This window comes from Phaseolus vulgaris, chromosome 5 (assembly GCF_051622355.1).
Source record: "Phaseolus vulgaris cultivar YP4 chromosome 5, ASM5162235v1, whole genome shotgun sequence".
In the NCBI taxonomy this organism is placed as follows: Eukaryota; Viridiplantae; Streptophyta; class Magnoliopsida; order Fabales; family Fabaceae; genus Phaseolus; species Phaseolus vulgaris.
Window position 1 is genome coordinate 21294304 of NC_143502.1, and position 72089 is coordinate 21366392.

Sequence of the window (72089 nt, forward strand, 5' to 3'; positions counted from 1 at the left end):
AAGATTTATCTAAACCATAATGGTTCACTTCTATGGAAAATGAATATAATGTCTTACTCGCTAATTATAAGATGATAATACATGGTCTTTAACTTCTATTCCCCATGGTACAACTCTTGTTGCATGCAAATGGATTTTCAAGCAAAAACTCAATGTTGATGATAGTTTTCAGGGTAACAAAGCACATCAAGGGTTTTCATCAAGTAGAAGGTTTTAACTACACTCTTATGTTTAGTCCTGTTATCAATCCCCCGACCGTTTGTGTTGTCATCACTCAAGCCTTGTATATGAAATGGCCCATCCATTAGATTGACATTGATAATGCATTTTTTTATGGTGATCTCTGGTAATCTGTCTTTATGGAACAACCACCAGGTTTTTAATTATGATCATCCTCATCTCGTCTGCAAACTCAATAAAGTTATCTATGACTTGAAGCAAGCTTCTCGCTACTGGTTTCCCAAAAATAAGTCAAACTCTATCAAACATAGGTTTTCATGCTTCAGTCAACGACTCATTTGTTTTCATTTGCTTATGTGTTCTCATATACGTCGATGACATCATCACTGGAAACACGTCTACCGTTGTTCAACAATTTATCAATGCTCTTCAATCCAAATTTTCGTTAAAAGACCTTGGCTATCTTTACTACTTTCTTGGCATAAAGGTTTCCCCTACCTATGATGGCACACTTCCTCTAACTCAAACTAAATATATCAAAAGAGCTTATTCATTGAACAAACATGCAAGTTGCTCGTCTTAGGATGTTCATTTTTCTTTTGTTTAGATAACCTTTCTTTAGTTTTTAAGAGCTTTTCCATATATACATATTTTTTCCTTTTCCTGTTTTTCAAAATTATTTTGAAGTTTTCTTTTGGAAACTTTTGTGAGATATTTTTAGTCTAAGTTCTGGCTAGGAAAGCCTTAGTACTTAAGAAGTTCTTATGACTGATTGCTTTCCTGGGAGTGAAGTTGAAACTTTCTCATTTTTGCTTCCTTTACTAAACTTCACCCATAAAATTGTTTAAAAAAAAAAAATCGTACTTTGAAAATTTTTGGGCTCACTCTAATTGATTTCTTTCAAACAATTGTGAAAATTTTCTTACAATCAACCATGAGTGAACCATTTCATCATTCTGGTGTTCATGGAATTTTAAATGCTCAAACTCAACATGATATCCGCTTCCAACTAAACCAACAGATTAAAAATCTTTGAGATAAAGGAACTCCTTATACAATATAAACACACTCAGAAAAGTAAAACACATAGTTCTAGGAGTAAATATGGAGACACTTCACAAAGAACTAGGAGTAGACAGGGTAGGACATTATCCAAACATTGAAACTTATAAGCAACCTTATTCTCCAAGTCAAGAGGTATCCTATAATTCCTATATTGTGAATCAATATTCTAACTCCTCCTACCGTAGGATGGATTCCAAAAAGGAAGGTTATTCCTCCAAATCACACTCTAGGGAGAAGACTTCTAAAAAACTTTCTTTTGTTGATCATATTGTACCATCTTAAACACTTGAAACTTCTTTGCCTTCTCCTTCTCTTATATCTTCCCTTCCTAATAAAGATATTCTACCTATATCTCTATATCCTTTAAATTTTTATGATCATAGTCAGGAACAACAATTTTTTGAAAGTTCTTCAGTGACAAAGTTTGTTCCACAAATCATGATGATAACAATTCCATTGATACTGTCCTTTCTTTCCATGAAAAAGAAATTTTTGAAACTCCAGTTTTCGAATCTAAAAATGAAACCAAATTCAAAGACAATTTTTTGTCTAGAGATGAACCAGACTTTAAAATACACTTTTTCTCCTTAGACCAATCTTGTGAGGAGTTACTTAATGTCAACCTTTTCTTTGGATCCATTGCCAATGAGAAGAGAGGGAACATAGTTGATTAATATTGAGCATAAAAGAGATGAGTCTAGTACACGTATTATTCATATTACTTCCAATGACTTTTCTTCCCTTGATTCCAATATTTTGTGTAAAAATGTTAATCAACTTCATACTTTCCATAGAGAAAATGCTTTTCAGTCTATTTGTCAAATTTTTCAAAGAATTTCTCTCATGGATAGTGTTCTCATCGACTGACCTGTATCAGGTCTTGGTGGTGGATTCTGGGCCAACTTTTCTTTTCTGTTGTTGTTGCTTTGAGATGCTTGAAGTCCACAATGAGGGGAGTTCCACCTGTTGACAAGACTTCAACAATCAAGTTAGTAAGAGCATATAATTATGAGTATAGTGAGCAGTGTATCAAATTGCACTTACCATTGTTCAGGGTCTTGAGGCCCTTTAGTAGTACTCATAGATTCTCCCTTCCGAAGTTTAACAAACATAAGATATTCTGTTGACATATTCTAACTGTTTATTTTCGTTGGTTCCAAAGTAAATTCCTATTCCTAACTAATTTATTCATCCAATTATTTTTATTTATTGTTGCTTTTTTAGAATATATTTTTCTAGCTGTTTTGGGTCGACTTCTTACGCGTCATAGAGCCCATTAGCATCATGAGCCGAGCTAAGCACTTAACTTCTTATACTATTTGGGCTAGAGTACTTAAAGGCTCGACTCGAGCCCTGAGCATCAGACCAATACACAACCCCCAGCCTCGAGCTGAGCATGGCAAGGCGAGGACACTTACCTATGCCCGATTTGGAAAGACATTTGGCTCAGAGGGTAGTTGGCACATGATTTCCGAAGTGTCACTTGACGGGACGACTTCATCACATTGATTATCGTGCGTACATGTGTTATGCCATCAACGGTGGGAAACCTTATCATTTAAACCTCCCCTTTTGAAAATAAAACCCTTCCCTCTTCGTTACCCCGACCTTTAACGCTTACATAAAGTTATCGAAGAAAACAAACTTTCTCCCTTATAGCGCTACCTTGCTCCGCCGCAAACCACCGGAAAACAGTATGTTTCCATCTCTCATATCCTCTTTTTGACGGTGGTTGTTACTGTTCGTTACCAATTCCATTTGAAACAATGTCCTTTATTATGCGTTGGTTAGTTTGTTCTATATATATTATTTCTGAATTGTGCTTCGTATTTTCATTGATGTTCATGTCTTATTTTCTTTCAAAGATGGATTATGCCTTTGTTACCTTTGGGCCAAAAAAAGAACTGCTTAAAGAAACCTCTATTTATACCATCCGCTTGAAAATTAGAGTGTTGAGGGAATCGGGGGCTCTAAGTAAAAAAGATGAAAACTTAGTAAAAGTTGTAGTATGTAAAGAGAGTGAATCGATATGTTGTGTTGAGTCATCAGACCCCGATGGCCCATTCTGTTTATGTTACACCACCTTCTTTACCAAAGTCTTCTTGCGTCTCCCACTCTCTATTTTTGAAAAAAAAAACTATTGAATGAGCTTAACATGGCTCCTGCTCAGCTACATCCGAACAGTTGGACATTTATCCGAGGCTTTATCATTTTTTTTTCCTAGCTTGGCATTTCGCCGAATGGTCAGCAATTATGGTGTTCCCGGGAGGGGTCTCCTTACCCTCTTTCAACCGTTCTACAAAAATTTCTCAAAACAACCGGTTGAATTGGTTTGACAACAAAGTAAAAAAAGTCTTGTTTTTTATATCCTTTACAAAATCCACTAAGTGTAAAACAACCAATTGAATCGACATTTCAACAGGCTGAAATTTCACTCTTTAGAAAACACATATTTTTCAAAAGGACTAAGATTCAGTTAACCTTGGATACTCATAAAGAGTGGATTAACAAATTCAAAGACTACTAGACACACACACAACCAACAACAAGGTCTTCAAGCATTCCACTTAGATTTGGAGACATCAAAGCACCTTGTTCAACATAGAAGCATCGCCACTATCCTTGCTGACATTACTTGGGTTCAATCTCATCTCACCGAGTTACACATTACTATTGATGTTCCAAAAGTGTATTATGATAACCTTGGTATTGATCTCACGGAAACAAATCCTATGATGCATTCTCACTCCAAACACTTTGAACTAGATCGACATTTTGTTCGTGAAAGAGTCCAACAACCTCTACTCCAACTTATTCACCTCCCAACTTATTTCCAAGTGGTGGATGATGGTGTTGCCTTCATGTCCGATTGATTTCCTTGGAATTTTGAGATGAATGGTGGAAGCAAATGGATGAAATGGATAAGGATGACTCCAATAAAGCTTGGTTTCCTTGAAGGTGCGTGAGAGGTAGGGAGAATGATTGGTTGGGCCATATCACTTGAAGAGGTGAAAAAAAGATCAAGGTGTCTATCCTAGAAAGTTTAGACAAGGGAGTGAGAAAGCTTGCAAACTTGGGCAGTAATTCACTCATATACTGATCTTAGAAAAATGAAAGTCAAGCCCCCATTATATAGAGTTAAGGCCTGGCCAATGTACAAGGAAATGAGTGGGAAAATTCAAAGCAATTAAGTTTGAATTAGGTGCCTAAAATGAGCTCACAAGACAAGCATGACAAGGTGTGCTTCATGTGACTCTTTTAGGTCTAAATGACTGGCATAGGTTAATTAGGAGTTTTCTAGAAACCCTAATTTAACCTAGGTTGGTTTTTAGATTCCTAAATGCAACCCTAATTTGATTTAAGAAAAAATTACAAGTAAAAATTCCTATTCTACTTTTAGCAAGAAAATAAATTCTACTCTAGAAACTCTACACTAGGTTATGGCATTTTTAAACATGTATAGAAGGGTGTCTCAGCCATCAGTAGCAAAGTTTCATTCTTCTTAAATTATCCTTGCCATGAACCTAGTGGTTAGGCTGAAGTATGGCCTTCTTCCATCATTTTCTCACAAAAGTTGTCTCGGATGCTTTCTTTGTTATATTTATATTTAAAATAAACTTGTATAATTGTTGACGGATCGTTGATATCCTCGTTCCTTCCTTCAAGTTTCCTTCCTTGGTTTTTGGTGTTTGGTCGTGGTTGACCTGAAAAAGGTACTCCGACGATCAAGTAAGTACTCTTCGTAAAAAGTGTATATTTGTAAACTGATAAAAGCGTACCTTACACCTCTATAAAGGGCTTATTTATAGTGTTATTCACCGACCCTTGTTGTGATGGGCTGAATATTAGTTGTCCACTGATGCGTAACATGATCCCTAATTTTTAGGGAGCTTTATTGGTATATGATTATGTTGTTATATTTGAAGAATATTTTTAACATCTTTCAGTTAATCAGTACTTGGCTGATTTTTCGGAGATGTCATCCGCATAATCTAGGACATGAATATGATTCATAAAGAACTCCCGTAACTGTCGTTGTTGTCATTTATTGAGTGTCTTGAAGTGTGCTTTAACACGATTGGTCGGTCATCGAGGCCGAGTGACTGGTTTGTTTGGTACCAACCGGTACACTTGCCCCTCAGGCTCGAAGAGTCATTAGTTTATGAGGAGTTGAGATGTGACTTTTGGGTGCCCCGAGGTGAGATGTGACTTGTGCTTTTTTGAAATTCCGCTTGGTGAGTATCGTTTGATTAAAGTGATCCAATGGCTAGAAATTCATGTAGTTTCATATGCCGAGTATCATGTGTCCTTAGATGAAAGGTGATCCAATGGTGTCGAACAGTATCTTAGTCTCTCTCCTCATGGCTTTTTCTATAAATAGAGGCGCTTATGAACATAGCAAAGTTTGTTGTTTGTCTTATGTTCCTAAAAGTTCATCAAGCGTGATCCGAGTGCCAAGTTGCGAGCCATTTTCTTTCTTTTGCTTCTCTTTTACTAAAAAGGTTTGTAATTTCTTCCCTTGATGAGTCTTCTAAAATTATTGTAGATATAGAGTCTTTTGATCACACTCACTCCACATCTGGTGGTGTGAGAAATGTCAGTGATTTCGACCAATTGGTCGACCTTGCATCTAATACCCTGATTACGAGTGGGTTGATCCACGCATATTGGATGTCCTTACTTGGTTTAGGGTTCTAACGACTTGAGACAGTTTTTTTATCTAAAGTTTCATTTTTTAAATTGGGCGCCCCTTCGGATGCGGTTGCAGCTGATTGTTGTAGCCACTTGTGATTGGGTTTGCCACGGTCGAGAAAACGCTCCCCAAGATTTTTTTTTCTTTGTATATATTACCTTTTTTAATAATCTGCATGTTACCCTTCCTTTAGATCTTGGATATGCTGTAGACATGAGTCGGATTTGACTACATTGTCATCTACATAAACCTCAACATTTTGACCGAGCATCCCTTTAAAGATGTAATCCATCAGTCTTAGATAGGTAACACCAACATTTTTTAGGCTGAACGACATGACCTCATAGTAAAAGTTGTCACAGTCGGTCATGAACGCCTTTTTTTCTTTATCGCATGGGTGCATCTGGATTTGGTTGTATCCGGTGTATGCATTAAAAAAACTTAAGATATTATGGTCGGTCGCTCCATCTACTAGGCGGTCGATGCTCGGTAGAGGGTAAGAATACTTTGAACAGGCTTTGTTGAGGTCAGTATAGTCGGTGCACATCCTCCATTTGCCATTTGACTTTTTTAACATCGACCACATTAGCCAGCCAGGTGGTGTAGTGTGCTTTTTTGTTAAAGGCAACTTTTACTAACTTGTCGGCCTCTTGTTCTGCGGCAAGGCGTTTTTCTTTGCCTATCTTACGTTTCTTCTGGGCAATAGGTTTGACCTTTTTTTAGACTGAGAGGTGACGTGTAAGGATGTTCGGGCTCACTCTGGGCATATTTGAAGTTGTTCATGCAAACAGATCAACATTATCAATTAGTGTTTGGCTTATCAATTTAATATCTTCCGGCTTCAGAGAAGTCCCCATGTGTGTTACATGTTCTTCATCATGTAGGGGTAGTGGGCAAAGGTCCTCGCCTGGTTCGATACAAGCTTCGTCTAGTCGAGGGTCAAGGTCAGCCAAGGCAACCATATGCTACCTTTTTGGGGATTTTTTTTCTCGAGACCGATCTCTGGTTAGCCCTCTAGATCCTGGCGAGCGTCCTTTTCTTCTCGTTAACCGTTCGCGCGACGATGCCATGAAAAACTAACTGGTTGGTTCGACTTTTAAGCTTGCAACGTAGCATTCGCAAGCCATTTTTTGAACAACATGGACAATAACTATGTCACCTACTGCTGAAGGAAACTTCATTGTAATGTGCGAAATGGACACTATTACCTTCAAGCGGTTAATGGACGACCGTCTGAGGAATATATTATGAGAAGTGTTTGCATTTACCAGAAGGTACTTGATCTTTATACTTTTGTACAAATGTCTACCTTCCCCAAACGTGGTATACAAGTCAATGAAACCCCGTGTGTCTACTTGTTATCCAAAGAATCCAACAATCTGATCGTCATAGGGTTGGATTTCTGATCTGGAATCCTCATTTTCTTGAAAGTCTTCCAGTACAAAATATCAACCGAGCTGCCTTGATCTACTAGTACCTTGGTGATGGCAAATTTATCGATCTCTATTGTGATGACCATGGGGTCGTCTTAAGCTGGATCGATAGCGGTAAAATCGTCATCTGTAAAAATAATTAGGGTAATCTTTGGTCGGTCCCTGGTAGTTATTGAGTGGACCGACTAAATGACTCAAAAAATTTTCTTACAGGCGGAACTAGAACATCTTCTCCCTGCAAATCCTCCAGCGATAGTATTTATTTGCCCTGCACAAAGTTTGGAACTTCTTCTTTCTAGGGAAGGACTTCGTCGTGATTGTCCTTCCTTCCGAGTGGCATCTTCCAGTGGGATCCCTTACGACTATGGTGTTTATGACTTCACGGATGTCGTGCCTTGAGCGATCGTCCCGCTGAGGGCTTTCAATTTGTGGTCGACCCCATTGTATAAGCCTTTTGCTCCTTCTTTCTTATTTTCTAGGGCGTCAGTCGTCTTCAAAACGACGTGATTCTTCTTGACCACGCCGAAAGTACTACTCCTTGGGCTCTTTGAAAGGGTACCTCTCCCTTTGTGGTGATCAGTACAAGCTCCTATTCGTTTGGACCAACTTGCGCAAATGGCTGACTTGAATAAGCTCCTCTATCTTGTCCTTCAATGCCTTACAACCCTCGATCGAATGTTCGAAGTTGCGATAGTACCAACAATGTTTAGACATATAAGCATTTCTCGGACTTTGTAATGCTTTTAGGGTTGGTAGTAGTTCGGCCTATAAGGCTTCATCCATGGTTTTTCCCCTTGCAACATTCAATGAGGTATAAGTATGGAATCGAGGACCTATGTTTTCCTTGCATCTTTCAAACCGATCGAACGTGGATCAGGTTCCTCTATCTTTCTCTCTTCCCTCTTCTTCTCCATTTTCAGTCCGAACACTTTTGTGGAAATTCGTAATTCCTCAATTTGCATGAATTTGGTGGCCCGATTCCGCAATTAGTCAAGATTTTTGGCCAATTTCTTTATCAGATTGTCGGTCATCTGGCCGGGTCGGAGTGCCAAGATCAAGTGATACATGGGTGTCTCTGGCATAAGGTTTCTGATGCTTAGAGATACTTTGCTAAACCTCTCCCTGAGCATACGTAAGGGCTCCCCCTTTTCCTTCCTGATGTTAAGGAGAGCTATGGATGACATACAGTGTGGTTGGCTCATTGCGTATTAAGTGTTGAATTTTGCCAACAGAGTTTTAAAACTGTCCACCGAGTTTGGTGGAAGTTGGGTAAACCAACTGAGCGCCCCCTCTTGGAGAGAAGTTGGGAAAACCTTACACCACACCGCCTTGTTTGTGGTGTAGAGATTCGTATGCGTTTTGTAAACATTCAGATTCTTGTCTAGATTTGTGGAACCATCATAGATTTTGATGTCAGTCCCTTCCATTTGGAGGGGAGTTGTGCCTCCATGATCTTATCATAAAAGGATGTCTTTTGGGTCTTCATCATCATCGACCGTGTGGGACTGCTCGGTTTTTCGGGACGCTTGATGAGTTTATGTCCAAGTCGTCGTCGTCTTCTCCTGGTTATGGGTGTAATTTCCCAATTGAGATTGCTCTTCTCGTTCAATTTCGTCAAGTCATCGTTTCAACTCCTTGTTGTGCACCTCTTTTTCATTCCTCCGTTGATCTTCGATGACTTTTTGACACATCTCCTCCATTTGTGTTTGGAGTGTTTGAAACATGGCAATCTGCTCTTCAGTAATCTGATCGTTATTGACTGCGTTCCTTGTTGACATCATTGTTGCTTAACTGAAATTGAATGTTATATCAACCCCACGATGGGCACAAATTTTACCTATATAAGCAATGTGAGCCTAAATACCTGGAACTGGTTGTACAATTTCTGACGTGTCGTTGTTATCCTCGTTCCTTCCTTCAAGTCTCCTTCCTCGGTTTTTGGTGCTCGGTCGGGGTTGACCTGATAAAGGTACTCCGCATAAAAAGTGTATATTTGTAAACTGATAAAAGCGTAACTTACACCTCTATAAAGGGTTTATTTATAGTGTTAGTCATGGGTCTTTGTTGTGATGGGTTGAGTATCAGTTGTCCATTGATGCGTAGCATGATCCTTGATTTATAGGGAGCTATATTCGTATATGAGTATGTTGGTATATTTGAAGAATATCTTTAATATCTTTTAGTTAATCAGTACTTGGTTGATTTTTCGGAGATGTCATTCGTATAATCTGGGACATGAATATGATTCATAAAGAACTCTCGTAACTGTCGTTGTTGTCATTTATTAAGTGCCTTAAAGTATGATTTAACATGGTCGGTCGGTCACTGAAACCAAGTAACTGGTTTGTCCGGTACCGACCGGTACAAAACTTATAATTAATATTCATCTCACCTAAATTTAAGGAGGGATGTTATGGGATATAAATGGTTATGGAACTATTTACCCCTTCCTCCTTTGTTTTATATATACCACCCTCTATTTTTCCTGTGTATGAGAATAATAAAATCCTTTTTCCTCTTTGCCAATAGATAATACCTTACATAGATCGTGTTTTTTTAAATTGTTTAGCAAATATTTTTTTTATACAAAAATTTAAAATATTTTATAATAAAATATATTATTTATGATAAGAATTTTCAAAAGAAGTGTAAATTTAGAAATTTATAAGGAATTTGATTATCTAAAATAAAATAATTTTAAATTTTATTTGAAAGTTAAAATTTTATATTCTCGTTTAATTTAAACTTCAATTAAGTTGATTTGGTTAGGATATTGTTAGCAAATTGAATGGTTCAATATTATTTTAAAGTTGATGTTGAATATGATTATTTTCAGAATATATTAGTTAGAGTTTTTTGTTTTTTAATAATTACTACGAGAAAATCATTAAATAAAAACCAAATTTAGTGATCAAAATAATTAGTCATTGTATTAACTAAATTAAATACTAATTTAGAGAGTAAAAATTATTCATATCTAAAGTGGTTTCTATTATTAATAAAAATTTATAAAATAATTTCTAAATTGGTATGCAAATTAGTTACCCAGATTTTAGCTACTAATATTTTAGATTCTAAATTAGTCTTTAAAAGACTAATAAAAAATTAATTTAGAATATAAAGTAGTAAGTAGCTAAAATCTTGGTAGTTAATGGTTAGATACCAATTTAGAAACTATTTTATAAACTTTTTTTATTAATAATAGAAACTAGTTTAGATACTGTATTGGTCAGGAGTGCTCGGAACCTCGGTCCAAACGTTTAGCTCAACTCGGTTTTTGGACCAATATGGACCCAAAGGATGGGCCATGAGCTCGGCCCAGATGCTAGTAGATAGCTCGAAAAAGATAATTAAAATAAAAGGAATATTCTGATTGTTTATAATACATACATTAAATAAATAGTAATAAAAGTTGTTGGGAATAAAGTAGTTAACACTCGAGAATAAAGGTGCACATAAGCAGTATGCTTTTCTGTTATGATTATATGCTTTTTGTTGAGATTATATTCTCCCTATTGAAATCTTGCTCAGTTGAGATTGGAGAAAACCATTGAAGGGATATCTATAGAAGGGGCTTGAGACCCCAAGAAAAGGTACGTTGTTTCTGAATACTTGAGACTGAAACTGATTTAAGATTTTTGAATGCTCTCACTAACTTGATCGTCAGAGTGTGATCAACAGGTGAAACCCCCTTTGTCCTAGTGGAGCACCAAGTACCTCGAAGCACTAATTGGAGACAAAACATAAGAGGAGCTTGCCCAATCAATTCATCTGAGGTCAACAGGCAAGAACATTTGTCGCCAACTGTGGGACTCGATAAAACCTGATCCCATCCACATTTGCGGTTGAGCTTTTCAACGTAATGAGAAACACAAGGCAAGGCCTGCTGGGATCCGAATAAATTGATGCCCCTGCCTTAAAACAACTCATGGAGGCCATGAAGGCCCTCCAAGCAAAAGCCAAGAATATCAAAGAGAGCAAGAGTGAATCCAAGCAGAAGCCAAAGCCGAGCAGGAGCTCCTGCAAGACCATCTGATGGCAGAAATAGAGGCCTCTCGGATAGCTAGGGAGGAACACACGCAAACCAATGAGGAATGTCGAAAGGACCTTCACCGACGTTGCCGATGTTCTACCAGGGAATGATCTCCGAATTTGTCGTCGAGAGATGACCCCAAGCCATTCTCGTAGGAAATCACGGATGAGCCCATGCCACCTCATTATATCACACCTAAAATCGCCTTTTTCTCAAGAGTGAATCCAAGCAGAAGCCAAAGCCGAGCAGGAGCTCCTGCAAGACCATCTGATGGCAGAAATAGAGGCCTCTCGGATAGCTAGGGAGGAACACACGCAAACCAATGAGGAATGTCGAAAGGACCTTCACCGACGTTGCTGATGTTCTACCAGGGAATGATCTCCGAATTTGTCGTCGAGAGATGACCCCAAGCCATTCTCGTAGGAAATCACGGATGAGCCCATGCCACCTCATTATATCACACCTAAAATCGCCTTTTTCTCGGGAGTAGAAGATCCTGAAAATCATCTCACGAAATTCATAGCTCAAATGATCATCTCTGGAGTTTCAGATGCCATCCGATGTAAGATGCTCATGGGTACTTTTACAGGTACAACCCTCCAATGGTTTAGAGGAATTCCAGTTGGTCACATCACCTCTTTCCCCCAGTTCTCCAGGTTGTTTAGATAGCAGTTCTCGGCCAACAAAGTCAAACCCCCGAAGTTGTACGACCTTTTTAACGTCAAACAAAGGGAGGGAGAGGCATTGAAAGATTATTTGAATAAGTTATGTGCGGTCACGGTAAGACTTCAAACACATGATGAAGAGATGATGGTCGTTGCCTTCGTCTAAGGGATGACAGCAAGACCATTTAGCGATTCATTAATCAAGAATCCAGCAGAGACATATTTTGAGGTACGTGAACGAGTTGTCGCTCATTGAGGCAGAAGAGGTCGTACTCAGGAAGAATTGCAGCTCGTGCTCAAAGCAACCTAGGCTCAAGGAGAGCAACTGAGATCAGTCCCTCAGGGTCAATGAAACCTCCGTCGAGAAGAGAACAAACTCAAGGTGATGTGAGTTAATTTTAGATTGTTCCATTTTAGAGGTGACACTTTACTTATGATTGATATGTTTTGAACAATGATATGGTGAGACCTAGGGAAGATCCCCACTGGACATAAACTTAACCAAGTGGTTAAGTAAGTGCGAAGGTTCACTTCCAAAGACAAAAAGGAAAATCACATAATAAGGTGACAATGATGCATAGACTGGAAATTAAAAGACATCAAAGTAAACACAATAACATGATGGAAACCAAATTGGAAAATGAAGAAAAAACAAATATAGGAAGCATAAATGAAAGTAGCGTATATGAATGGTAGAAAGGATGAAAGAAAGAATTCTTATGGTGGGAATTGAAAATGGACACACCACTTGGAGTGTGGTTTCTCCAAGATGAGTGTAGCAGGGTCACCACTTGAGAGCTCTCAACTCACTCAAGATATGATAGCTTTGAGCTCTTCATCTTTGCGTTTTTGATGTGGAATTTGCGAAAGCATCCATGGATTGTTGGTGGAACAAGGCTCTCCTAGGAGTAGTGGTAGCCTTGGAGGTGCATGAGAAGTATGAGAGTGAGAGAGGTTCGGCCAACTCTCTTTGTAGATGAAAGGTTTGAAGATTAAAGACCTAAATCCTAAGAGAGTTTAGGCAAAGGAGTAAGAATGGCACATTTTGGCAGCATTTCATTATTCAAATTAATCTTGAGAAAACATGAGGTAGGCTCCTCCTTATATAGCCTTGGAGGACTGGAAATGAAGAGTTAATGGCAATGGAATGCTAGCCAAATGACATGTAAATGTGGCACCTAGGAAGTCACATGGCAAGCGTGAACCAAGAGTGACTATTGGTGCGTCTAAACCTAAAAATGACCGGCCTAAGTTAGCTTAGTAGTTTCTAGAAACCGTAAGCTAACTTAGGTTGGTTTTTAGAATCCAACTTTCATCCTAATTACAATTTACAAAAGAAAAATCCTATACTATTTTGACAAGAATTTAAAGACTATGCTACGCTTGATTTTGGACTTCTTGGAACATGTAAAGGTAAGTTTCTCTGCCATCAGTGGCAGTATCCCAATCCTCATCAAGCCTTTTGGCCATTGCCCTTGTAGTTGGCCCCATATGTCTTTGTGTTTGACCTTCCTTTGAAGTGGAGCTTGGCCCTCCTCCATCAAGATAAGACCTAAAGCTAGAGAACCAAGCCTCACACAAATTTTGTGCAGAGTTTTCCTTCTATATTCAAAACAAACATGAAAATACAAGGAGTAAGGCACCCTATTTATAGGAGATGGTGTCTTGGTAAACAAGAAGCAAGGGTAGGATGGGAAACACTAAAAATGGGTGGCCTTAGGCTTTGACCAAAGTCAATGTCGCACTCTAAGTCCTATTCTTCTAGAAGATAGGTCAAATTCCTACCCTAAAAGGCTATGCTCAAGCTAAAGTGATAAGCACACCCCCTATTAGGCTAAAGGAAACCTATTCTACTAAGATTAAAAATAAATACACTAGCTGATGCTTAGCTCCCAAGGCTTGTGCTCGACTCCTCATGATTCTGGGGCAGGCTAGGCGTTGAAGCATTGGCTAGAGGTAAATCATGACCTAGCCCTATGTCGTGAGTCATGCTCCAACTCATCCTCCTAGAAGGTTGGGCTTGGTCAGTGGACGCACCCTCTTCTAGGTCCTCATCATGCTCTCCGGGTGGGAGAGAACTCGTCCACGAATTGGGAAGACCTACAGAGAAATGAGTCAGATCACTAACATTGAAAGAATTACTTCTAAGTATGTATCAGGCAAATCTAACTCATAAGCATTGTCATTAATCCTTTTAATGACTTGGAAAGGGCCATCACCACGTGGTAGAAGTTTGGACTTCCTTTGAGTAGGGAAGCGATCCTTTCTCAAGTGAAGCCAATCCCAATCCCCGGGTTCAAAGATCAATGTCTTACGTCCCTTATTGGCGTGTTGATCATACTTGCTTACCTTCCTTTCAATTTGAAGCTTGACGTGATAGTGCAAGTTTTTAATAAAGGAAGCTTTTTCAAAACCATCCTTGCACAACACCTCATCAAGTATAGGAATAGGAAGTAGGTCAAGGGGTGTGAGAGGATTGAACCCATACACTACCTCAAAAGGGGTGTGAGAAGTAGTAGAGTTAACTACCCGATTATAAGCAAACTTAATATGAGGGATTAAGTTTTCCTAGATTTGCAATATAACAAGATCATCTACTTTGTGGCATGGTATAAAATGAGCCATTTTAGAAAAGCGATCTACCACCACAAAGATAGAGTCCAAACCCTTAGATGTCTTGGGAAGACCTAAAATGAAATCCATAGAGATATCTACCCAAGGCATGTCCGGAATGGGAAGAAGGGTATATAAGCCATGGGGTTGCACTTTAGACTTAGCCTTCCTACATGCTATGCATTTATCACATAAGCTATGTATGGATTTGCGCATATGGGGCCAAAAGAAGTGCTCATGCAATGTATCTAAGGTCTTTACTACCCCAAAATGTCCCATAAGTCCACCCTCTTTTGCCTCTCTAACAAGAGATTGCCTCAAAGACCATTGGGGTATACAAAGTCTTTTCCCTTTAAAGAGAAAACCATCATGTATGAAAAAGTCTTTGTGTCCTCCCTTTGAGCACGCTTGATAGATGTGAGAAAAATCAATGTCATCTTTATAGATTTCCTTTATGTGATCCTAAAGTGTGCAAATCTAAAATGAACTCACATCTACGTTCCATATGTAGCCAAGAGATATGAGCCCAAGACAAAATCCAGGGAAGGGGTCAACAACCAGGTCCAAATTCCAAGTATCCTATAAAGAGCTCTTGAGCATGCTAGGGGTAGCAGATAAGCAAAAGTTTCTCTAGAAGACAGATCAGTCCTTGGGATCGCGATGAGATGCTTCAGAGCATTTGGGCACAACGTCGAACGATGCATAGCCTTAGGTTTCCAACTGGCTAGCCTGGTCAAAGTGGGATTCTTGAAGGAGTATCTTGAAGCTAACCAAGAAGAACCAAAGAGAGATTCTACTATCAAGGACCAAACACATGAAACACCGGTCCATGGAGATTTGAATACCATCGCAGGAGAATTTTTTGGAGGAGGAAGCTCAACTTCCAAACGTAAGTGATACGCACGAGCAGTGATGTCCCTGGACACAGGGGGACCTGACTGCCCTACGGAGCCCACTCTCTGCTTCACGAGTTCTGACTTAAAATATGTGTTTTCTCACGAGGATGATCCCGATGGTGATATCTGTCATCAGTATGGGAGAAAGGTGCATAAAGTCTTTGATGGATTTGTGTCTCCTTTCTTGCGGTTTTTGTTGATGAATGCGGAAGCTCCATGGATTGATGGTGGAACAAGGCTCTCCTAAGAGTTGTGATAGCCTTGGAGGTGCATGAGAAGTAGGAAGAGTAGGAATGGTTCAGCTAACTCCCTTTGTAGGTGAAAGGTTTGAAGATTAAAAGCCTATTCCTAAGAGAGAGTTTAGGCAAGGAGTGAGAATGGCACAATTTTGGCAGCATTTTACTATTCAATTAATCTTGTCAAAACATGAGGTAGGCTCCTCCTTTTATAGCCTAAGGAGGACAAGAAATGAATAGTCAAATGTGAAGGTAATTCAAACTAAATGAAATGGAATTGGCGCCTAATGCAAGCACACATGATAAGCGTGACATGGTGTGTCTCATGTGATGCTTACTAGGCCTAAAGTGACCGGCCTTAGTTAGATTAGGAGTTTCTAGAAACCCTGATCTAACTTAGGTTGGTTTTTAGGAGCCAAAATTCATCCTATTTACAAATTAAAAAATTTTACAAAAGAAAATTCCTATACTACTTTGACAAGAATTTTAAAGACTATTCCACACTAGAGTTATGACATGTAAAAATGTGTCATCTTGACCCCTCTTTGACCATGACTCTAGTGGTTGCCTCAAAGTGACATTTTGGTGGCCTCTCAAAGGATTGGTGCTGGGGCCTCTTCCATCAGTCTTGGTTGACCAAGAAAGCTTGACAGATGTGATGTTCTGGGGAACATTCACCAATTTTCAGCTATCCCCTAATCAGTTGAGGTCATACGACGTGGGAGACCAAGTAGAAGTACGTGGGTACGTTGAGCTAAGGACGACCTTCTCTGATGAAAGTGCAACTAGAACTATTACAATCAAGTATATCGTGGTTAACGCATCTTCTGCTTACAACTTACTTTTGGGGTGACCTTCCCTAAGCAGTTTGGGCGCAGTAGCCTCAACCACTCATATGAAGATGAAGTTGCCCTCTTTCGAAGGAACGGTGATCACCATAAAGGCCGACCAAAGGATGGCGTGACAATGTTATGAGAGTAGTTTGAACAATCGAAGGGGAACTTACACAATCACCATCCAAGCAGAAGAACCATGATGGATTTCAGAGGCAGATGTCATCAATGAGAGACGACTTGGACCTGCTGAAAAAGTTCAGGAGAGAGAGATGAAAGGGAAAAAGTTCAAGCTCAGCACCTCGCTGTACAAGGAGATAGAATATAAGATAGTCGATGTAATATCAGAAAACATGAATGTTTTCGCGTGGTCATCCGTAGACATGTCCGGGATAGACCCATATTTTCTATGCCATCGGCTTACCATGGATGAAAAGGTCAAACCCGTGGTTCAGAGAAGAAGAAAATTCAATGAAGATAAGCATCTCATTATCTGATAAGAGACTCGGAAGCTCTTCGATGTTGACCTTTTGGGAGATCCAATACCCTGAGTGGTTGGCAAATGTTATGTTTGTAAAGAAGACAAACAGGAAGTGGAGTATGTGTGTCGACTTCACTGATTTGAACAAGGCTTGTCCGAAGGATTCTTACCCACTCTCGAGCATAGACTCCTTGGTTGACAATGCCTCAGATTATCGGTTGTTGAGTTTCCTAGATGCGTTTTTGGGGTATAATCAGATTTGTATGCACACGAAGGACGAGATTAAAACAACCTTTATGGCCGAGGTCGCCGGTTACTGCTACAAGGTCATGCCCTTTGGCCTGAAAAATGTTGGTGCGACTTATCAAAGGCTAATGGATCGGATCCTCGCCCCAATGCTCGAGCGAAACATTCAAGCATATGTAGACGACATGGTCATCACCTCGAAAAGGAAAGATCAACATATTTTCGACCTGGAAGAACTATTTGCAACAATAGCTCAGTACAATCTGAAGCTTAATCTAGACAAGTGTGTGTTCGAGGTGGAAGCAGGAAAGTTTCTTAGCTTCCTGTTAACTGAAAGGGGTATAGAGGCAAACCCCGACAAGTGTGCGAGAAGTCCGACCAATGTGAAGGAAGTACAACAACTGACCGGGCGCATGGTCGCTCTATCTCATTTCTTGTCAGCCAGTGGAGATAATGGGTACCCTTAATTTCAATGTCTTAAGAAGAACAACCTTTTGCATGGACTAGTGAATGTGAAAAAGCTTTCACCAAGTTGAAAGAGTACTTGGCCAGTCCCCCTGTTCTTGGTAAGCCAGTCCTAGGAACCCCTATTTTTCTTTATTTTGCGCTTATAGATCACGCCATTAGCTCGATCATTTTGCAATATCAGAATAGGGTCCAAAAGCCAGTCTATTTCGTAAGGAAGGTGTTGTAGGGACTATAGACTCGGTACCAAGCTATCAAGAAGGTTGCCCTAGCTATGGTATTTGCAACTCAACGGCTTCGCCACTATTTTCTGAGCTTCACTATTATTTTCATGACCGACCTTCCTATACGTAAGGTCCTTCAAAAGCCTAATATAGCAGGTCGGATGGTCCCCTGGGTGGTTCAGCTATCTGATTTTGACATACAGTATGAACCATGAAGGCGAATCAAAGGCCAAGTGTACGCAGACTTTATGGTGGAACTTTCATCCAAAGATTCTCAGCTTAATCCTAATGACTTCCAATGGGTCCTTTCGATGGATGGATACTCCAACCAACAAGGGAGTGGAGTTGGGGTCCTTTTAGAAGTACCGAGCAGGCTTTCAATCGAGCAAGCCCTCGGGTTTGCGTTTAAAGCAAGCAACAATCAAGTTGAGTACGAAGCCTTGTTAGCAGGGATGTTGCTAGCCAAAGAGTTGGGAGTTTGGAACCTGTTGGTACAGAATTACTCATTGCTCATCACTGGGCAAGTAACAGGCGAGTATCAGGCCAAGGACTCGCAACTAGCTTCATACCTCAGGTATGTAAGGATCTTGATAGTAGCTTTCTCTATGTTTTACCTTGTTCATGTTCCCAGAGAGCAGAACTCCCGACCATACCTGTTATCTAAGCTAGTTAGCTCTGGGAAGGGAGGTCGGCAGAGGTCAGTGATCCAAGAGACATTAAAGTCACCCAGGACAGTTGTAGAAGGACTATCTGAAGTCGACCACTTGGAGGTCTAAGGGATAAACTCAGGAAAAGGGAGAAGGCATCGATCAATGATTCAAGAAACCCTGAAAGTCCCAAGAATAACAACCCATGGATTATTGGGGGATGAGTTTCTTGAAGTTCTGCAGGTCGACACTGCAGAGACTTGGATAACACTCTACAAGTATTACCTCACTGATGGTTTACTTCCCGCCAAGCCTACGGAGGCTAATATTTTTAAAGGGAATGCAGGGTGGTATACCCTAATAGATGGAAACCTTTTTCGTCACGGTTATACCCACTCAATCCTCAAATGTGTAAGTGGAGATCAATGTGCCCGCATAATGGTCGAGCTCCATGAAGGTATTTGCGATAGCCACATAGGAGGACGAACTCTCTTGTTGAAAGTCATCCGAGTTGGGTATTATTGGCCGACGATGAAGGAGGATTGTGTGAGATATGTCCAACATTGTGAGCAATGTTAGAAGCACGCTAATTAGTGTCATGCACGGGCCGAGGAGCTGCGATCGATAGCACATGGCCTTCCATACATGGGGAATAGACATTTTAGACCATTTCCCTTTGGCAATACGTCAGATGAAGTACCTCATTGTGGTCATTGAATACTTCACCAAGTGGATTGAAGTTAAGCTAGTTGCACAAATAACTGCTCATAAGGTCCAACATTTTGTGTGGAAAAGTATTGTTTGCCATTTTGGGATTCCGAGGCACCTAGTGTCTGACAACGGAACTCAATTCGCTAGTCAACAGTTGGGCAAGCTGTGCATGGAGCTCGAGATAAAGTAGGTGTTCGTTTCGGTAGAACACCCCAAGAAGAATGGCTAGGCTGAGTCAGCTAACAAGGTCCTACTAAGGAGATTGAATAGGAGATTAGAAAAGGCAAAGAGGGAACTTGGTCAAAAAAATTCCCAGAATCTTGTGGTCATATCACACCACCCCGCAATCGACAACTAAAGAGATACCTTTCAGTTTGGTATATGGGTCAGATGCCATGATACCAGTGGAGAAACAAGAGAATTCCCCCAGGTTCCAAAACTGTTGTTGAAGAATCTAATGAAGGAAGGAAGGTGAACCTATATTTGTTGGACGAGGTGTGTGATCATCTCGTATCAACTCGGAGGCTTTAAAGAGAAGGGTGGAGTTAAAGCACAAGACCAAGACGAAACCTCGGCAATTCAAGGTTGCCAACTTGGTGATGCGAAAGGTCCACCCCTACCAGTTGGAGAACAAGTTATCTCCAAAGTGGACTCCGTTTCGCATAGTCGAGGTGCTAAAAAATGAAGCGTATAAGTTGGAAACCCTAGAGGGGGGGCGCCATCCCACAAACATGGAACGTGGCCAATCTCAAGTTTTCTTCAGTTAAGACATTTCGCTTTGATGCTTTTCTTTTGAAAAATATTATGTTTAAGGTGATGCTCTTTTTCCCTTGAAGGGCTTTTTTAACAAGGTTAGCTAGTGATAAATTTATTCTCAGAAGATGGTCCATTAGTTTGATTGAATAGCGTTGATGTAGCACATGGTAAGTCGACCTAGCTTGGCGTAAGTACGTCTACCCGAGCATAGGCTCCCTGTGAGATTAATTTGTTTGTTGATTTACTTGAGTTAGAACATGGTAAGTCGACCTAGCTCGGTGTAAGTACGTCTACCCGAGCATAGGAGCCATGTGAGATTAATTTGTTTATTGATTTACTTGAGTTAGTACATGGTTAGTCAACCTAACTCGGCGTAACTACGTTTACCCGAGCATAGACTGGGGGCTTGTGTACCGACCAGTGCTCGGGCGTAGTTGACTGCTGGTGGACGTGGGGCCATGTAAGTTGGGTCCCATGAAGCGGCCAGGGCCAGCGCTTTGCAGACGGCAGGCCCAAGGTGTCGAGGAGTGGGCAGACCTCGGTCAAGTAAGGGGGGTCCCACAAGCAATACGCCCAGGGTGTCGAGGAGTGGTCAGGAATCGGTCATCAGGATATGTTGACGTGTCCTCGGACCTCGGCGAGTCAAACAGCGGAGCTGGGCCACGAGAGGTGGATCCCAGACTACACACCAGTTATCAGTTAGGGAGAAGCCTAGATCACAAGGGGCCCATGCATGTGGTGTGGATGACGCGTTCAGGCGTAACACAGGTAAAGAGCCACTGGAAGAGATACGACCCGTAAGGATCACGTTCCAGGGGTGAGTTGCATGCATGGCACGTGAACAGCTAGGGCACAACCAGGACGGATGGCCCCATAGATTAGGTGCATGAGTTGGTACCCAGGTGGTCATCCCGTCAGAGGTTGCACTTCAGTAAGGGAGCATTAAGCGTTAGATTGCCCTAAGAGTGGGTGATAGCGGCGCTAAGGCACTCCCTTAGTAAACCTAATTATGGTTAGCGGAAATAGTGGAAACCTTAGAGTATATAAAGGGTATTATCAAACCTAATAAGGTACGCACAGTTTTACGCGATTCATATGCAGCTTTATGCTACACACACAGGGAGCTTTCTACAGCTTACCTTTGGTGTTTCCTAGCCCTACACTGACTTGAGCGTCGGAGTATAAACGGCCTCTAGAGCGCCCTTTGTCTTTGCTTTTTCAGGTGTTTGATCAAGAAAAGGCACAAACGAAAGCAGGAGAATGGGGCACCTCGAGCTTTCACCGCAGATAATTGGGTGGGGGTGGTCTGCACGATAAGAGGAGGGGCGAGGAGTCATCGATCATTGACTTAGGAGACGATGCATACTCCCAGGGTAAGCCTATATCCAACCTTGGGGGAGGAGTCAATGCAGGTTTGCTTGGTCGAAGGAGGAGATACCTGGATGACGCCCTACAAGCGCTACCTTGCTGACAGGATACTCCCGTTGGAACCCACAGAATCCAGGAAAATCAAGAAAAATTCTGCCAAGTACACTCTCATTGATTGATGGAGAGCTGTTCAAGCATGGGTTCACGATCCAATCTTGGTATGCGTAAGCGGATACCAATGCATACGGATAATGGCAGAGCTCCACGAAGGGATATGTGGGAATCACATCGGTGGACGCATCAACTGGGTAAGTTATGCTCAGAAGTTGGAATAAAGCAGGTGTTCAAATCAGTCGAGCACCCCCAGACGAATGGGCAGGTCGAGTCTGCCAATAGAGTCCTGCTCAGAGGTCTGAAGAGAAAACTCGAGAAGGCCAAAGGAACATGGGCAGAGGAGGTTCCTAGAGTCGTGTGGGCCTACCACACCACTGCCCAATCCACCATTAGAGAGACACCCTTCAGCTTGGTGTATGGGTCGGACGCGATGATCCCAGTGGAAATCCAGGAGAGCTCGTCATGCTTCCTGAACTTTGTGGCTGAAGACTCCAATGAAGAAAGAAAGGTGAACCTGGACCTACTGGATGAATTCAAGGAGGAAGCAAGAATCAAAGCTAAAGCATTGAAGAGAAGGGTGGAGTATAATCATAGCTCGAAGTTGAAGCCTCGCCAGTTCCAGGTCGCCGACCTGGTGATGCAGAAGGCCCACCCATATCAGCTAGAAAACAAGTTGTCCCCCAAGTGGACTGGTCCTTTCAAAGTGACAGAAGCCCTTGGAAATGGGGCGTACAGGCTTGAGACGCTGGAGGGAGGCGTGATTCCTCGTACATGGAATGAGACCAACCTCAAGTTTTATTTCAGTTGAACAGTAACATTATACATAGTTCTTAGGGGACAGACACTCTTTTTCCCTTATAAGGGTTTTTTAATGAGGTCACACAGTAAATTTCGATTAAAGTATTCTCGAGTGTTAGTACAACGCAGTTACGAACCTGTTTACTTGCGTTAGAGGTTTCGAGAGGGGAAGTCATAGGGAACGCCTCCCCCCTCGAGTGAGAACGCCAAGGTTGAACAAAATGGTTCACCAGTGAAATCCTCCTCGCCTTTAAGCGAAGACGAGGTCAGTTTTGAACTAGTTCCCTTGCGTTAGAGGTCTCGGGAGCGAGAAAGGTATGTTCGCAGAGAACACCCCCCGTGAGTGAGAACGCTAAGGTCGAACGAAACAGTTCACCAGGGAAATCCTCCTTTGCCTTTGAGCGAAGATGAGGTTAGTGCTCGGGCGTAGTTGACTACTGGTGGACGTGGGGCCACGTAAGCTGGGTCCCACAAAGCGGCCAGGGCCAGCGCTTTGTAGACGGCACACCCAAGGTGTCAAGGAGTGGTCAGACCTCGGTCAAGTAAGGTGGGTCCCACAAGCAGTACACCCAGGGTGCCTCACAGATAGTACGCCCAGGGTGTCGAGGAGTGGTCAGGCATCGGCCATCAGGATATGCTGACGTGTCCTCGGACCTCGGCGAGTCAAATAGCGGAGCTGGGCCACGAGAGGTGGATCCCAGACCACACACCAGTTATCAGTTAGGGAGAAGCCTAAATCACAAGGGGCCCATACGTGTGGTGTGGATGACGCGTTCAGGCGTAACACAGGTAAAGAGCCACTGGAAAAGATATGACCCGTAAGGGTCACGTTCCAGGAGTGAGCTGCATGCATGGCACGTGAACAGCTAGGACACTCCAGGACAGATGGCCCCAGAGATTAGGTGCATGAGTTGGTACCCAGGTGGTCATCCCGTCAGAGGTTGCACTTCAGTAAGGGAGCCTTAAGTGCTAGATTGCCCTAAGAGTGGGTGATAGCGGCACTAAGGCACTCCCTCAGTAAACCTAATTATGGTTAGCGGAAACCGTGAAAATCCTAGAGTATATAAAGGGTATTATCAAACCTAATAAGGTACGCACAATTTTACGCGATTGATACGCAGCTTTATGCTACACACAGGGAGCTTTCTACAACTTACCTTTGGTGTTTCCTAGCCCTACACTGACTTGAGCGTCGGAGTGCAAACAGCCTCTAAAGCACCCTTTGTCTTTGTTTTTTCAGGTGTTTGATCAAGAAAAGGAACGAATGTAGATGCGCGAGGATAATCGAGTCAATCGGCAAGAACCGTATCTAAAATTAGTTTCTATTTAATGATTATTTTTGTAGATAAAGTTTATAAAATGTCTCTAATTTAGTCAAATAGTAACTAATAATTTTAGTGTCTATAATTAGTTTTTATTTAGTGATTTTCTAATAATGAATTATTTCTTCGTTAACATTAATTAAGATTTTTTTAATTAATGTTAATCAAGATATTTTATTTATTCTAATGAACCTATTATTTGGTCTATATAAGTTAGAATTTCTTAGTTAATATTGATAAAAAAATATACTTTTTTATTAATATTGTTGTGATTTGTATTTAGTAGTAATTGAAATACTTAATATATTAAATGAGTACACTAAAATTTAATAAATTTGTACCACCTTATCAAAAAAAATATGTTAAAACCAAAACAATTCAAAAATAAAAACAATTAAATTTTCTAAAAAATATAAAATTCTCTGCCGAACATATCATAAAAAATCCTCATCCTTAAATAACTTTGCTGAAAAATGTGAAAGTTATGTTTATTAAAATAACTGGTCTGAAATATATTTGTGGCTGTTGCTGTTTAGATCTGTAGAATATAGCACGTCATGTTATGATTATGTAAAATTTCTGGACTGAATAATGCTGCTTTATTGAGATTGATTAAGTTTGACAAAATGTAGAAATCAATAAAACTGGAGAAAAAAATGTGTAAAAGAATCGTGATTTCTAATTTCAATAAGCTTTAACGTTGCTTGCGTTACTCTACAATTGCCGATTACATCCATCGGTTTCTAAATTTCCTGGTGTAACTTTTTTTTTGTCTTTTTTTTTTGTTTGACAATGTTTCCCCTTTATCCCCGGAGTGCCTGAACGCACAAGAACAAGAAAAGAAAATAAATGAACCCCGCTAATATTACAAATCTCACCCACTTTTTTCTGTACAGGTTTCTCACCAACAAATGGAGAAGGTGAACTCAACAGCCTTCTGAGCAGATATCATCAACTCATTCTCAGCCATGGTCGTGAGCATGTTCATTGTTTCACCTCTTATATCCGAAGTGGCAATCCAAAATTTTGGAAAGTTCTAATTTCCCCTCGAAGGCCGGCAGTTACAATCACCATACCCCAGGCTGACATTTTTTGACTTGCCCCATTAGAGAAATCCATACTGACACGAGGGCTTTGGTTTCTTGCAGCCAGAAGAAGCTTTTCCTCTGGCCATGTTGCAGAAATTCTATCAAAAAAGTAACTATTTGTGGCACTTGCAATGGTTGCATGGCGTGGACTATTGTTGTAACAAGATGCAGGTCTTGAACCCTCGGTGACAAAGTTTTCCTCTACAGGGGTAGGAGGATGATTGGCTGATGAGACTTCATCGGCGTTGTTATCAAGCTCGGGTTGTTCTCCAGAAAATGTATCATGCATGTCCCATGCATCACCCATACCAGGCCAGGGAATGGCCACTGACACGTCTTTACAGTGAAAATGTTCATATGATCGTGTGACAGTGACGCCTTTGCTTCTGTTAGGCCTGCAATCAGCCTCATTTTTCCAGATGTATACATGGGAGTCCTCACTTGCTGCAACAACATATTTACCATTTGTTGTGAGGGATGCTGAAATTGGGCTAGTTGCATTCCGAAAGCCTGCACAAAACTTTCATCAGTTTGATCAGCAGCAAGGAAATAAGAATACTGAATACTTGTTGCCATTTTAGACTAAGTTGATAAGCTAGCAAGACCGCAACCTTTTCATCTGTCCAAATAAATATACCATATACGTCTGATAAGAAAGAGACAAATATCCTCCCACTCCACAAAAACATAAATAAAAATAATCAATTTTTTCTTTGACCATAGAATTAATAAAACAAATTTTGATGCAGATAAAAGCAGTGTACCAAATGGTTTGTTATACTATGTTTAAAGAAATTTTCACTTGATATAACTACATACCTTTAAACTTATGAATCAGATCAACACCATCAACCACCCGTATTCTTGAGTCAGCAGATGTGATAAGTACTTCTGATGAACTACCAGGGGCAAACTGTTCAAAAAGTTCAGATAGGAAGACAAACACAAAGTCAAAGCAAATCCACTGTGTACGCCCTCCTATTTTATTTTACTTTACTTTTTCCCCATTCAATGTTTTGGATGGATACAAAAAAAAAGCAGTTTATCTCATAAAGCACAGCAGTAAATCATTATTCATTACATTACCTGGAAACCAGTAATTTTCTTATGATGTGATTTCTTTTTCTTGTTTTGCAGGTTGATCTGACTTTTCTGTTGCAACTTATTTTCTGAATGAAAAAACAAAACGATAATCAGTGGCCCCACAATCACCAGAATATAGGTAAATAGACAGTTTTAAAAATAAAAAGCATCTCACAATACCAGATGTATTATATAAATGGCAGCTACCCTTGTATGAACCAACCAGTGCACCCTGCACAGACAATTTAACTGAGTTGAACATAAAATTGTACTTCTGAGTGTTCAAAAAGATGCATATTAGCCTAAGACCAACCTGACCATCAGGTGTATAACAAGCAGCAGTGACCATCTCATGCAGATCTGTCCAATCAACAACTTGTCGATCAGGAATGCTCCATATGCGAACCTTAGCATCCAAAGATCCACTAATGAAGTATCTATCATCAACAGGATTAAACTGGATGCAAGTTACTGTGCCAGAGAGAAAGAAAGATAGAAGCAGAAGTCTTTAATTAGCAAAGAACAAAAACGGTGGCAGTAGGGAGGTAAGGGGATTAAAATCTAATCCACCCTAATTGACATCAAAGAAGAACTCTTGAACAATTAGTACCATTTGCAGTAGAGACAATATTTTAATAAAATTGCATGTATGCCACAATGTGATTACCCCAATCCTCAAAAAAGGGATATCTCGAAGAATATTGGATAGGGATAGGATGAACTTAGAATCAGATAAAGTTTTTAGTAGGGAACAGGGAGAATAAACAATCATAAAAAGTAAAAACACATAAAAGTATGCGAGTGATCTGTCATTGACCTTAATTAATCCATATGACTTCCACTCAGATTAAGGGAGAGTATTGCAATATGTAATAACTGCATTTACTCACCATAGTCACTGTGTGAAAATATTTTCAAACAAGACTTGCTAGACAGATGCCAAAGCCGCACAGTTTTGTCCATTGAAGATGAGAGCAAGTGCTGAGCAAAATTGGGGGGAAAAAGTATTAAAAGGATGATCACATGCATTTTAACTCATTTGTAGAATAGATTGCACAGCTTTTTCACAAATATTGAAATTTTAAAGATTTATCAACAGACATTAATAATAAAGATCTCTAAATAAATAAATATAAGATATCTCCAATGGAAGATTTTCAAAGACAACATTTTGGCCTGCAATAAATATCAATCATTACAATTCATCCATAAAATTTCAATCACTCCAAAAGGTGCTCATCCTATTCCCACATTATTGTGACTCTATCCATAAGGAATAACTCAAACAAGGATACTGAGGTTTATGATGTGTTTTGGTATGCTTCCACTCCCGTAGATAATAATGGGAAGTACAGGAAATGAAAAAATCAAGTAAAAAATTTAAAAAGTTAAAGATGGTTTCATTAAACAATATAAATTGCAACCAGTTTCTAATATTGTCTATTTCTCTATTTTTGGGTTTGAACCATTTCTCTATTATTGGGTTTGAACTAGTTCAACAACAAATATTATTGGGCACATGTAGAAAAATTATTTATAAATTCTGAACAAAATATAAGGAAAGGGGGAGATAAATACAGATTTCTTATTAGGAAAAAGAGATAGGATTACAGCAACTTAGTTTAGAAATGCTTTTGAGCAGTCTTTGCGTTTGACTTAGAAACTGATCAAATGGGAACTGGCTTTTAAATTTAACTGGTTAGTATTAACAATTTTAATTAAGACCTCTGTACCTAATTAGTCAATATCTTTTTTTTTTCTTTTTTTAAAGTTTAGCAAACATTACTATAAACTTACATAGGAAACAATGAAAAATGACCACTAGATAAGATTAAAACAAAAATCAAATCTCAATGATTTATCACAATGGCATTAATGATCCAAAAGCACTCCCATGTTACAAACAAGATCCTAAGCACGTTACTGACTGGCAGATATTCTGTGTCTCTTGAGCAGTAAATTTTAGATCTCATTTGCAGATTTCATCTTAAAATCAATTGACATTAAGTGAAAACAAATATATAAGTCACATCCTAAGAATTGAGGCAAGCCATATAGAACTTCCCAACATTTGTTTCTTCATGGCCAATCCAAACTATCTCCACATGTACTGTTTCACTATAGTTATTGCTGGAAAAATTGGATATGCCCAGAGAGATTTTACTGACAAAGTAGCTATTAATTATAATACAATATTGAACAAAAATGTCATCCTGTAGTTTTACAAGTTACCTTCCTAAATTACCGTTTATAAACTCCATTCTAAAGAATGCCAAGAATAGCAATGTAATTCCATAGGAGAAATAGATTGATTTATACCCATTAAAATCAAAACTTTATAAACCAAAACATCGAGTTGACAGGGAGGGTGTAGGAAAAAGAAAAAGAAAAGTGTCCAGAAACCTTCTCATTGGGCCAGAACTTTATCCACATGATCCAACAATACATATTACAAGACTCAACCCAAACTAAAAATAGCCTAGTAGCACATGAACTGCACATAAATACCCTTCAATGTAATAGCCAGAAAACACTAAACAAAATAATGGTAGAACCTCACTCAATAAGATAATCATTATTGCCTAAATTGTATATAAAACATAACCGATAACACAATTTAAAATCCATATTTTTTATCCCTTGATGCCTTTTCCACCACTTAAAAACTGTCCTACAACCATCAATTATCTAAGAATGTCAGTCAAACCTTTCTGATATACAGATGCAGCAGAAAAATCACTCTAACAGTTCAGAAAATGCGAATTGTTCAGTTAACAGAAAAATGAATAATGTACAGAAGCATATCTAACAGAGGAGTGCAAAATAATCTTTACAGTTATACTGACACATTGAAATTGAACACTTTTCTAGAACTAAAGAACATTGGAAGCTAACCTGAGACTTAGACCATGAGAGGTCAAGCACATCATGCAGATGTCCCTTAAAGGAGCAGACGGGTTTGTCAGTGAGTGCAAACACGGTCTGCGGAACGACAAACTGGTCGAGGCTCAAGGACTTCCTACTCACACTGGACCTCCCCTTCCTCTTCCTCTCCACGTCCCTGAGCGGAGATAGCATTGCCGCAGCCGTGGGCTCCGGCGACCCATTCACCACCAAAAACATATTCACATTCCCCCCATCCTCCCCCTTCTCCCTATCCAGCAGCAGCAGCTCCCCCTTCCTCTCCCCCTCCACCACCTGCCACACATGAATCACACAATCCTCACCAGCACTCGCCAAATACTTCCCATCCAAACTGAACTTAATGCTCCAAATAGACCCACTATGCGCCTGAATCTCCTGGCTCTTGTAAAGCGCCGTCACCTCCTTGCAACTCTTCCCATACTGCTTCACTCTCACCCTCTCCGGACCGTGAAACGCCGCGTCTTGGCTGTCGTCCGTGGCGGAGCTGGACCGCCGGCCGCCCTTCTCCGAAGAGGTGTCCCTCTCATCACTGCTCCGTCGATCCCTGTACCCCGCGACGGAGCTCGCCACACTCTTGATACTCTTCAACCACCCCCCTCCTTTCTTCTTCACCTTGGAGCCACTCGCATTGGAATCGACACAAGCCTCTTCAACATTCTGCCTCCGCATTAGCTCCTGAACGATGGGGGAGTGCCCCACCGTCATCTCGAACTCCTCCATCGTCAAGTGCCGACCGGTGGCAACCTCCCGCAGATTCTCCCAATCGTTCACCACGAACTCCTTCCCGTTGTCGAGATCGCGTATAGTGCAGAGCTCTTCGGTCGGAGGCTTGGGGTTTGGAGGCCTATGATTGGCGGCGGTGGAGGAGGAGGTGGCGGCGGCGGCAGTTGTGTTGTCGGATTTGGATCGGATTGGGGAGAGGCGATCGCGTGGGACAGGGTGAGGGTTTTGGCGCGTGAGGGAGGAGAGGCCGAGTGATAGAAGCAGGCGCGTGCGGCGCTCGGAGACAGAGGAGGGTTGGGAGATCCATATGTCGTAGTTGTTGGTTAGGGGGAAATTGGGAAGTGTGTCGTTTGGATGGTGTTGGGCGTCGTTCTCGGTTTCGTCGTTGTCGGAGTTGGAGTTGGAGCATGAGCAGGAGGATGAGAGAGAGAGTAAACGGTCGTGTGAGTCGTAGAAACAGTCTTGGTCTTGGTGGTCTTGTTCTTCTTCGTCTTCCTCTTCTCCCAGGGCTTTGCTCATGGTTCGTAGCAACGATGAGGGTTCAGAAGATTGGGATTGGGATTGGGATTGGGCATTCCCATTGGCAATGAAAATGCCCAATCGATCCGATGAGTGAGAGCGATTAGATCCGAAGCGAATGAGATGCAATAGAGAAGAAGCACATAATAAGAGTAATGTGAGAGAGAAAGCAGAAAGCAGAAATTAGTTTTGGGTTCTACAGAGCCTACGCTATTGCTATTGCTATCTCTATGCTATGCTCTGCTAGCACACAACGCAGGCACCATCAATTTTCTTTTTCCTTTTTTCTTTTTCGACTCTTTCATCATATAATCAATGCATCTACCTCTCTCTCTCTCTCTCTCCCTCGCCGTTTTGTTTTCGCTTGCTTTGTCTGTGTTTTGTGCGCCCTTTTCTCTCTTTGGACTAACAAATAACAATTTCCATTCGGTCAGGGACTCCTCACTGCCTAACGTTATTTCTTCTTTCTTTCCTAACTACTTTTAACAAATAACAAAACCCAAACCCTTTTTAAACTCTTTTTTTAATATAAAACAAATTTAATCAATTATTTCTCATTTTAACTCATTATATCATGCGCGTTACGTCATTCTCATATTATCGTTTACCACTTTAAAACAACGTCAAAACTTTACATTTTACGAACTACAAAATATTTATACAATATTCAAATACTTATGACGTCATAATAATATATATATATATATATTACCCATGCTCCTTTAATTACCTTGTCTATTTATACACTGAAATCTAACGAGACGTGCAAAATTAGTATTAATCTTTCAATGATCAAGAACCCAGACCACGTCTTCACCTGGCTGTTATGACTTTTTTGTCAAAAATAAAGGGTGCTTTTGACTTTAAATTTTCCTACTACTTCTTTTTTATTAAATTGATGTCAGGAATAAATCGACTGTGCCTCGTTTTATATATTAATTAAAAGAAAATAATTATATAAAGCATATTAGGTTTATTTTAGCCATTTGTCTACCACATTATAATAGTAGAATAGATCATGATATCATTGCAATTTGTCGGCACTTTCATTTTAAAATGAGGTAAATTGTTTTCCTTTTCTTTCAAAAATATAAAATGTTTTATTTTATTTTATTTTCTTAAAACGATTCATAATTCAATCTGTAGCTTCTAATGTATGTTATGAAGGCAAAAAGACAAAAAAGCCCTCTCTCTATAATTTTGTCATGAACATGTTCCATGCCTGGAGCTGATTCCCACCAACAATCCCATTTGCATCGTTGTTAGCTAAATATTAATTTCAATGTCAGATTTTCTTCTCATCTATACACACAATAATTTTGAAAAAAAAAATATATATAATTTATGCCATTTAAAATATTTAAAGAAAATAAAATGAAAAAGGTACACGCATGACAGAGATTTATTTGAATGATCTTGCATTGGTGTGGCATGAATATTATTATATAGTATATAGTTAGGCACATAAGCATGATTTTCCACGATTAAGTTGAAAGTAACAAGGGTGTAGAAAATAGATCTCCAGCAACAAAAGTTTTGATGTTCCTCAAATTGTCCCTTCAACAGTTTGTGTTCCTCAAAGTGTGTTGCATTTTAGTGAGGCACTATAATTGTGTCTTGGATTAGCACTCAACAACACCTTTGTTTTATTTTTGAGATTTCAAAGCTAGCATCACAAGAGAGGAATTTTAGGAACATTTGATTATACTAACTGGGGACAAATTGAAAAGGTAAAGGTGTGTCATTATGTCATAAACACTGTAACTTTGAAAAGTGGTGACTTACAAGGCTCACCTGAATCATGCATAGGTAGGGATCACTAAACCTCTTTTCTATCATTAAGGATGATGTATTATTATATTCTTTGTTTTAATAAATTAATCTTCTATCTTTTACTTTTTTTTAACTTTTGATTATTGTTATTCTTATGTTAGTAAGATTATATTTCAAACCCTTCTTTTCTTTATCTTCTAACAATAATTCTAATTATAATTAATTAGTGATACAGAAAATTATATATCAAACATTCATATTTTATATTATATAAGTGGTACAAATTTCACTTTTTAATATAATATTAAAAGTTAAAGTTTATTTTAATAAGAATTTAATAAATTTATTAAAATTAAGTTACTTATTATTGAATCGTTATCAATTATTCATAATATATATATTAAGTTAAACTTAAAATTTACTTCTTAAATGATTTTAAAAAATTCCAAAATTATTTTCTTGGTCATATGGAGGAGAAATATACATTATTAAAATAAATGGTACTCATCTTTCAATTATTATACCCAAACAATAAATAAATGGGTATGTTAATTAGCTTCATACTTATGTTAATTAGTTTCCTCGCATAGAATTTTATTTTTTTTAAATGATGACAGCTGCACGAGAACATTGAGAATTATTGGAACCATTATAGAATTTTAAACTGGTTTTATTCAATGAGTTGAAAGATTACAGGTGAGGAATTTTTAAGAAATAAAACCTTGTATGTGTAAGCTATATTATTAACTTATTGAAAATCTTGTAGTTTTCTGTAATTTCATTAAGAAAAACTTTGGAATAAATTAATGAGACTCTTCTTGCATTAACATCAAAATAAAATAAAATATAATAATAACTATATATTAATTAAGGATTCCTAAATATGAACTTTAGTAAAGCATTTCATATGTGGGAATTATGATAAACGAATATCGTTGACAAAAAATATGAGAAAATATTATTTACTGGGACTAAGTAAATTCACATATACTATAAAAGAAGATTGTAATTCCATTTTTTTATGTAATAATATATTTTAATTTTGATAAATTTATTTGCTAATTAATTAGAGAACATTTAAAATATTGTTTTTAAATTATGTTTTATTAAAGTTAATAATTTTCAATTATGTATCAATTTATGAAAAATATAAATATAAAAAAATGGCTAATTTCAGTGTATTAATTTCAATTGAATTTATAAATATAAATTTTGTATACTCATCGTCAGCATGACCATTAATTACATGGCATTCTCTGGCTGATTTATAATCCATTTTCTTCAACAAAAGTTTCTCTTGTTTCTTTCAGTTTTTGGTACACAATGATTGTAGCTGTAATTTCAATTTTTTTTATTATTAATTATTCCATTTCAAAAGAATTTAATATAAACTTAACCTAAACTGTATATAACAAGTTTTCAAGAACTAAATATATATATAGTTTGTTACATTTAAACTCAAAATTATATGTTTACAGATAAAAATGTTAATTCATTCTACATTAAAGCCTTTTTGAACCTTTAAAATTACCTCTTATTAACCCATTCTTGGCACACATGAAAGCACATCCACAAATAATAAAGTTGATTTTTTATTTATTTACTAAGTACAACACTATTTACTCTAACATGATGAACAAATAAGCTCTTTCTCTATATATAGTAATTAACATAACAAGAGTATCTGAATCTAGACATATTCCATAGGGTACAACATTATAGCAAGCACACTTTTAATTATGATACTTAAATGTTATAACATCAATCTATTATTATTGTTGTTGTTTTTATAGCTAATTAATAAAGTGATGCGTTTCATAGAAACTAATTAAGTGGTATTAATGGTCAATTATATCGCTTACAAGTTAATTTGTCTGTAAGTGAAGAGTTGGGGTGGTACAAAAATTGATAATAATATTAATTAATTAATTAATTACTTTACAGATCATGATAACATGGAAACATATAATGAGCAATCAAGGCGTAACAAGTGCAAAATAGTTCTACACATGGGAAATATTCTTGGGGTCGGAACTCACTTCACATTTATTCTCTTCTTCCTTCTCTTCCTTTTTCTTTTTTGCTTCCTCACACTTCTATGCTCTCTTCTTCTTCTTCTTTTCTCCCCATAGGAATGGTTCTTTTGTTTCTTGTAAGTTTGCAATTCAATCATAAAAAAGAATCTTCCTTTGTTCGCAACACTGAAAAAAAAAACACAGAATCAAGAACACAATTAAATACCCAAAGGATGTTCATGTGAAAAAATGCATATGTTATTTCAAAGTAAATATAAGATGTAAATAATTTGAATTATTCAATTTATATATTTATATATAGATGGAAATGTACAAGAGTTGGTTAACTTCACGTAATCCTTAAATTCAACGTAATAACAGTAAATTACAACTCAAGAACAGATGGAAGCATGTTGAAGAGAGAGAAAAGCATGTCTTGTTTTTTATTTGTTTCCTCCATGCATATGAAAGTGGTGTCCCAAAAGCACTTTGTCCTATGGTAAATGGTTTGAAGGGAAAAAGAAAGGTATAGAATATTATCATATATCCTATGAGAGATTATAAGTCTATTGCATTTTCTTTCTGTCGATCAAGAGAGAATGAAGAGATAGACAATGAAAATAATGATATTTACAATTTAATATATATGTATATGTATAGATTGGTGAATTGTATAATATAGTAACTATTTTAAAATAGAATAAAGAGAGATAAAAAAAATGTTATTATAAAAATGTAGTATAGAAATGTTAAACTAGGTGCAACATTCCTTGCATGTGTGAGGCAATGATTGAGTTCAGGTTGTAGGTTGTGGTCAAAGTAAAGCTTGCAAAGCTCACACGCTATGTATATTTGTATGATTTAGTTTTACCTATCTCTATTTGCCCTTTTTCAGCAGGCGAAAGAAGAAGATAGCTTCCTTTTTTAACTAAAGTAAACATTAAGTGCAACTTTAGTGAAATCCACAGATTATTAGCAGCTGGAAATAAGGCTTTGTGTTTGGTATAGGAAACCTTAGCTTTTACCTCTTTTTCTACTTCTTTTGCTTTTTTACCCCGTAATTTTTTGTTCCCTGATTTTATTAGCAGTTTAAAAAAAAAATTAACTTTCAATATACATCATATATGTGGAAGTTAAAAGTAGGGGTGGGTCAAACCTTATCTAAATTAAACATAGAAGTTACCCGTCAGGAACAAGTTTTAACTAACATAAACATAGAAGTTAGCTAAAATCAACTCTTATTTAAGTGAATCTAAGTGAATCGTAAAAACTAATAGCAAGGGTCAAATCCTAGTTAAGTTATTCATTCAATTATAAACCAATTTCCAGCTCCACAAATCATTCATGAATCCTCCTATGAAGTCAGTTATCAATCCAAAATTGGATAACTCTAAGACAAACTCAACAATTAACAACCAACTTAAACACAATCAAGAAGCAACTTAAACGAAAATAAAATCCAACAAATGAAACCAAAATGAAAAAAAAAATATTTTGATAAAGGAAGGGTTAAGCTTCAAACCTCCTCACTACCTCATTATTCCAAGCTTGGATTCCACCAATACAAAGGGAGCTAACTCTTCCAAGTCCTCCTTTACCATCACGAGAAGCGAAATATGGAGACCAACCAATGAATGATAACAACAACGAATCCAGCCATCAGACACAGTGATATGTGTGTTGAACCAAGTAGGTTCAAGCTTTGAAGAATCCAAACCCTTTGAAGGATGATGAAAGGCTGGATGTGCTTGTTGTTGCTGTGCTGTCTTTTTTATAGGATCTGGGGTAGATTTAATATGTAATCCTCTCTTGATTGAATCCAAAGCATAGACATTCTCAATCTTTTTAAAAAGGAAAGTGTTTTTCAAACTAAGTGAAAAACAACCTGTTGTTTTGTCGAAACAACCGATTGTTTTATACTTAGGTGTTTTTAGAAAAGGTTGAAAATTGTTTTAATGGTTGATTTGCTGTCAAAACCAAAACAACCGATTGATTCGTGGAAACAACCGATTGTTTGTTTTGGTACCATAACAAAAAACTGGTTTGTGCTTTGACTGAGCATTAAATGATTTTCTAACTGTTTACGCTCCAGTTTTTAATGCTTTGACTAATCTTTAAATGCAATTTATAGTTTGTTGAGATTATGCAACAAACAACTTTGTTTTAAATACAGTAAAACAGATTTGAGTTTTACACAAGTTTTTGAGATTTTGAAAAGTTGAGATTGCTTAGAGATTGAGTTTGATCAAAGAGAGTGAGCTAGGATTTTTTGCTTGTATTGATTTCAGATTCGTTCTGTAACAAGTGTAATCCTTTGTATCTTTTGAAAAGAACCTTGTGTGGTTGCTGAGAAGTGTTGTGTGTTCTTGAGGGGATCAAAATCAGCATTCTTAGTGTTGTGGTGTTGACCAAGAGAAGTGTGTGTCTTGAGAGGACCAAGGTCACTTCTTTGGTTGTGTTGTAAATGATCTAGGGTTGATTGCTTAGTGGATTTCCTCAGTGGTTTTTGAGAAGACTGGATGTAGCTCTGGGTTTAGAGTGAACCAGTATAAACCTCTGTGTGCATTCTCTCTATCCTTAATCTCTTTAAATTCAGTTTTGATATTTGCAAACTGGTATAAACAATCGATTGTTTCTGCGAAACAACCGATTGTTTTTCTGGTGCTGTGCTTATTTGCTTTGTGTTTTGACAAACTGATTTCCTTATCAATTGTTTCTCGAAGTAATTTCATTCTTGTCTTAAAAGTTTGCGAAAACCCTCTTTAAACCATTCACACCCCCCCCCCCCCGGCTCTAGTTTAAAGTCATACTTTCTAACAATGTGTGGTAAAAAATTGTATTAATTGCATGTTTACCTCTGCTACATCTGCTATTAATGGATCAGATTCTTCTAATCTTGAAAATTAAAATTGCCTTTAATGTTTGGTCAAATCAACATTTGAATCTGTACTTTTCTGTTTGACTGACAAAAATAGCTTTATGGTTCAAATTTGATTTCTTTTTCTATTTTGAAAACAACCCACACTAGGTCATCTTTGACCATGAACTTTGGCTATATAAAGGAATGAAACTAGCTGATGTTTTCACGTAAAACAACTTGTTGTTCTTCTCTTTCTCCACTCTAAAATCTTTCTGCAATGTGCAAAAGCTTGCTTCTGAGTTTAACAATGGCTGGAACTCCTCCTTCAGCTAAGAGAATGAAATCCAAGGGTGTTAAGAGCAGTGGAAAACTTGAAGGGTGGTTTTCAGGAGATGTTGATCTTATCAACAAGTATATACTTGAAACAAGTAGAAAGAGTGTGAACACACCCAAGATGGTCTCTTTCAATTGGATGAAACAACAAAAGCTGGACTCAGTGAGAAGCATCCTCAAGGAGCAAAAACTGAAGAGATTCCAAGAGCTCACTGGAAACATATATCCAGATTTGGTGAAGGTATTTTACACTAACCTTCATTTTAATGGTGACTCATTTGTTTCACATGTAAAAGGTGTAGAGATGGTCATCACAAGTGATGTATGGGCTGTTATGACTGGGCTAAAATCCTCTAGGTTGAGGATCAATAGAGGAAACCTTGGAGTTGTTGAAGAGTTCAACAAAATACAGTTCTACAAAGGTTGTTTAAAGAATTCCCACTCCAAAGTGAAGAATTTTTCAGTTGGTGGATTAAAGCTTGATGAAAGGCTCATAGCCTTCATAGTATCATGGATTCTCATACCTAGAGGGAGCAATCACCCCACTCTCTCTAAAGAAGATCTCCTACTGATCTATTGTATCATGAACAAAGTGAAGATCAATTGGATCCACACAATAAAAGAGCACATGCAAAAGTCCATGAGGTTATGTGATTTCCACTATCCCTATGCTATTTTGATCTCTAAGTTTGTTCATTATTTTGAAGTGAATATAGAAGGGGAGCTAGCTAAAGTAATCAAGCCCTCCAGTGAGATCAATAGTGGATCCCTAAGTAAAATGAGATTTACTAAAATTGGTGGAAAATGGGTAAGCAAGGATGGTGACCAAGCTGGCCCAAGTGGAACGAATGAAGGTGATGAACCTGAGGAGGCAGCAATGCAAGATGAACTAGATGTTGAGACTCAAGAGGATGATCACAATGATACTAACATGGGAGAAAGGATGACTACAATGTCACCCTTTGAAAGATTGATGATCAATCGTATGGACACCTTTGCTGAGAATCAAAGGAACCTCTATGATATGTGTGAATCAAGGTTCAACAATATGGACACACGCTTTTCAACACTGGATGAATAGATTGAAGAAGTCTAGAGGCTTTTGGAACTACAATTGGAGAGGGAGGACAATCCTTCATTTTAGTTTACTTTTGTTTAAAGTTTCTGGTTTAAACAAGTTTTGCTATTCTGTTGCTTTTCTGCCTTTTGTCTATTTGATGAGACAAATAGGGGGAGAGAAGTTGGTTAGTTCTGTAATGTTCTTATTATCTGCTTTCTTTATTGCTTTGAACATTGTTGTTATAAACTGATGTGATTCCAATAGCCACATAGAACAAGATTCTTGACATTTTTAGGAATCACCTTGAGCTGGAAAATATAGAGGCACTTTTCTTAGAGTTGGATCATTGTTCTAAGACAAGAACTCACCAATAACTAGTACCAAATCCCAAACTCATTTGGATGAACCAAATATTGTCAAATTGAATCAACAAAGAGATTAAAACTGGAATGACCGAACAGAATTAAACAACAATTCATATGAACCGAACAGAATTAAGAATCAAAACAGAACATAGTGTTGGAAAATAGAAAAACCGAAACTGAAAAACTCAAGAACACAAAGCAACATGAACAATTGAAGAAGAAGAAAGGAAAGAGAAGAGAATGCTCATGAAGATGGAAGGAGGATGGATGATCTCGCCACTAGAAGTGTGGAAAGCTCCTAGATGAGAGTGATGCCGCCACTTGAGGACTCCATTGATCCATCAAGATAAGACTAGAGAAGAAGGCTCCAAAAGCTCTCCAAAGGTCACTCAAAATTTGAGTAGAGTTTTCTTAGATTAATTCCAATCTGAATTTTACAAAGAGAGCACCTCTATATATAGCCTAAGGTGCTGAAAAACTAAGCTAAAACATTTTAAAATTCCCTCCTAAACTATTCTAGAAATCGGCGCCTAAAACAAACCTCCTAAGGCACCTCCTATTCTACTCCTACACCTCTCTACTAATACACCCCCCTAAAGCTCCTAATTAAAACCTACAAGATGCTAAAACAAAAGAGGTTTCTAATGTTTTCCTCTAAGCACCTTCAACTAAAGAAATTACAAAAAGAGAAAATAAATGTCCTCTAGCTCCCAAAGCTTTGAACATGCTTCTTGTAATCCTTTGAGATGGACTTTGACCTCCATGGGCGTCCTCCATTTGTGCCTCCACCTCTTCTTGAGCTTGATGATTGGCCTCCATGTCCTCTTGAGCTTGATCTCCATCATACTCCCCGAGTTGGAGAGAATTCGACCACGAATTCTGGAGACCTACAGAAAAAGGAGTTAGATCGCTGACATTAAAAGTATGACTACCTAAGAAAGTAACAGGCATATCTAACTCATAAGCATTGTCATTAATCCTCTTGAGGACTTGGAAAGGTCCATCCCCTCGAGGCATTAGTTTGGACTTCCTTTGAGTAGGAAAACGATCCTTTCTCAAGTGAAGCCAAACCCAATCGCCCTCATCAAACAACAATGCTTTTCTCCTTTTATTGGCAAGTTCAGCATACTTGCCAACCTTCTTCTCAATTCTCTTCTTGATGTCTTTATGCAAAGTTTTCACAAAAGAATCCTTTTCATCTCCATCTTTGCACAAGATATCTTCAATAAGGGGAATAGGAAGAAGATCAAGGGGTGTTAGGGGATTAAACCCATAGACCACCTCAAAAGGAGAATGGGAGGTGGTAAAATTTACTACTCGGTTATATGCAAACTCAACATGGGGTAGTAAATTCTCCCACACTCTAGGATTCCCCGAAATAAAGCATCTCAATAGTTGTCCCAAGGTTCTATTTACCACCTCGGTTTGACCATCAGTTTGTGGGTGGCAAGTGGTAGAAAATAAAAGCTTAGTTCCAAGCTTGCCCCACAAGGTCTTCCAAAAGTGACTCAAGAACTTAGGATCTCTATCGGACACTATAGACCTAGGAATCCCATGCAAGCGAACCACTTCTTGGAAGAAGAGGTTTGCAATGTGGCATGCATCATCCACTTTGTGGCAAGGAATAAAGTGAGCCATCTTTGAAAAACGATCCACTACCACAAAAATGGAGTCCTTTCCCTTTGATGTCTTGGGTAAGCCTAAGATGAAATCCATAGATATATCTACCCAAGGCATTGAAGGGATAGGAAGAGGAGTATATAGACCATGGGGATGCATTTTAGACTTAGCTTTGCGGCAAGCTATGCATTTATCACACAAACTATGAACATGTTTATGCATATGAGGCCAAAAGAAATGTTCATGCAACACATCCAAAGTTTTAGCAACCCCAAAATGTCCCATTAAACCCCCCGCATGAGCTTCTCTAACAAGAGATAATCTAATAGAGCATTGGGGAACACAAAGACGTTTTCCTTTAAAAAGAAAGCCATCTTGAATAAAAAAAGTCTTTGTGTCCTCCTTTAAGACACTCTTGATAGATGGGAGAAAAATCAAGGTCATCATGATAAAGTTCCTTAATGTGATCAAAACCAAGATATTGAGAGGTTAAAAGATTTAGCAAGGTGTATCTTCTAGAAAGAGCATCCGCCACAATATTTATTTTGCCTTGCTTGTGTTTGATCACATAAGGAAATTGCTCAATGAATTCCACCCACTTAGCATGCCTCTTGTTAAGTTTGTTTTGGCTTTTCAAATATTTAAGAGATTCATGATCACTATGTATCACAAACTCTTTGGGAAAAAGATAGTGTTGCCAAGTAAACAAAGCCCTAACAAGTGCATATAATTCCTTATCATAGGTGGAATAGTTGAGATGACTTCCCTTCAATTTCTCACTAAAATAGGCTATGGGGTGGCCCTCTTGAAGGAGAACAGCCCCAATACCTATGCTTGAAGCATCACACTCAATCTCAAATGTCTTAGTGAAATTAGGAAGGGCCAAGATGGGAGCATTAGTCAATTTTTCTTTCAAAGTATCAAAAGCATTTTGTTGTGCTTCTCCCCAATGAAAGACCACATCCTTTTTCACTATGTCATTGAGGGGTGCGGCAATGGTACCAAAGTTTGGGACAAATCTTCTATAGAAAGAAGCAAGCCCATGAAAACTTCGGACCTCATTCAAAGATTTCGATGTAGGCCAATTTTGAATGGCCACCACCTTTGTTTTGTCCACATGGACCCCTTTACAACTCACAACAAACCCTAGGAATTCTATATGATCAAGAGCAAACATACATTTAGCAAGGTTAGCATACAAATGTTCCTTCCTAAGGGTTTCTAAAACTTGCCTAACATGCAACCTATGGTCATTCAAAGATAAGCTATAAATGAGAATGTCATCAAAGTAAACCACAACAAACTTACCAATGAAAGGTCTAAGAACATGATGCATGAGGCGCATGAAGGTACTTGGTGCATTAGTTAAACCAAAAGGCATAACTAACCACTCATATAAACCAAAGTTGGTCTTAAAAGCCGTCTTCCATTCATCACCCGGTTTGATACGGATTTGATTGTAGCCGCTTTTAAGATCAATCTTTGAAAAGATTTTAGAACCATGTAATTCATCCAACAAATCATCTAGTCTAGGTATGGGATGCCTATACTTAATGGTTATGTTATTTATGGCCCTACAATCCGAACACATTCGCCATGTGCCATCCTTTTTTGGCACTAAGATGATAGGCATAGCACAAGGACTCATGCTATCTTGTACCCACCCTTTCTCAATCAAAGCCTCAACTTGTTGGCGAATTTCCTTGGTTTCACTTGGATTGGTCCTATATGCTGGACGATTTGGTAAAGAAGAGCCCGATATCAAATCAATTTGGTGCTCAATCCCTCTCAAAGGTGGAAGTCCATTTGGAGGATCTTGAAACACATCTTTGAACTCTTCTACCAAATTTTCCAAGCAATGAGGACTATCAACAAGTGATTCTACTCTAAGAGTTCTAGGGATGGCTAAAAAAAGAGGATGATGAGCCACTATTTCCCTTTCAATGTCACGCCTAGACACAAGGAGTGTAGGCTTAGAACTCTTATCTTTTTTATTTTTTTGATCTTTTTCACTCTCCCTCTTTTTCTTCATGATAACTTGGTCCTCATGGACTTCTCTTGGAGAGAGAGATTTTAAAGTAACCTTGTGACCATGGAATTCAAAAGATAGTTTATTGGTAAAGCCATCATGTAAAACTTTTCTATCAAATTGCCAAGGCCTTCCCAAAAGAACATGAGTGGCTTCCATGGGCACAACATCACATAATACCTCATCTTTGTATTTTCCAATAGAGAAATGGATGAGGACTTGTTTATTAACAATTATTTCTCCTACTTCACTAAGCCATTGTAACTTGTAGGGCTTTGTATGAGAGATAGTAGGCAATCCAAGCTTATCTACTACTCTTGTACTAGCCACATTTGCACAACTACCCCCATCCACTATCAAGGAACAAATGTTGTTTTGAATAAGACATCTTGTATGGAAAATATTTTCCCTTTGACTTTCATCAAAAGGTTGTGAAACTTGTCCAAGAAGTCTTCTCACAACTAACAAGTCCCCTTCAAGTGGACATTCGCTCTCTTCCTCACTAGATGCATGAGAATGCAATGAATGCTTTGGAGAATCCGAATCATGCTCACTAACTACAATGCCCTCATGCATGTACATACTTCGTTTGGAAGGACAATTTGCAGCAATATGACCATAACCCATACATTTAAAGCATTTAGTGTTAGATGTTCTAGTGGGAGACTTAGGTCTAGAAGTAGATGGCTTAGATTCCTTGGGTTTGAAAGAAGAATCTTTGGAAGGATGTTTAGAAAAATAAGTTTTGTTTCTCCAAGACTTGGAGTAGTATCCATCATTGGAAGCATTTTTAAAAGAGTTTTTCTTAGCAAGTTGGGCTTCCACCTTCATTGCAAGATGAACTAAAGAGCCCAATGATGAATACTCTTGTAACTCAACAATGTCTTGAATATCCTTCCTAAGACCACTCACAAACCTAGCAACCATGGCTTCTTCACTTTCTTCTAATTCAATTTTAAGCACAAGCGTCTCAAGCTCCTTATAATATTCATCCACATTTAGCGTGCCTTGTTGAAACCGTTGGAGTCTCAACATGAGGTCTTTCCTAAAATGTGGGGGCACAAACCTAGCGCGCATATGATCCTTTAAAGAGTTCCAAGAGTCCACGGGAGGACCCTTGTGATAGATAATGTCCTTTACAATTCCATGCCACCATTTCATGGCATAATCACTAAACTCTAGGGTGGCTAGCTTGAGCTTATGCTCATCTTGGATCTCATGGATCTCAAAAATTTGTTCACACTTAGCCTCCCAATCTAAATATACATTTGGATCACTAGAACCATTAAAACAAGGTAGCTTGACCGAAGGAAGCTTGGACTTTGCATCATGATAGAAGCCATTGCCGTAGTGATTTCTTTCTCCTTGATGATGATGTCTTTGTCCATGGACTTGGGGTGGAGGTCTCCTTCTCCTATGCTCATCTTCACGGCCAACATCATTTGAAGAAGCTCTTGAAGATGGTCTATGAGAATGATGTCCATCATGGATAGAAGGAGATGGTCTAGCTTGTTGGAACTCCATCTTTTGCATTTTCTCCTCCAACCGTCTAATTGTTCTTTGAGCTTCATGTAATTCACCAAGAATTGAAGCTTTGGAAGGAGAATTCTGCTTGTAGGATGCATCACTTGAAAATCCAGCCATTTGTAATTAAAAACAGCAAACACACAAAAACAGCAAACACACAAAAACAGCAAACAAGTTAAAAATTAGCAAAAAACAGTGAGCTTTTGGCAATGAAACTGCCGAAGTGAACTAAGGCTGAAAAAGATATCACTCTCAAAGAAATAATGTTCTTGCACCAATCTGATCTTGAGGCCTTGGAATCCTCAAATGAAATATGTCAAAGCAAGCACACCAATCTTAAGAGCAAACCACCACAAAACCAAAGAAACAATAAAGACAAACAAGAAAAGGTATAAGCAAGGAAAGGTAATTGCAAAAGGAATACTATATGTAAGACAAACTCAAAGAGTAAGAATGAAAGACAATCAAGAAAATAAAGAACTCAATGAGAAAAGTAGGCACACAAAAGAATACCTAAGGAAAAGCACTAGAGTAGATGAAGAAAACAAAAATATTAGCTACTGGAAAAAAAAAATTTTATGCAAACTGTGCTTGATATTCACTGATTTAACTGGAACGTTGTAGAGCGAACTGGATTATGAAATTTATACCACAGAAACTTCAAGATGTTAACTCAATAATGGCACTGGAATCAATTAAAAACAGTAAGCCAATTGAGAGAAATAAATTTTTTAAAATCGCTGCCAGATTACCGTATTTTTTTCGGCAGGAATGTACACTTTTTTTATTTTATTTATCATTTTTTGTGTACTTCATATTTTTGAATGATTCTTTTTTCTATTCTTTTCTAACACTTTGAATATCTCAAATCCAGAATTTCGGAATTTTACAGTACGTAAATCAATTGCAATAAGGAAAAACAGTAAGCACTTTTTTCAGAAACAGAAGAATCCTAATAGGAATAAAAAACAGGATGATGAACTAACAAAGACATAATAGAAAATGATGTATTGGAACTTGTATAGGTCTAGAATACAAGTATGAACTCAATTCTAAAAAGAAAATGCACAAAGGATCAACATCAATTCAGAAAATTATATGACACCAAAGCAAGAAACAATCAAAACAATAAAAGTACTACTAGAAGTAATGACATATATGGAATAACATGACTAAGACAAAACTTGACATGATTCAAAAATTAAAAGACACATCACAAATTGTAACAAGTGAAAGGAAGCTTAAGGTAAACTCTAGGAAGGATAATGCCATTCCAAAAGAGCAACCATACTCATAAGAATTATGAGTGTCATAAACCTTTCCACAAACACTTGGTGTAAAAGAAAAACAGCAAGAATACTCAAGTAAAATTCTAAAACAGAAACTTAAATTGCAAGAAATTAAAAGAGCTCTTGAAATAAAGTGCACACAACTCAACAATTAAACAAGAATGAACCTAAGACTCATGATACCACATGATGTGATTCCAATAGCCACATAGAACAAGATTCTTGACATTTTTAGGAATCACCTTGAGCTGGAAAATATAAAGGCACTTTTCTTAGAGTTGGATCATTGTTCTAAGACAAGAACTCACCAATAACTAGTACCAAATCCCAAACTCATTTGGATGAACCAAATATTGTCAAATTGAATCAACAAAGAGATTAAAACTGGAATGATCGAACAGAATTAAACAACAATTCATATGAACCAAACAGAATTAAGAATCAAAACAGAACATAGTGATGGAAAATAGAAAAACCGAAACTGAAAAACTCAAGAACACAAAGCAACATGAACAATTGAAGAAGAAGAAAGGAAGGAGAAGAGAATGCTCATGAAGATGGAAGGAGGATGGATGATCTCGCCACTAGAAGTGTGGAAAGCTCCTAGATGAGAGTGATGCCGCCACTTGAGGACTCCATTGATCCATCAAGATAAGACTAGAGAAGAAGGCTCCAAAAGCTCTCCAAAGGTCACTCAAAATTTGAGTAGAGTTTTCTTAGATTAATTCCAATCTAAATTTTACAAAGAGAGCACCTCTATATATAGCCTAAGGTGCTGAAAAACTAAGCTAAAACATTTTAAAATTCCCTCCTAAACTATTCTAGAAACCGGCGCCTAAAACAAACCTCCTAAGGCACCTCCTATTCTACTCCTACACCTCTCTACTAATACACCCCCCTAAAGCTCCTAATTAAAACCTACAAGATGCTAAAACAAAAGAGGTTTCTAATGTTTTCCTCTAAGCACCTTCAACTAAAGAAATTACAAAAAGAGAAAATAAATGTCCTCTAGCTCCCAAAGCTTTGAACATGCTTCTTGTAATCCTTTGAGGTGGACTTTGACCTCCATGGGCGTCCTCCATTTGTGCCTCCACCTCTTCTTGAGCTTGATGATTGGCCTCCATGTCCTCTTGAGCTTGATCTCCATCATAAACTGTTTAGAACATTGTTGTTATAAAATATTTAAAACATTGTTGTTATAAACTATTTAACTGGTTTAAATTTGTTTTGAAGATTGTTTTAAACTGTAAACTCTGTTTTACAAAATTTCAACCGGTTATTCCTACGAAATAACCGATTGTTCATCTGTGTTGCACCTCTGTGAGTGTTAGTTTCTCATCTGATTTTAGCTGATGTTCTTGTTTTGGAAATCACCAAGAGAGAGCTGGTTTCTGGTGCTTATTTGATTTGGAATAGATTACCCTGTGCTTTTGTGTTTGCTCATGAATGTAGGTTGAACAGATTCTAAACAAAGAACATTCCTAAAAGCATCCCAAAAATTTGTCTCCATCAAATAGGGGGAGATTGTTGAACTTGATAAACTCATTTTCATCCCCATAAGTTAGGTATTCCTTGATAACTCTTAGTTTTTCAGTATTTTTCTCCACTAATTGCATTTCCTTGAGGTTTCTTTTGTTCTTATTGTGTCTTTTTAGATTATATTTGTATTTTTTCCAAAAAAAAACAGAGTTTTTACAAAAATGTCTTAAAAATGACTTCTTATAGTTTATATTTTGCCTGATTTTTCTAATGTAATGTTTTGACCTTTTCAAGAGTTGATTTAGAGCTAAAATTGACCTAAGAATCATAGAAGAAGTTTTTGAAAAAGGAAGACTTGGAAATTGAGAGTTAAAATGATGAAAAACTATAGAAACATGTTTTAGGAGGTCAAACCTTCGCTGGAAACAAGCAATAAACGGTCGATAGAAGCAATAACTGGCTCTAGATGATCAACAGTACTTGAAAAGAGAAAGTTGCAAAAGTTAGTTAGGATCTAACCGAGAATTGATGGTTTAGGGAGATGGGGTCATTAACTGTCAAAGCTAAAACTCATTCAAATGTAGAAACTCTATAAATAGAATTGATTACGTAGAGAGAAAAAACTAGATTAGAAGTTAGAGATATAGATAAGGAGTTAGACAGTGAAGTAAATTAGTTTAGTTTTCTATTGCTCGTTTTATGTTTTTGACGTTTCTAGTTTTAATAAAAGTTATTTATTTTCTTCTACACTTTTCTCCATTGTTTCTTCTTCTCTTTATGTTCAATTTTTTGTAATATTTGTTCGAAACTGAATTTGGTTTTAGAAATGGGTAACAGTGAAACGAAAATCATGTCAGACGACACTTTGCGTTAGTGTTTTCTTCTTAAAAATCTTTCCAAGAATTGTATTTTCGATTGAAAGTTGTTTTTCTAAGAGCATACAAACCGATTTTGTGTTTTATTTAGTAACAAGGATTCTAGATTTGGATCTCTTGCGAATTGAAGATGAAGATTGCTAATCATGGTTTTTGTTCCTTTTTTTCTGTTCCGACTTTGAATTCGCTTTTCTTGTTTTCAATTCATTTTAATTCTTGTTCGTTTACATTTTTGTATTTTATAATTTTAGTTTACAAGTTATTTTCATTTCAATTACATTTTAATTCAAAGTCATTTATATTTTTCACAATGCCCTATTTTACGTTTATGCATTTTACCTTTCCAGCAATTTACTTTCTCTGCACTTTAATTTTCTATAATTTACATTTTCAACACTTTACCTTTCAAGCAATATATGTTATTGTCCATCTTCATTTTCCCATTAGACAATCTATTATGAGACTACTCTCAAATTGTTTGATGGTTAAGTGAATGCCATTTTAGATGGTATGATTCACGATCGCAGACAGTCTATTGGAGTTACATTTTGCATGTTTATAATTTTTCGTCTTAACTTCATTGCATTGCATTTTTTTTTTCATTTCTTGTTTCAATTCCAATTTCCCCCTTTTAATTTGTGAAGAACAAAATATTAAACAATGGATTCAATTAACATATTTTCTTTAGGATTCAACCTAGGTTGACCCTATATTAAATTAGGGAGAAACTTAGTATTTTTGTTTGAAAAAATGAACGCGACTAAGTAGTTATCATTATTCATACCTAAACTCACGCCTGGTCAATTCAAATGTTCATTAACAACACCAAGACGAATTTGAACATTTGAACAATACTCAAGGTACAAATTTATTTGAAATTTCTAGTTAATACTTTACATTAGTAAAAGGAAAATTTATTATAAATTTATAAAGTTACATCAGATGAACTAAAAGACCAAATTATTTTGTTTGTAAAATGTATTTTTGTACTACAACTTCCATATATGCACTTAACTTTCTTTGTAATGAACAAAATCACACAATAGTATTATCTCACTTTTTTAAAAAAATGTGACTTTTATCGCATTGAGGAAGATTATTATTTTAGTTGATAAGTATATACATTTTAATCAATATTTTCTTATATTTCACAAAAAAATCGACAACACTTTGCATTTGTTTTTAGAAGACACACAATGAGAATAGTGATATCAAATCAGTCACAATCATATATACCCAAAGATCAACATAAAAATACAATCAACCAAAATTTCATGAAATATATAAAATGTAGATGAACATATGTGTTGAACTTTGGAGCTTTGATGTTTCAAATCCACATTAAGCCTGAAGCTATGCTGCTTTTTGGTTTGGGGTTAGATTAGGTTATTTAGAATCTTTGTTAAGATCAGTTCTAATTCCTACACAAAGTTTGATAAATCAGTTTTAAAATAAACAAAGTGTTTTTCCAAGCAAAGGGAAAACAACCAGTTGAATCATAGAGATAATCGGTTGTTTGTCACTTAGCTAGCTTGAGGTTTTTGAAACTGCTTTATGAATTAGTTATCCAACTGCTTGACTCATTCAACCAGTTAAATTGTGGTTTCAACCGGTTAAATGTGTGTTTTCATAACAATTTTTTGAAAACTAGTTTTAACTGATTCAGTGATTAAAACTGTCTTAAACGGCTACATTTCAAAGCTATAAATATAGTCTCCCTTTCAAAGCAAAAGACACATTCAAATACAACAAGTATTGATACAGATTTGAGATCAAAGAAAGAGATTTGTTTTTGAAAGAAGTTTTTCAAAAGTGCAAGATTGTTGTTCAAGCTTTGTTGTGGTAACAAGTTCTGATCATAAGAGTTTCTTGTATTGTGCAAATCCAGGTGTTTTCTATCCTTGTTTAGTTACTTGTAATAGTATTTCTTTTTAACTGCTATGTGTGTTTGAAATCCTGTAAAGACAGAAGGTTGTTATGTCTTGAGGTGTTTGGTGTTGCAAAGAGGGTGAGTGGGCTTTGTGGGATTCAAAGTCACCTCTTTGTGGTGTGTGTTGTAATCTGGTTGTGATTACTAGTGGAACTCAGAGGATTGTCTAAGAACTGGATGTAGCTTAAGGATTGAGTGAACCAGTATAAACCTATTATGTAAATCTCTCATTCTCTCAAACTCTCCATAATTGTTTGATGATTTCATTTTTGCTGCTGGTATAAACAACCGATTAAAATGAAGGTTTAACCGGTTAAAATTCTAATATATGTTTCTGTTGGATTGTTTGATTGCTTTCCGTAATTGCTTATCTGGATTGTTTGATAAAGATTCATTCTAAATTAAGTCTTTTAAAAAATCTTTCACTAAACAATTCACCTCCCTCTTGTTTAAGCCATCAATTCTTACTATATGTACTTATGAACTACTAAAAAGTGAATGATTTTCCCAAACTATCTTACCAAACAATTCAAGATTCAATACAATTATTTTTTTGTACTCAAGCTTGGACCATTGGTTGATGCGCCATTGGTTGATGCATGTGTTCTAGAATAGATGAGATCATGAAACTACATTATGATGCTCAAGCGATCACATGATCGCTTGAAAAATCGTGAAACAATGTGTTTTATGTTTTGGAACTTGTTGGAAGAGACCCAACAAGTATATCATTCAAGAGTTGTGAGAAAGTTTGCTTTAGTTATGAAAATAAGGTTCTTCAAGTGATAGAAGCTCGATCAAGCAACACTTAGATCTAATAATAATGATGCATGTTATATGTTGTTGATTATATATATATATATATATATATATATATATATATATGTTGGAATATATTATGACACTACAAGAAAAATCCAATTTATCTACGGAAAAAATCCGTAGGTAACAGCCAAAATCTGTAGGTAAATCAACATTAACTACGGATTACCCACGGAACAAAATACGTAGGTAATGTGAGCGTCGGTAATTTACCTACGAATAATGTCCATAGAAACTTTAACTATTATACCAGTCAAGTTTTGTTGTCATGTTATGATTATTATTATACTTATGAGTATAATTATCAATATAAATATAATTAATAAAATAAAAATTAATAACATTATTCATATATTTAATATCATTATTATTATTATTAATATTGTTAAATATTCTTAAATATTCTTAATATTATTAAATATTTTTAATATTATTAATATTACTAAATATTATTAATATTATTAAATATTATTAATATTATTAATATTATTAAATATTATTAATATTATTAAATATTATTAATATTATTAAATATTATTAATATTATTAAATATTATTAAATATTATTAATATTATTAAATATTATTAAATATTATTAATATTATTAAATATTATTAATATTATTAAATATTATTAATATTATTAAATATTATTAATATTAAATATTATTAATATTATTAAATATTATTAATATTATTAAATATTTTTAATATTATTAAATATTATTAATATTATTAAATATTTTTAATATTATTAAATATTATTAATATTATTAAATATTATTAAATATTATTAATATTATTTAATATTATTAATATTATTAAATATTATTAAATATTATTAATATTATTAAATATTATTAATATTATTAAATATTATTAAATATTATTAAAATTATTAATTTTATTAAATATTATTAATATTATGATTTATGATTTTATAATTTTTCATATTATATTAATATTTTTAATATTATGTATATAATTATTATGATAATAGGTGGTAGGTAATAGAGATTCGTGGATAATAGTTCGTAGGTAATAGAGATTCGTGGGTAATAGTTGGTAGTTAATAGAGATTCGTAGGTAAAAGGTTATAGGTAATAAGATTTGTGGGTAATAGTTGGTAGGTAATAGAGATTCGTAGGTAATAAGATTTGTGGATAATAGTTGGTAGGTAATGCTGAATTTACCTACGGATTCAGAATCCGTAGGTAATGTTGTTTGTAAGTAATATCCGCAGGTAATGCTGAATTTACCTACGGACTCAGATCCGTGGGTAAAAATCCGTAAATAATACGGATTTTTTTTTTTTTTAGTGGGGTGTATGATATATATGTTGATAGTATATTTTTGAGAGTAATCGGATGAATCATTAGTTTATATATTTAGGTGGGTCACCATTTATTGGGCTCATACTGATTTAATTAAGAAAAAGAAATAGATGTGTTTTATTTCTTTATGGGTTAATAGTCCTTTATGCAGCTTAAAGAATGCATCATTTTGCTTTGGGATTTTTATAGGGAGATAGATAGATAGAAATTGTGTGTTATTGAGAAAAGAAAAAGAAAAAAAATCCACCAAGAGAGATGGAGCGAAGAAGAAAAAAGAGTAACCAGTGTGTCGTGTAGAGAAACTAGTTTGGAGATGAGGTTTAATACTAGTTATCTCATGTATTTTATTCTCTCTATTGTCTAGCTAGATACCCATTATGATTTTCTTGTGTTGTTATCCACATTGTTTGGGAAGCGAATATTTTTCTGTTGATCTTTGAAAGCTTTGAGAGAACTTATGGTATACCAATTAATTATTATTAGTGGAAGGTTTTACCAGACTAGATCCTGTGGGTTATTTTTCTCATATTGAGGTTTTTTCACATTAAAAAGTTTTGGTGTTTGCTGGTCTCTATTTTGTTTGGTGCATCCCATTTATATAGGAAAAAATTGATCTGAGTTTTGTTTCTATACTTATTGTTTTTTATCTTCCCAATATATATATATAACACATTATATATCATATATATGTGACTCCTAGTGGGTGAGTTGTTCTTCTAAGAGTGTGTGGGGGTATGAGATACCTAAGATGGTAGTGAGGTTGAATGATTGAGGTACTAAACATTAAATTCATTAAAAAAAAATATCATGCTTCATTGATAATTTAATCAGGTAAGTTAAAATATAGGTAGTGAGAAATTAAAAAAAGAATTTATACATTTTATTATTTTAAAGCATGTTCAAAAATAGGATAAAGAATATGAGAATGAATTTTTAAGATGTTTCTTATGAGTTAAATATTAATCTCTAATGAGACATGTTTATTATAATTTTTTTTAGAAGAGATTAAGTGAGAGATTAACTGTGTATTGAGGTTGAGAATTTCTGCCTCGTGATAACAATGTTTATATTGTAATTTGTAATGTGTGATTTGTTGAATGTGATAAAAATAATATGTGTTATTTAGGTATATCATGTTGTATGAGATTTAATTCAAATTAGCTTATTCTTACACTTATATTTATATTTGTGAACTACTGTAATCCTACTTAATATTAAAGTAGATAATTATAGAGTGACCATAATGATTCGAGGTCTTATTTAATGAATATAATACATATTCTCTTATGAAATTTTATCTTTCAAGATGTTTTGGTAATTTATATACAAATATTAATACATATGTTTGTATATTATTATGTGTATTGACTAATACATATAAGTAGTTAAAAATGGAGATTTTTTTTAAGAAATAAATCGAAAACAAAAAATACTCAAATAGTCTCATTCAAAGTTCATTTATCAGAGTAAACCGTATACTGCAGGTGAAAGGAAATTGAGTCCCGGAAACACTATTTCGTATATTTAAAAATAGGTTTTGTTAATAATTTGCCTACTGGAAATCGATTCACCGTCGATTCCTCCTAAATCGGTTTCCGTGTAGGGTTTTAATATATTAATTTAATTTAATAAAATAATAAATAAATATGAATAAAATTCATATTTTAGATTTATGAATAATATTCAAAAACATATAAAATAAAATTAATAATAATAATTTATAAATATTAAAGATATTTAACATAAAATTAATAATAAAATTTAAAATATAAAAGTTTATAATTAATTTTATTAATATTTAATTTATATTTTTTAGTGACATTAAAAATGTTATAAATTATAGTTACCATAATGAATAAGAATAAATGACTTAATCTTATATTAATAATTAAACATTATTAATTTGATAATTTATATAAATTATTAATTTTTTACTAATAAATCTGATTTTTTAATTTACAATTATTTTTATATTTAATTTATATTCACATATACTTAAATAATAAAAATTAATTACTAATGTTAACAAAGTAAGTATAATTGAAATTAATCATAATTATGAATTTTTTAAATTTATTTTATAATAATTTAAATCAATATTTAAAATTTAATATTTAAAATAAATCTTGAATACTTTAAATATTTTTATTATTTTTATATTAATATAATTAAAAACTAATTTTGGTTTAATAATTTTTGAATTGTAATTATATTATTTAACAAGTTTTTATGTAAAATACTTGTATATTTATAGAAACTATTAAATTTTACTAATAAATATAATTTTGTAATTTACAATTCACATATATTTAAATAATTAAAAAAATAATTATTAATATTGAAAAGTAAGTATAATTTAAATTAATAATAATGAGAAACTTTTTAATTTATTATATAATAATTTAAATCAATATTTTAAATAAATCTTGAATATTTTAAATATTATAATTAAAATAAATCTTCAATATTTTAAATATCATTATTAATATTATACTAATATAATTTAAAAATAATTTCTGTTTAATAATTTTTGAATTGTAATTATACTATTTTACAATTATTTATGTGAAAGTAACTCTTGTTGTTATTATTATTATTATTTTGATAATTATTGTAACATTCTTGTAATGTTTCAACATCTAATAACCATAATTTTTAATATATATAACTCTTTCATACATGAAGGACCTCCGAGAAAAATAGTTTTAGATTAGAAGTGGTATAATTAAAATGACACCTGAATATTTTAATATTAAATTTAAAAGAATATATAAATAGAAATTTAGTTATTCAAGGTTCATTTCAAAAGAACCATCATCTCTCTAAAAATTCTATTTTCTTTTCCTCTGCCTTCTCTCTATGATTCTGACCCTCCAAGCTTATCAGGATTCCTGACAGCGAAGACTACAAGACTACCCGATCAGTTGATAGACTAAGTTCATTTTTGTTCCTTTTTCCTTTCCTCTTCCTTTTATCTAAGATTATGATCTCCTCGTTTATCAGTTTGACGATCAAAGTCTACCATTGGATTCCTAGCAGTGAATTCTACAAGATTGCCCGATCAAAATCTCAGATAGGGTAAGTTCATTCTTGACTCATTTTCCTTTGAGTTAGTTTTGATCTAGTTAGGTTTGTATTTAATTTAAGCTTGCATGTGATGTTTTTAGCTTCATAAGTAGTCTCCGTTAGATCACGATCATAGTGGTATAATTAGATTTTTTTAATCAGGACTTGTGGTTCAGGTTATACTACCTTTGAGCTTTTGGTAGTTTAAAGCTCTTAGGGAACATCTGCTCAAGTTCAAGTAAGGGAAGCTAGTTTTATTTATTTTTTTAAATAGAACCCTATGTTAAAAGATTCTGGATGTGGGATGACGTGGTCACCAATTTCAATTGTTTTTGCTTGCATGATTGTCTCTTTTGAAAAGTAAAGTAATATATTGACTGAAATAGTTAATTTTGAATATTTTTTAGTATTCAAAATACTTTAGGAATAATTGTTTCTAAGTAAATAAAATTATTCAAATAAACCAAAATCCCCATCCAACTTCAAAATCAATAAAACCAAAATTTTAAATCAAATAAGAGCCTGACCAGATTATCCTGCAAATTAAATTCCCTAAAGTATTTGCCACCAAATCAAATTAAATTGAATCCATCTAATTAAACCAATCCCAGTTAAACTACACCAAATTAAATGAACTAAATCAAGCCAAATCCAACTTAGAGCATAATTATACTTAAAAGAAAGACATTTTTAATAGTTTTTTAAACAACTTGTTACTTGTAAAATTCACTAGTGATAATAAGTCATGCAACTACACTAATAATAAGTGAAGAAAATAAAAAAATATTTTATTAGAAAATAGATTTTAATTTAGAGATATTTATGGAAAAAAAAGTGTAGAAGGAAGAGATGGGACCCACACATATTCTTTCCTGAATCTGTCCTATCTGGAAATAAATTGTCGGTATCAGGTAGGATATTTAACTTACTTTTTCTTATAAAAAAAATTCTCTTTTGTTTTATTTTTTTCAACCTGATGTTCTTCATAAAGTATTTTAAAAATTAATTCCTGGGTGTGTTCATTTATAAAAGGAAATTATATAACCTTTTTTTAATCTATATAAGTTTTTTTTTCTTCCTTACAATTTAAATATTTTTTATTCTCTTAAATTTGAGGTAAAAGTATTTTTATCTGTAAAATTTATTTTTTGTCGTTTCAAAGTTTTTTTCAAAATTAGGCTCTTTTTGTCTAAACAGATTTTACGTAAACATGACCAGAATAAATAATTTAAAGAAAAAACATACTAAAATGTTTGATGATAAAAATGTTAAATCAAACTAAATTACTACATAATAGTTGCTAATGCTTAATAATATAAAACACCAAAGATGCATTGAAAGTAATCTTTTATACTAATAAAAAGTTTTCGGGAATATACAAATTAAACAAATTTGAATAAGAATGCTCCAACACAAACTCCACTCATCCCATTTCTCTTATAATAATAGCATTACGATATAATACATTTAATATTAAAAGGTCATCTCCTCTGTACAGTATTTTAAGAAGATATTTGCCGAAAAAATTCTATATAAATAAATGATGAGTAAACTCATATAAAATACTATTCGTTTATAAGTTTTTCATGTCTTACTTATTTTTCATTTAATATTGAATTTTAACTCGTAATTAAAATTCTAACAAAAATTAGATAAAAGCACAAAAAATAATAATGAAAATATAATATGTAATTATTAAGAAGTGTAGTTAACATTATATATTTATGGGTGATTCGATAACAATACATTTTTTTAGAATAAATTCTAAATGATTCTGATACTATCTTAAAAGGTGATAAATTTAATTTAATCTTATAAAATTAAACTAAATAAAAAAGGAAAGTTTACATTCACTTACTTATATATATTTTTTTTAAATAAAAGCTTTTAATTAGACATTACTATACAACTTTATATATTGGCTATACTGACAACTCAAGTAACAAGAATCACCCACTTATTATTATATACTAAGTGTTTTTATTTATATACTATAAAAATTTATTTTATATACTATAAAATTTTATTTTATATACTATAAAATTTTATTGATGTGAGATATCAATCTAAATCCTAAATGATTAGGATAGAAGGAGGAAGAAAGTGAATAGGGTTGTGTAAGTAGGGAAGTGAGAATGTGTTGCAGAAATAGAGTGAGATGTGTGGAAAGATGAGGGCATGTGAGTGGCAGCTATTGTCAAAGCTGGCTAGATAAATGATGATCACCATCTCTTATTTTTCTACCTTCTTTAAAGCTTCCATGTGCATTGTACTATTTCTCCCATTAAATTCAAAAGATAATAAGAGAACAAACACAGACACCAACTTAAATGCATGCCTCTCCTTTCACTTTTTTTATAACAATATCCTTTAAATCCATTGCTTTGTAACAAAAACAAAGGTCAACTTGAATTCTAGAGCAAATTCCACAAACACTTTTCAATGGAGACAACTTTCTTACAATACTTAATGAATACATGTCAACTATATATCTTTTAATAACCCCTCCTATGTTTAGTACAAGGTAATATAATTCAAAACAAACTAATAATCTTTTTTGTAAGCTATTTTATATAAAAAAACATTATTTTTCCTTTATTAGTTCTTGATATATATTGTGAGTATATATATTTTTATTAATAACTTTTAAGAATATATTTTTAAAATTTATTATGATGAAATAAATTTGATATATCAATAACATTGTCTTAAAATTTTAATAAAACAAATTAGTAATTTGTTTATTGATATAAGTGATTGTATTAAAGACGAGAATGTTTTCTGCAATTTTCAGTGCTCTCAATAATTAATTTTGAATTGATTTTATTAGATGAAATAATTTTTAAATACTTTTATTGTCCGTTTTAAATTTCAATCTAATTTTTTTATTTCTTCTATTTTTTATTGTCCGTGTCATATATATAATATAATTGATGATAGATGTTTAAAACTAGGTATTAATTACGTTGAGAATCACGGTGTTTTTAAAATAGTATTTAGGTTTAAAATGAAGTTAAAATGATATGTTTATAATCTATAATAATATTAATAGAATTTTTGTTTGTACCTTGTTTTTTATCAGAAAAAATTAATGAATTAAAGAAGACATTTTAAGGGTGTCTCAATCGTTATACAAATATCAGAGCTTGCTACCTAATTTCAAAACCAAAAAACAGAATATAACTTTTTTGACACACCCACCCACCTTCTTTTAGAAACAACCGACCTACATATAATCTTTAGGAGGTAGGTAATGTGGGCTGGTCCATCCCGCGTTTAGCCCGCAAAATGCGCGTCAGGTTGGCCTGCCCCAAACAAGGAGTGCAAACTCATTTCACTAGTCCATCCCGCATAAGAGTAGTTTGTGGGTCAACATGCGTAAGAAAATAATTTTTAAATTAAAATTTAATTATAAGAAAATATTTTTGTTGCTAAAAAATTAAAATTTCATCGTTGTTTTAATTCATTCAATTAAGATAAAAAAAATATATATAAAGTCATTTAAGTATAAGGGTGGTTAGAAAGGTTGATTAAAAATAATTTAAAAAAAATTTGCATATATTTTTCTTTTATATGTATATAATTATACGAAAGTATCTTATCAAAGTTTTGCTACAAAATATTTTAATGAAATTTTTTCATTATATTATTTTTATTAACAAATTTTAAATGTAAAACTTTATTTAAAACTAAATCCACTCTTATTTTTAATATTAAGTTTTTTAGATGATTAAAATAAAACATACTTTTTTTGGCACATTAATTTTTTTAAAATTAAATAAAATAAAGGTCACACTGCAATAATAATGTGAGTGAGATATGATTTTCTTTTTTTTATAAAAAATAAAATAATTATTTATTTATGCGGGCCAGCGGGTCAACCCGTCCTATCCTGATGTTGGCCCGTGCTAACTGCAAGTCATGCGAGACAAAACCTAAATGAGTCAGCGGACTAGATTAGTAAGTTCGTCTCACATTTTTTAGTAACGGATTGTAGGTCGGACTATAAAACTCGTCCCACATTTCCATCTTAATAATCTCTATGGCGCTCTCTCTCTCTAAAAGCCTAATTATGCATCAAACTACATAATTTTCTTTTTTATGTATTTTATATTTATATTTTTATTATATTTTAAAATTAAAAAAATCATTAATAATATATAAAGTAGAAATACATTTAATATTTTTGTACTGGACCAGAGCGTTGGGCTCGGTGCTCAAGTGATCGGACATTGGCACCTGTGTGGAGCAGGTCAGCTTGGTGGTCTGGTCGAGTTAATGGGCCACGCAAGTGGGCCCCAATAATGCGTGTGTTGAAACCCATATATATGTAAGGCATAATCAGCGAGAAAGTGCACGTGGTGTGTATAGTACTTTGGGTCTAGCACAAGTAAATATCCCCTAAAGATGTCTAGACTCAAGAGCGCTAAGGTTTTCAAGTGTAAGCTGCATGCATGGTACGTAAAGACTAGAACGCCTACAGTGACAGATGGGCCCCATGATACTGGTACATGAGTTGGTACCCTGGCGGCCATGCTGTTAAGATTATGCACTCCAAAGAGGAAGATTTTGTGCGGTTGTTACACTAAGATTGTGTGACAACGTAATAGAATGTCTTCCCATCAAACCTACTTTCACTCGAGATAAGATGTGAGAGAAGGTTTGTTACAATGAGGTAGCCTAAAAGTAGTCTAGATCCCTAGTAAAGGTACACCGTTTCTAAGACTGAAACTATTTACTTACTCATTGTTTCTTAGCCCAGTACTGACTTGATCGTCGAAGTGCAATCAACAGGTAGGGCCCCCTTTGTTTCAAACGGAGTTGCGTTCCAACATTCTGGGAAAAGAAAAAAATCCAGTAGAGACAGAGTCACGACCTGCTCCCAGAGTCAACCGGCGACCAGGTCAACCGGCGAGAACAATTTTTATTTCTTTTAATTATATTTTAAAATTAAAATATAAAAATAAACTATTCAAATATTAAATGTAATTATTTTTATGATCACTTTTTATGTAACAACTATTATTAATATTATTTTTTAAAAAAGATACAGAGGTACGAAGTGTTTAAATTTTAGAGTGTATCTTTTTACACCAATTACAGGATTTGGTTCGTGACAAAAAGATACTTTTAATAATAGTTATACTTAAATAACTTTTAATTAAATAACAAACTAAATCATATTTATTTAAAATTTAATAATAGATTGAAAATATTGTATGTTTAAATTATATATAAATATAATTTGATATTATTTATATAAATTGTAACATCTCTATTTACCACTATGATTACTATAATACACATGTAATATCTAATTAAGTATTTAAAAATATACATTTCATTCATACAAAATTTTAAAATATATTTTTAAGGATTTTAATATTTATATGACTTAAAATAATTATTTAACAAAACAAAAAAATTCCTATCAGCGCATAGTGGACTTCTATCACATGGAAGATCATTTGTTCCTGTGTAAATATATGATCATAACAGATAAATAAATAAAAAACAAGGTAAGCTAACTATTTTTAAAACTTCTAATATAAATAGAACTTCAATTAACATTCATAAATTCATGAATGCTCATTGATATACATCAAGTGTTTATAAAATTTCATAATCAATATCTTTCATGTTAGACTTCTACTGACCCACACTTGACTTTACTTTTGGAAATCTCATGCATTGACTTAAACACAAAGATTTATACCTTTCATACTACCTCACTGCTAATTCATACAATTATGCGCATAAAAAATCTCAATATCTCGAATCACCTCATATGATAGGGTTAATTCATATGAATATGAAAGACTAGGTTATTTTTGTAAGGATCTAGAAAATAATCTTAGAGTAGAAGTGATATATTTTAAATGACACCTGAATATTTTATTTTTAAAATGAAAATAACATATAAATAAAAAATTCAGTTATTCAGGTTTCATTTTTAAAAGAATTTACTGTTTCTGAAGAAAGCACAAATATTAATACACATAAAGACAAAAAGTACACGAAAAAAAAAAAAAACAAATTGCTCAAAACTTTCTCCGCTGGATTGCGAAGAAAGTTGCAATTCATTAAATAATATATATTTATTTAATTAATTAATTGTAATTTACTTTCTTAACCTTTTCATTTTACACTTAAATTATTATTCTTTTTATTTAAAATGAAATTATAATTTAAATATAAAATATAATCAAAATTATAAAAAATAACATAATTAATCATATTATATATAATAAATTATAAATATAAATAATAATAAAAATAAATATAATTTTTTAATAATATAGAAATAAATTTATATAATAATTATATTAATTACAAAAAAGTAAAGATAAAAATAATATTATTATTTAATATAAAAATAAGTTTTTAACAAATATTTATAATTATTAATATTTAAATAACATTTTAATGAAAATAATTCTAATTTATGAATAAATAAATCAAATTAATTTTTTAACAATTTTTAGATATAAGGGTAAATTTGTAAACTTACATTCTTATCAATTAAAAATTATATAATTTCAATCATACCTATCACATCACTCACAAACTTTCATAAACTTACCTTACACTTTCCACTCTATTTACCTTAATCCAAACACCCTAACTTTCTTTACACTTTCCTTTCAAATCATCTCAAATCCACTCCCTCATCCAAACAAAGCATAAGATTCTGACTTCCTCGCTCATCAGTTTGATGATCAAAGAATGTCATTAGACTCTTGACATTGAATACTACAAGAATGCCTGATCAGAATCTTTGATAAATTAAGTTCATTTTTTCTCTTCTCTTTGAGTCAAATTTTCAACTTGTTAGGTTTGTCTCTGGTTAGGCTTTGCATGTGACTTTTTTAGCTCCAGGGTTAATCTCTATTAGGTCAAGATCCTAGTGATATAGATAAATTTTTTATCAAGACTTTGTGGTGCAGGTTAAGCTATCCTTGAGTTTTTGATAGATTTGGAGCTCAAGTTCAGGTAAGGGAAGCTAGTTTTAAATTTCCAATAGAACCCTAGGCTAGAAGATCTGGATGTGGGGGTGACGTGATCACCAGTCTCAAATTTTCTTACAGGATTGTTTGTTTTAAGTATATTATAAGTTGATTGAGATTAGAATGTGAAATTTTATATATGGTAGATGTTATAAAATTATATTGTTTTTTATTTCAATAAGTAAATGAATGTATTTAAATAGTTTGATGAATCACTTAAAGGATGATATTGTTGAGTATTGGATGTTTGATTTTGATTTAAAGTAGTTATCCTACTCTAGTAGGGAATTTGTTACTTTGGTTTATTATATTTGAAAAAAGAACAATTTGAATGAAAATATTAGGTTCTCTCGGGTCCATTTTCGTTCAAACAAGATGGGATCTCGTTCAAGCGAAAATGGGGTAATTTTTTAGGTACTCTCTATCCATTTTCGCTACAACGAAATGGAATTTCGCTCAAGCCAAAAGAATCATGGGTGCACGCTGGTCCATTTTCGCTCACACTAAAATTTTTCACTCAAGCCAAAAATCATGGGGGCACACTGATTCATTTTCGCTCACACCAAAATTTTTCGCTTAAGCCATTTAAAAAAATTAAAATTTACTAGTATTATTTTAACATAGTTTATTATTGATTATTATTGTTAAGTGAAATTTTAGATATATTTTGAGTGTTTAGAATGTTAAAATATGATGTGATTGAATAGTGTATTTATGGGTTATATGAAGTATGAAATGATGTGAAAGTTTGATCAAAACATAGTATTTTCCAGAAAGGAAATACCGTGTTGAGATTGTTATTAGGGTGTATTGATTTGTGAGTGTCCCGTTAATGAGATGATCCTGACTCTATTGATATAACAGAATCACATACATGAAGTTATTCAATTGGTGAGAGTCGAAGGAGGTTCATATGACTTTGTCTGCAGTTTGAAATATAATATGGTCTTTCAAGTCATATGAATTTACCCTGTCATATGAGATAATGAGATGATGAGATATTAAGTAGATTATGTGCATGGTTGTTTCATAGCTAGTAGTATGACAAGTGCAAGTCTTAGGATACTAATTTCAATACATGAGTCTTCATGAAGTAGAATCAAGTGTCTGAGTATGTGAGTCAATAGAAATCTGACATGAATAATGTGAATGATGATTTATGATAGACACTTGATGGTTTGAGAAATTTTATGAGACGTGATGAATTATGTTTATCAATTTGTAATTGAAATTATATAGAAATTTTTATATAGTTAGCTTACCTTATTGTTTGTTGTGTTTTGTTTTTCTTTATTTGTGATGTGTATATTTACACGGGAACATATGAGATTGCAAGAAATAGAGCTCCTCAGTGAGCAATCAGAGGATGAGATGCTTTTATTTTGGATGTTTTAAATTTTAAACTTTTGTATATATATTAAAATCCCCAAGAAGAGGGATACATTTTAAGATACAATACGAGATAGTAGTATTTGTTTATATGTTAATTTGATATTGCATGCATAATATATTATCAAATATGGGTAAAAATAGGAATGTTACAATTTTTCACACCCCAAACAGAATCACAACAACGTCCTTCGACTCTCACCATTTGAATAATTTCATCTATATGATTTCATTATACAATAGAGTCAAGATACATCATTCTAGACGCATCACTAGTCAATGCACTTCCTAACAATCTCAATACGGTATTTCCTTTCCTAAAAATACTGTCTCGATTTCAACTTCATAATTCATATCTCACGTTATACAAGGTCACACCATTTAATCATAACCAAAACTTAGAAAGCAGATAAACCAAAAATTACATAAACACATAAATTATCATAAAAATTAATTAAAAACAATAAACAAATATAAAATAGAAACAAAAGCAAATCTTAAAATTTGTTTTTTTTAAAAATTAGCTTGAGCAAAAATAATCTCGTTTGAGCGATTTGGACCTCGCTTAAGCGAAAATCAACCCGATAGTACCCCAAAATTCACACCGTTTTTGCTTGAGTGAGATTCCCTCTCACTTTGGCGAAAATGGGTCTTGCTTGAGCGAAAACGGACCCAAGGGCACCCCATTTTTCACCTATTCTTGGCAAGAATTTTCTCGCTTGAGCAAGATATGCAGAAAAAGGTTTCTCAAAACTTATCCCATTAATTTTTTCACCAAAATTTACATTCAAACTTGTATTTTCATAAGCGTACAACATTAAAATTGTCATTTCTTTATTAAAAAAGGTATAAGTTGTCTCAATGAGCTACTCCGTCAACATATATATTAATTATTTATAAACCAAATCCAATTATCCAAATTTATAAAAAAAATACATACCACTCTTACACTTTATTTTAGTCATAAATTCAATGCAAATCACTTTATAATACCATTCAACACTTTCTATATCAAGCAAAACATACTCAATAACTTATTCACATCACAATCAACATAAAATATAAACAATTCAATCTCAAACAACATTCTAATTTTCTCAAAAACAAACATCCTTGCAAGAAAATTTGAGATTGGTAACCACATCACCCTCACATCCAGATCTTCTAACCTAGGATTCTATTAGAAAATAAAACTAACTTTCCATTACCTGAGAAGAAGTAGATGTGCTCACAGAGAGCTTCAATCCTACAAAGCACAAGGGTAGCTTAACTTGCACCATAAATTTATGATAAAAGATTTAACTATATCACTAGGACTCTGAACCAACATGGATTAAACCTAAAGCTAAAAACACCACATGCAAAACATCTACCAAAAACAAACCTAAAAAGTTCAAAACTGACTCAAAGGAAAAAGGAGCAAAAATGAACTTACTTTGTCTAAAATTTTGATCGGGCAGCCTTGTAGTATTCACTGTTAAGAATCTAATGGCGAAGTTGGATCATCATTCTGATGATAGAGTGGTTCAGAAAGTTAGAGAGAAGACATAGACAAAAAAAAGTTTAGAGAGATGGTGATTGTTCTAAAATGAAACTTGAATAATTAAATCTTCTATTTATAGAATTTTTTACTTTAATAATAAAATATTCATGTGTAATTTAGAATATATCACTTGTACTCTAAAACTATTTCCTAGGTCCTTACATAAATCATGTTACGTAATAACTTTTAAACATATTAAAATATTTTTTTATTAATATATTTTCATAATATATTTGATAAACATAGCCTAATTTATGTTAAACATGTATTTAAACCTGTAATTTTTAAGATTATATTTTATTGTAATCAATTGTTTTCAATGACTAATGCTTACAAACAATTAAGAAATCATAATTCTTATAAAAATTCAAGATTAAGGTTGTTTCGGTGAAATTAATGGCTAACTCTTTGCTTCAAATATTAGAAATTCAATCACAATTAGTAATAACTTTCCTACAATTTTGTGATTTTTGAAATAGATCTTGTTGGTGCATTCGTTGAAGAGTGTATTTGTATTTGATAAATTATAAGTTTTTTCAACAAAATCTAATGTTCATATTTTATATGTGATATATGTGTGCGGATTGAAAATGAAACTTTCACGCAAAGAAATGTGTGGAAGCTAAGAATCATTCATGGATGACCCCATATATTTGGTTGCTACCCGATGATGTTGAGACATCTGATGAGTCAGATAAGGTCGCCTTTTGAAAACATACGACGTGACTTACTTTGATTGATGGTTACCTTTTCAAGCGCGACTTTGCTACACCATTGTTTCAATACATTACTAAGGAAGAACTAAGAAGAGTTATGCAGGAATCCATAAAGGATTATGTGATAGTTGATGAACCCTGGACGATCAAGACGATCTGCCTAGAAAATCTGATAAGCCTCTATGATATCTCTTGACCAACTAGACAGTCTATGAAACATATAGAAGATATGTTGATCAATGTATCATATGTGACATTTTTGTTCTTATGTTTTGGTGATAACAAAAACTAACAGAAAAGCTAAACCTAGTCCACATAACATGCATTACATTTGTTGATGCCTTAAACGATCTAAGTTCCTATAGACTATTTGTTGAGACATTAGACGATCTATGATCCATTAGATGGTTTGATGACTAGAAGATCGCAATTAGTTTAAGTTTGGATGACAAAAATTAACCCAAATGGTTTATTTGTATTTTGAAGGTTTTAATAATGTTCTGTACAACTGTAGTACACAATAGACTCTTTAAGTGCCTATAACATGTGTTCATTATAGATGATCTGATAAAACTTGTTAATTGCATAAAAAAATTCAGATTGAATGTCTTATTTGTGATTTGAGTGATATACTTTATATGTGATTTAAATGATCTAAGAGTGATTAAGTGGAAACTGTAGTATACAACAGACCCTTTGAGCGTCTACAATTTTGTTCATGCTAGACAGTCTAATGAATGTGTTGAGCGAATAAAAGGTTTTTTTTATTAAAACAAGTAAATGGAATCTTTTGAATCATATATCTACTAAAAATGTGTTCAATTAAAGAGATATTATATCCAAAAATGAAAATATTTCAATATGCGAAATGAGTCTTTTTAATCCTATTTTTTCTTATATCTCTAAAATCTATCTTTTCTTAAACAAATTTGTTCAAATTAAGTCTTACAAATATCTCTTTTAGTATATTGTGAATATCTCTAAATCTTTTCTAAACATAAAAAAAATTTGAAAAATTGAAAATTTGAAAATATAAAGTACTTTGTTCTTAGTTTCAAGTATTATCCTAAACAAAACAAAATTATGATTATGTTTTGTTTTTTTTTTACTAACCTATATTAAAAACTTTCGAATTAGTTTCTTAAATAGATTAGAAACAAAAACAAATTGAAAGATTGCAAATTCAATTTTTTTGTTTTGAGTGTCTAGCACCAAAATGATGGAGATATTGCAATATCCAAACTTAGCTAATTCATGTATTAAAGATCAAATTTGAAAAGCTATATAAAGGAATTGAAGGTGTACTAGGGATGTTGTTGATAATACATGAGTTGCAATGAATGTCTAATCAAGTTATTAGAACATCTAGTCTTTTGGTTAAGTATGAAACTGTTATGATTCTTCATATTGTGAAGTTATACCCTTATGAGCTTTGTTTATGCTCTCTTTGAAAATGTTATTTGTTTTCATGAGAATTCTTAATATCAAGGGGAGGTTAAGAAGGTGTAAAATGGAGAGGTACAAATACTCTTTGTAACCTGTAGAGGAGAGAATACTTGTTGTAACCTAAAGATATCAGAATACTCGTTGTAAACTGAAGATGTGAGAATACTAGTTATAACCAAACGTGTTGGTTATTGGAAGCTCTTAAGTAATAGCTTAAGAGGACTGGATGTAGCTGGGTTTAGGTGAACCAAGATAAATTATTGTGTGTGATCTCTTGTTACTTTTGTTATTGCTCAAACATTGATTGTTAATGTTAGAAGGTCTTACAAAAACATTTCTACTAGATGATCTGTTAGACAATGAAGTAGACGATTTACTAGACATTCTGATTTTTTTATACACTGTGAAAAGGCTATAAGGGTCCATTCAACCCCGTCTTTTGGAGCCGATTGTACCTACAATTGGTATCAAAGCTACCCTCTGATATTATTTTTTAACAGGACAAGGTGAAATGATCTTGGTAGACTCTATAGACTCTGAAGGTCAGGTTATTAATCGTCCATCCTTTTTCAAGGGAGAAAAGATTAAATTATGCAAACTCAAGATGATGGATTTTCTTGAATATTGTAATGGTGATCTGCTAAAGATAATTGAGACTGACATTCCTTCATTACTTGATGCCATTGGAAATTGATGCCAAAAGATACATGATCTAGAAATCAAAGGTATAAATATAAGTTGAATGTCAAACCTAGGCATATTCTGATATGTGTTTTATCTGAACAAGAAATTGCTAAAGTTCATGCCATGACAAATGTAAAGGAGATGTGGGAGACTCTAACCTTATCATATGAAAGATTTAAAGAGTTCAAGATAAACAAGATTACACTGTTTAGACGTCAATATGAGATGTTCAACATGGAAGATAATGAAAGTGTCCCATCTGTGATTGCTAAGCTGAAGACTATTCTAAATAATATGGGATTGTTAGAATGTATGACTTTAAACTAGAGGGGGTGGGGGGGTGGGGGGATGAATGGTTTAAAGAGGGTTTTCGCAAACTTTTTAGGATAGAATGAAATTCTTTGCAAGAAACCAGATTTAGGAATTCAGTTTGCCAAGAACAAAGCTCAAAACATAAAAGCAACAGAAAAACAATCGGTTGTTTCGTAGAAACAATCAGTTGTTTATACCAGTAATATAACAACAACTGAAATTAAAGAGTTTAAGGAAGAGAGAATTGCACAAACAGTTTATACTGGTTCACTCTTAACCCAAGAGCTACATCCAGTTTCCCAGAAACCATTGGGGAATCCACTAGGTAATCAAATCCAGATTACATACACACACCACCAAAGAAGTGACCTTGATCCCCTCAAGACACACACTTCCTTTGGCTCAGCACATACACCACCAAGAATGTTGATCTTGACAACCTCAAGAGCACACAACCCTTCTTGGCTTTACAACACCAGAATGTACACAAATCACAAAACGAATTACACTGTTACAGAATCAACTGAAATCAATACAGATTAATCCTATTCCACTTCTCTCTTGAATAACCAAAGCTCAAGTTCAAACTCAAATGCTTCAAAACTCTTTGAAAAACTCAAATCTGTTTTTCTGTCTTGTTGTTTGTTATAAAACATTAACAAACTATTTATTGTGTTCAAATCTTGGTCAAAGCATTTAAAGCAGGAGCGTATTCAGTTATGAAATCAATTAAAGTTCTTTTAACAACCAAAACTATTTTCTGTTAGGATACCAAACAAACAATCAGTTGAAATAGCGAATCAATCGGTTGTTTGGGTTTGACAGCAAGTCAATCATCCAAAACGTCAAAATTTTTCAAAAACACCTAAGTATAAAACAATCGGTTGTTTCGATAAAACAACAAGTTGTTTTTCACTTAGTTTGAAAAACACTTTAATCTTAAAAGATTTGAAAACACTTAAGCTTTAGATTCAACAAAGAATGGATTACAAATATAATCTACCCCAGATCCTATTCTAAAGCATCTCAGCAACAACAAGCACATCCAACCTTCCATCAAACACAAAGGATTTGGATTTTTCAAAGCTTGAAGACACTTGATTCAACAGGGATCTCTTGGAACAACTATCATCCATTATAAGGTTAATGATAAATTGTTAAGGACCCTTCCCTAAGATGAAGAGCCCAGGAAACAACTTTGAGAGCGTCTAAGGACCTAGGAGACATACCCATGGAATAACTAGTAAGTATTATTCTTATTCATGAACATGTTTTCCAAGGTGATGTCAAGAAGATGAAAGTGAAAGATATTGACTTTAGGACTTCACACAAAGAGAAGAAGACATCATCTAGTAAAGTCTATGAATTTGTAGATGAAAGACAGTTCAAACACAAACAATGATAACTTGTTTAGGGTTTAGGGTAGAAAATCAAGGGAAGGAGTTGGGCGTAAGAGTCATATGAGAACAAGATGGAAACAATATTGGAGTTGGCCAAACAAAGATAAGACATTTAAATTCTACTGAAAAAAAAATCTTTAAATAGATCGCTTGTTGATAAGTGCCTAATTTCCGTAATATTTCATATTAAAATATAGGCACTATGAATATTAATTGCTAATTTACATATAAAATAATTCATAATTTATGAATTTATACCTTTTTACATTTTTTATGATCTTTAATTGAATAAGAGCATTTTATTCCCAAATTTGGTGTTAATTGCATGTTTCTGGGGAAGAATGAAAATTCGGACTAAAGAAGAATGATATATGCTAAAAGGAGAAAGCTGGAAGGCCTAAAACGCACAAAAGAGCGAGAAAAGTTCAACTTAGCAGCGAGAATGCGTCAGATTATTTGGGCTATTTTTATGTTTTTATCATTAAGCCCATGAGCGCGACACGGGAAGTCACCTAACTCTAGAAAATTAGGTTAAATAGGGGGTAAGAGGCACAACCCTAGTATGCCAGATTGAGAGGAAAACACCATTGAGTGAATTGTAACCAATTGGGAATGGAAGGTGCTAGAAGTATGTGTGGCAAATTCTACCCTTTGGGATTGGGAGTAATTTGTTCGAACTCTTATGTATTGAGGTGATATTTAAATATTTAATATTTTGTTCTTGATTTATTATTGGTGTTTTTGTTTTAGTTCTAAACCGTTGTGACAGTTTGAGAATCTTAAATCTGACCGAGATGTATTTTAGGGTTCTGACCTAAACAACAATACTTAACATAATTGAGTGCTAGAAATAGACTTGAAATGTTAATTGCCATTAACGTTTGAGTGTGATTCTATGTTGTTTTTATAAATATGTGAGAAATTGATATTTAGGAAACATTCTTAAGAATTTTATATGCGAGAAATCAATATAAATGAATTTTCTACGGGCATCAATTTCAACCAAAGAACTTAATATTAACATGCTAATCAAAATACATGAGATTCAGAAAGATGAAACCTAATCCCTATTTTTTCAATTGGAGCATCAACTCTTTGAATTGTTTTCCTGTTAATTCTTGCCATCATAACAATCCTCATACCAACTTTTATTATTTTGTTTTTTATATTTAGTGAATCTTTTACTTGAATATTCAATTGTTCCTTGTGGGATCGATATCCGTCCTTACGAACAAATTATTACTTCTGACAACGCGGTACACTTGCTGTAAAAAGTCATCACATGTTTTACATCATTTTCAAGTTATTGATATCTATTTTCTATTAATATGCCTTGCCCTGGTCCACTAAGTCCTAATTGTTGCCTATCGTAAGGTTGAGTGCACAACCATCAAACTTGTAATGTTTAGTGTGTGGTTCTTATTGGGCTTCTTCATTGAAAAGGGAAATTACATTTTCTCTACCCCTACTGCCTTTTCTTTTAAAGGAACCACAGAGGGGGTTCTTTCAGAACCTGATTGATGTTTAATGCCCTTGAAACGCTTGTTCCCACTCCACCAACTTCTTTTGCCAATCATCTCCTTCATGACTTTTGTCGGTTCTTTGAATCAAACTATCATTTTTCGATATGTGTGTGCACACACATATACACATATCATTGTAATTTTATCATAATAACAAACCCTACCTATGTATACTTTTAGATCTACAATCTCATATTACAATTTTAAAAGGTTGGTTATGTAAAAAACACACTTAATCAGTTTTCAACTTCTTCTTTGTCCATATTGCAAAATTGCCTAAGGTTTTGCAATAGAGTTTTGAGTCAAGTATAGGGGAAATCCCTCGAGTAAGGAGGGTAGTGTTGGAGGACTGATAACTGCTCAATCATATACATTTTTTCAAACAAAAGTACTAAGTTTTCTCCTATCGTAATATAGGGTCAACCTAGGTCGAATCTCAAAGATATTGTTTTCTTCACAAATTAAAAGGGTGAAAATTGGAATTGAAGCTAGAAAAGTAAAAAGAAATGTAAAAACGCAATGTAAAGTCTAGACAGAAAATTATAAATATGCAAAATGTAACTATAATAGACAATTTAGCATGTGACCGTGAATCAGACTGTCAAATGTAGTTTATGCATAAAAGTTGTAAACAATCACGTTAGAAAATCTAACATGGAATCACGAACTAAACCATCTAACATGACCTATACAAGATGACCTTCACTTAACTATCAATCAATATGAGAGCAATCGCTTAACAGATCATCTAATGAAAAAGTGAAGATGAAGAATAACATACATTGCAGAAAAAGATAAATGACAGAAAACGTAAATTGCTTGAAATGTAAATTACAAAAATTAAAGTGTTTAAAATGTAAATTGTAGAAAATTAAAGTGGTGGAAAATTAATCTGAATGTAAAGTTTTAAGTTCTAGGTTCAGTGTTTTAAGATTTTTAAACTCATACATTGCATTGCAGACATATTGGGCACAAAATCATGAATGCATTTTACTAGGAAGAAAGAGAAAAAAAAAATACAGACAAATGTCATTACTAAGTGGAGAGGGTAACCTTTTGTCCTATAACACGTCTTATCCTAGAATAAGTTCCTATATAAAGATAATAGTCTAAAAAACCTCCTTTGTGACAAAGGAATTTTATTTGCATTGTATTATTCCCTTTCTATGTTTTCTTTTGGACTTTATTATGAATTTTAAAATGTTAACCTAAAACAGATCATTATTTTTCACTTCTCCAATAACATTGATAGTTGTTAATTGTTTAAATATATAAGGGATTTTAGCAAAAATTTAAAACTGAGATCTGTCATGGTCCATTATAAGCAAATAAAGAAAAATAAAATAAACTATATATTTTTCTTGGGAACATGAATATTCCGATTTCCTCACATTATTGATAAATGAGGTGAAAATATAATTAATCCTATTAATTTTGAAACTAGTAATGATTTAGTTCAATGAATATAAATGAAGAATAAATTTTTAACTAAGGTGAAATATAATTATGTCTAGAGTAACTTCTCTTGTTCCTTCCTTTCTTAGTTTATTTAACATACATTCTCTAACATCCTGTG

General features: G+C 34.5%; 1 protein-coding gene and 1 non-coding gene across 2 annotated transcripts; one reads left to right on the top strand and one right to left on the bottom strand.

Annotated features, from left to right (window-relative positions):
* Nucleotides 1–17118: 17118 nt before the first annotated feature.
* LOC150027524 (uncharacterized) lies at nt 17119–22467 on the top strand. Its single transcript, XM_090302893.1, has 5 exons — nt 17119–17831; nt 18281–18637; nt 18695–18833; nt 18954–19167; nt 22148–22467. Exons 1-5 carry the CDS (start codon nt 17119–17121, stop codon nt 22465–22467), a joined length of 1743 nt encoding a protein of 580 aa, XP_090159019.1.
* Nucleotides 22468–24436: 1969 nt separating this feature from the next.
* On the bottom strand, nt 24437–30269 carry LOC137835296 (uncharacterized). Its single transcript, XR_016520988.1, has 7 exons — nt 28846–30269; nt 26841–26931; nt 26264–26421; nt 26131–26182; nt 25954–26036; nt 25687–25780; nt 24437–25377 (listed from the first exon to the last, which is right to left on the bottom strand). It is a non-coding gene; the product is annotated as an uncharacterized LOC137835296 (transcript).
* Between the last annotated feature and the right edge of the window lie 41820 nt (nt 30270–72089).

Excerpts from the sequence above, each read along its gene's own strand:
- LOC150027524 (XM_090302893.1), top strand. The coding sequence starts at position 17,119 with ATGAAGATAAGCATCTCATTATCTGATAAGAGACTCGGAAGCTCTTCG. Across the intron at positions 18,638-18,694 it reads CAACTAGCTTCATACCTCAG|AGAGCAGAACTCCCGACCAT; the intron begins GTATGTAAGGAT and ends TCATGTTCCCAG. Across the intron at positions 19,168-22,147 it reads AATGGTCGAGCTCCATGAAG|ACTCCAATGAAGAAAGAAAG; the intron begins GTATTTGCGATA and ends TTGTGGCTGAAG.